This window comes from Rutidosis leptorrhynchoides, chromosome 2 (genome assembly GCF_046630445.1).
Source record: "Rutidosis leptorrhynchoides isolate AG116_Rl617_1_P2 chromosome 2, CSIRO_AGI_Rlap_v1, whole genome shotgun sequence".
Lineage (NCBI taxonomy): Eukaryota > Viridiplantae > Streptophyta > Magnoliopsida > Asterales > Asteraceae > Rutidosis > Rutidosis leptorrhynchoides.
In genome coordinates this window covers 281,216,473-281,288,561 of record NC_092334.1, presented here as the reverse complement: position 1 = coordinate 281,288,561, position 72,089 = coordinate 281,216,473, and the positions used below count along the sequence as shown (strand labels likewise).

At 34.0% G+C, this 72,089-nt stretch overlaps 4 protein-coding genes across 6 annotated transcripts; 2 read left to right on the top strand and 2 right to left on the bottom strand.

The window, feature by feature from the left end:
* The first annotated feature begins 23,375 nt into the window (after nucleotides 1-23,375).
* LOC139891795 (pentatricopeptide repeat-containing protein At5g59600-like) lies at nucleotides 23,376-25,013 on the top strand. Its single transcript, XM_071874790.1, has one exon. The coding sequence runs from the start codon at nucleotides 23,376-23,378 to the stop codon at nucleotides 24,978-24,980; it is 1,605 nt and encodes a 534-aa protein (XP_071730891.1). The 3' UTR covers nucleotides 24,981-25,013.
* A 2,888-nt stretch (nucleotides 25,014-27,901) lies between these two features.
* On the bottom strand, nucleotides 27,902-33,582 carry LOC139891794 (uncharacterized). Of its 2 annotated transcripts, none has more exons than XM_071874789.1 (11): nucleotides 33,306-33,582; nucleotides 31,159-31,275; nucleotides 30,828-30,928; nucleotides 30,522-30,727; nucleotides 30,124-30,405; nucleotides 29,855-29,913; nucleotides 29,731-29,767; nucleotides 29,549-29,620; nucleotides 29,273-29,423; nucleotides 28,798-28,932; nucleotides 27,902-28,629 (listed from the first exon to the last, which is right to left on the bottom strand). In XM_071874789.1, the coding sequence occupies exons 2-11, from the start codon at nucleotides 31,262-31,264 to the stop codon at nucleotides 28,192-28,194; spliced, it is 1,587 nt and encodes a 528-aa protein (XP_071730890.1). In that variant the 5' UTR covers nucleotides 31,265-31,275; nucleotides 33,306-33,582; the 3' UTR covers nucleotides 27,902-28,191. The 2 variants fall into 2 exon arrangements, with proteins under 2 accessions (XP_071730890.1, XP_071730889.1); XM_071874788.1 differs by having other exon boundaries at nucleotides 30,828-30,931; nucleotides 33,306-33,581.
* Nucleotides 33,583-46,559: 12,977 nt separating this feature from the next.
* On the top strand, nucleotides 46,560-48,197 carry LOC139891793 (pentatricopeptide repeat-containing protein At5g59600-like). Its single transcript, XM_071874787.1, has one exon. It carries the CDS (start codon nucleotides 46,560-46,562, stop codon nucleotides 48,162-48,164), a length of 1,605 nt encoding a protein of 534 aa, XP_071730888.1. The 3' UTR covers nucleotides 48,165-48,197.
* Nucleotides 48,198-51,084: 2,887 nt separating this feature from the next.
* LOC139891792 (uncharacterized) lies at nucleotides 51,085-56,753 on the bottom strand. 2 transcript variants are annotated; one of them, XM_071874786.1, is made up of 11 exons: nucleotides 56,477-56,753; nucleotides 54,342-54,458; nucleotides 54,011-54,111; nucleotides 53,705-53,910; nucleotides 53,307-53,588; nucleotides 53,038-53,096; nucleotides 52,914-52,950; nucleotides 52,732-52,803; nucleotides 52,456-52,606; nucleotides 51,981-52,115; nucleotides 51,085-51,812 (listed from the first exon to the last, which is right to left on the bottom strand). In XM_071874786.1, the coding sequence occupies exons 2-11, from the start codon at nucleotides 54,445-54,447 to the stop codon at nucleotides 51,375-51,377; spliced, it is 1,587 nt and encodes a 528-aa protein (XP_071730887.1). In that variant the 5' UTR covers nucleotides 54,448-54,458; nucleotides 56,477-56,753; the 3' UTR covers nucleotides 51,085-51,374. The 2 variants fall into 2 exon arrangements, with proteins under 2 accessions (XP_071730887.1, XP_071730886.1); XM_071874785.1 differs by having other exon boundaries at nucleotides 54,011-54,114; nucleotides 56,477-56,752.
* Nucleotides 56,754-72,089: the final 15,336 nt, after the last annotated feature.

Here is a 72,089-nt window from a genome sequence, read left to right as displayed (position 1 = left end):
CTTTCGTACGTGGTAATATCAAATCCTTGGGTTCGTAACCCTCTAAGTTCTGTCTTGAGCTTATTGACCTCGGTTCTGGGACGGTACTTCTCGTTCATCAAGTGCTTGAATGCTGACCACGGTAGTGCGTACGCATCGTCTTGTCCCACTTGCTCTAGATAGGTATTCCACCATGTTAACGCAGAACCTGTGAAGGTATACGTAGCGTACTTCACTTTGTCCTCTTCAGTACACTTACTTATGGCAAACACCGATTCGACCTTCTCGGTCCACCGTTTCAATCCGATCGGTCCTTCGGTTCCATCAAATTCCAAAGGTTTGCAGGCAGTGAATTCTTTGTAGGTGCATCCTACACGATTTCCTGTACTGCTAGATCCAAGGTTATTGTTGGTATGTAGCGCAGCCTGTACTGCGGCTATGTTTGAAGCTAGAAAAGTACGGAATTCCTCTTCATTCATATTCACGGTGTGTCGAGTAGTCGGTGCCATTTCCTTCAAAATAGTCAAATGGAACAAGTTAATCATACAGAATATTAAGAGTAGTTAATAGTATTTCGTAGCATAATATGAACTCATTTATAAATCTTTTTCTTCATATTAGCATTTTATAAGTTTAAATTCGGGTAGTACCTACCCGTTAAGTTCATACTTAGTAGCTAATATACAATTCAACTACTACAATTCTATATGAAAAACTGATTATAATAATATTTCGCGTTCAAACTTTTATACAATATTTTACAAACTTACAATACCACTTATTTTACATAAAGCATGAAATATAGCACACAATAACTTTGATACAAGATAGTTGTGAAGATAATTCTAGCTAGTACACAAGTCGTTCAGCAAAGGCAATAAAGACACGTAATTCATACGTCCAGAAATAAGTCATGCATTCTGGTTTTACTAGGACTACTTCCCATCCTTGGTCTTGTGGAACATAACCGTTATGGCCGTTGATAAGACAGCGTGTTGTAACGTCGTCAAAGGGACGAGGGTTACGTAATGTCCAACAGTCCCGTAACAATCTAAAAACCTCATTTCTTACCCCAATTACCGACTCCGTCACTTGTGGGAATGTTTTGTTTAATAGTTGTAGCCCGATGTTCTTGTTCTCACTTTGGTGAGAAGCGAACATTACTAATCCGTAAGCATAACATGCTTCTTTATGTTGCATGTTAGCTGCTTTTTCTAAATCACGAAGTTCAATATTCGGATATATTGAGTCAAAATAATTTCTTAACCCATTGCGTAAAATAGCAGTTGGGTTCCCCGCAATATATGCGTCAAAGTAAACACATCGTAACTTATGGATTTCCCAATGTGATATCCCCCATCTTTCGAACGAAGGCCTTTTATAAACTAAGGCATTCTTGGAACGTTCTTCGAATGTCTTACAAACTGATCTCGCCTTAAATAGTTGTGCCGAAGAATTCTGACCAACTCTAGACAAGATTTCATCAATCATGTCTCCGGATAGGTCTCTTAAAATATTGGGTTGTCTATCCATTTTGTATTTTTATACTGTAAAATAGACAAGAGTTAGATTCACAAAAAAAAAAAATACTTATTAATACAAGCAATTTTTACATATATCATAAAGCATAAGCACACTATATTACATATATTACACCACACGAATACAACTATCTTATTCTGACTCGCTTATTTCTTCTTCTTCGGTTTTGGTTCGTTTTGCCAAGTTTCTAGGGATATATGATGTTCCCCTAATACGAGCCGTCGTTTTCCATATTGGTTTAGAAAAACCTGGTGGTTTAGAGGTTCCCGGGTCATTGTTACAACTTAAGGACTTCGGGGGTTGACGATACATATAAAGTTCATCGGGGTTGGAATTAGATTTCTCTATTTTTATGCCCTTTCCCTTATTATTTTCTTTTGCCTTTTTAAATTCAGTTGGGGTAATTTCTATAACATCATCTGAATTCTCGTCGGAATCCGATTCATCGGAGAATTGGTAATCCTCCCAATATTTTGCTTCCTTGGCGGAAACACCATTGACCATAATTAACCTTGGTCGGTTGGTTGAGGATTTTCTTTTACTTAACCGTTTTATTATTTCCCCCACCGGTTCTATTTCTTCATCCGGTTCCTCCTCTTCCGGTTCTGATTCTTCTTCCGGTTTCGACTCTTCTTCCGGTTCCTCTTCGGGAACTTGTGAATCAGTCCACGAATCATTCCAATTTACATTTGACTCTTCATTATTATTAGGTGAGTCAATGGGACTTGTTCTAGAGGTAGACATCTATCACATAATATCAAACGCGTTAAGAGATTAATATATCACATAATATTCACATGTTAAAAATATATAGTTTCCAACAAAATTTGTTAAGCAATCATTTTTCAAGTAAACACGGTCGAAGTCCAGACTCACTAATGCATCCTAACAAACTCGATAAGACACACTAATGTAAAATTCTGGTTCTCTAAGACCAACGCTCGGATACCAACTGAAATGTCCCGTTCTTATTGATTAAAAACGTTCCATATTAATTGATTTCGTTGCGAGGTTTTGACCTCTATATGAGACGTTTTTCAAAGACTGCATTCATTTTTAAAACAAACCATAACCTTTATTTCATAGATAAAGGTTTTAAAAAACTTTACGTAGATTATCAAATACTGATAATCTAAAATATCCTGTTTACACACGACCATTACATAATGGTTTACAATACAAATATGTTACAACAAAATAAGTTTCTTGAATGCAGTTTTTACACAATATCATACAAGCATGGACTCCAAATCTCGTCCTTATTTAAGTATGCGACAGCGGAAGCTCTTAATAATCACCTGAGAATAAACATTCTTAAAACGTCAACAAAAATGTTGGTGAGTTATAGGTTTAACCTATATATATCAAATCATAATAATAATAGACCACAAGATTTCATATTTCAATACACATCCCATACATAGAGATAAAAATCATTCATATGGTGAACACCTGGTAACCGACATTAACAAGATGCATATATAAGAATATCCCTATCATTCCGGGACACCCTTCGGATATGATATAAATTTCGAAGTACTAAAGCATCCGGTACTTTGGATGGGGTTTGTTAGGCCCAATAGATCTATCTTTAGGATTCGCGTCAATTAGGGTGTCTGTTCCCTAATTCTTAGATTACCAGACTTAATAAAAAGGGGCATATTCGATTTCGATAATTCAACCATAGAATGTAGTTTCACGTACTTGTGTCTATTTTATAAATCATTTATAAAACCTGCATGTATTCTCATCCCAAAAATATTAGATTTTAAAAGTGGGACTATAACTCACTTTCACAGATTTTTACTTCGTCGGGAAGTAAGACTTGGCCACTGGTTGATTCACGAACCTATAACAATATATACATATATATCAAAGTATGTTCAAAATATATTTACAACACTTTTAATATATTTTGATGTTTTAAGTTTATTAAGTCAGCTGTCCTCGTTAGTAACCTACCACTAGTTGTCCACAGTTAGATATACAGAAATAAATCGATAAATATTATCTTGAATCAATCCACGGCCCAGTGTATACGTATCTCAGTATTGATCACAACTCAAACTATATATATTTTGGAATCAACCTCAACCCTGTATAGCTAACTCCAACATTCACATATAGAGTGTCTATGGTTGTTCCGAAATATATATAGATGTGTCGACATGATAGGTCGAAACATTGTATACGTGTCTATGGTATCTCAAGATTACATAATATACAATACAAGTTGATTAAGTTATGGTTGGAATAGATTTGTTACCAATTTTCACGTAGCTAAAATGAGAAAAATTATCCAATCTTGTTTTACCCATAACTTCTTCATTTTAAATCCGTTTTGAGTGAATTAAATTTCTATGGTTTCATATTGAACTCTATTTTATGAATCTAAACAGAAAAAGTATAGGTTTATTGTCGGAAAAATAAGTTACAAGTCGTTTTTGTAAAGGTAGTCATTTCAGTCGAAAGAACGACGTCTAGATGACCATTTTAGAAAACATACTTCCACTTTGAGTTTAACCATAATTTTTGGATATAGTTTCATGTTCATAATAAAAATCATTTTCTCAGAATAACAACTTTTAAATCAAAGTTTATCATAGTTTTTAATTAACTAACCCAAAACAGCCCGCGGTGTTACTACGACGGCGTAAATCCGATTTTACGGTGTTTTTCGTGTTTCCAGGTTTTAAATCATTAAGTTAGAATATCATATAGATATAGAACATGTGTTTAGTTGATTTTAAAAGTCAAGTTAGAAGTATTAACTTTTGTTTGCGAACAAGTTTAGAATTAACTAAACTATGTTCTAGTGATTACAAGTTTAAACCTTCGAATAAGATAGCTTTATATGTATGAATCGAATGATGTTATGAACATCATTACTACCTTAAGTTCCATGGATAAACCTACTGGAAAAGAGAAAAATGGATCTAGCTTCAACGGATCCTTGGATGGCTCGAAGTTCTTGAAGCAGAATCATGACACGAAAACAAGTTCAAGTAAGATCATCACTTGAAATAAGATTGTTATAGTTATAGAAATTGAACCAAAGTTTGAATATGATTATTACCTTGTATTAGAATGATAACCTACTGTAAGAAACAAAGATTTATTGAGGTTGGATGATCACCTTACAAGATTGGAAGTGAGCTAGCAAACTTGAAAGTATTTTTGATTTTATGTAACTAGAACTTGTAGAATATATGAAGAACACTTAGAACTTGAAGATAGAACTTGAGAGAGATCAATTAGATGAAGAAAATTGAAGAATGAAAGTGTTTGTAGGTGTTTTTGGTCGTTGGTGTATGGATTAGATATAAAGGATATGTAATTTTATTTTCATGTAAATAAGTCATGAATGATTACTCATATTTTTGTAATTTTATGAGATATTTCATGCTAGTTGCCAAATGATGGTTCCCACATGTGTTAGGTGACTCACATGGGCTGCTAAGAGCTGATCATTGGAGTGTATATAGCAATAGTACATACATCTAAAAGCTGTGTATTGTACGAGTACGAATACTGGTGCATACGAGTAGAATTGTTGATGAAACTGAACGAGGATGTAATTGTAAGCATTTTTGTTAAGTAGAAGTATTTTGATAAGTGTCTTGAAGTCTTTCAAAAGTGTATGAATACATATTAAAACACTACATGTATATACATTTTAACTGAGTCGTTAAGTCATCGTTAGTCGTTACATGTAAATGTTGTTTTGAAACCTTTAGGTTAACGATCTTGTTGAATGTTGTTAACCCATTATTTATTATAACAAATGAGATGTTAAATTGTTATATTATCATGATATTATGATATATAATATATCTTAGTATGATATATATACAGTTAAATGTCGTTACAACAATAATCGTTACATATATGTCTCGTTTTGAAATCATTAAGTTAGTAGTCTTATTTTTTACATATGTATTTCATTGTTAATACACTTAATAATATATTTACTTATCATTTAACATAATTAACCAAGTGTATCAATATCTTAATATGATTCATATGTACCTAGTAAGACGTTGTTATAACGATAATCGTTATATATATCGTTTTCGAGTTTCTTAAATTAATAGTCTCATTTTTATGTATATAACTCATTGTTAAAATACCTAATGAGATACATACTTATAATAAAATCATGTTAACTATATATATAACCATATATATGTCATCGTATAGTTTTTACAAGTTTTAACGTTCGTGAATCACCGGTCAACTTGGGTGGTCAATTGTCTATATGAAACATATTTCAATTAATCAAGTCTTAACAAGTTTGATTGCTTACCATGTTGGAAACATTTAATCATGTAAATATCAATCTCAATTAATATATATAAACATGGAAAATTTCGGGTCACTACAGTTGGCCTCGGATTCACGAACCTATATCATTTGTATATATATTAAAACATATAATCGTATTTGAATAAGTTTATATATATTATTATTAATATTATACTTGTTAAATTATATGTTATATAGATAAATTTAATATATCTAATATATATATTTTATATCACTAATATTCAGTATAACATATTAATAATACTGCTTTATATTTAAGGCTTATAAAAGAAAATGTATATATATTTGTATTTTACTTGATATATTTTTACACATAGCTTAGTTAATATTTAATAACAAAAATATAGTGATATGTAATATTAAAATTATTGTAACGTGTTTTGTTATAAAAATATCTATTCGTAATAATACTAACATGGTAAGAATGGTGATACTAATGATAGTAATATTAATAACAATAATAGTGTTAGTTTTATTAATGATAAAGATAATAACTTTACTAATTTTTGATAAAAATGGCAGTTTTACAAAAAAATAATAACTTTGATAATTTTTAACTGCAATGATATTTTATGATAATAATAATAACCTTGTTAATAATAATAAATTTCACAATAAACTTCGTGTTGAATTTCTAAAATTATAGTTATAGTTTCTATAACTTAAATTCACCATCATATACATAATTGTACAGGTATTCGTGTAGTTTATAATCAGCTTCCGAATTATCCTATAATAACTTTTATTACTAACTTCATAGTTGTTATTAATATGTTTGTAATCATAATATTTAATAATAACAATAATATTACAATAATAATACTAATAATAATAATAATAATAATAATAATAATAATAATAATAATAATAATAATAATAATAATAATAGTGTTAGTACTAATAATATTAATAGATGATAATAATTAGTAATATAATGATATACTAATAAGTAATAATAATAGCATAACAATAATAATCATAATAACAATAATAATAATAATAATAATTACATAATTAATAAAAATTAGAGTAACAAATAAAAACTACCTCAAAAAGAATACTGTCGTGAACCAGACTCGAACCCTGAACCTCTCGCTAACCCGCAAACACCACAAACCACTCCACCAATTTTATTTTTCTGATATAATACGAAATTCATATTTATTTAACCCGAAATTCTTTTCTGTTCTTCATTTTCTTCAACAGATTAAATCGACCAAGTCACAACCAATCATAACCACTAGTTTAAAGCTTGAATCAGGGTGATATTGAAACAAAAATAATTTACTGGTCTGTTGAATTGATTTTAACAGAAAGAAAAAGAAAAGAAAATGCAGTAGCAGCAACTCGATATGAACACTTGAACTCAATACCTGATTTAAAATTTAAGACCGTTTTAGGTTATGTTTATAACATGAAATAGGTTTTAAAACAATCCTAGAAACTTTATGGATCATCAATTTGACTTAAAACTTAAAAACGAATCCGAATTTTATCAAGAACAAAAGGTTGACTTTTTGGAAACCAAACTTTGACTCAAAAATTAGAAATCGTTATGAGGAATTAGAAGCTCAAACTTTGCAGAAAGTTTTATTGGAGGATTCCTAACCATCTACATTAACAAATTTTTGAATTTAATTACGAAATATAGCTTTTGACTTAAATGAATAAAAACAGAGGTACCGTCGGGGTTGTTGAGTTTTCTTGATGAATTTGGTCAAAGTACAAGTGTTAAATGATATTTGTAAATGATAGTTGATAATGTAAGTTCATTGTCTTCTTTTAACAACTGGCATTGATCGAATTAAACAGAATTTGAAGGTCGACATAATTATAAATCCGGTACCGAAAATAATAAAAAAATAAAAGAAGAAAGGGATTGCTAACTGATTTGTTTGTATTAGAGATTGAGATTCGATCTTTATAGACAGGAAACAAAAATTAGAATAGTATGATTATGATATGGAACTGATTTTGATTCCAAGATTGTACGTATGAATTTTTTATGATTATTATTAATAATTAATAATTATAATTATTAAATATAATCTAAATACTAATAATATCAATAATCAATAATAATAATTATAATAAAAGTAATAATAATAATAAGTCACAAAAATAATAAATTTGGTGAAATTCATAATAATAATAATAATAATATTAATGGTGACTATATTAATAATACTAATAATAATTATTTTTATAGTATTTATAATACTAATAAGTAAAAATAATGATATTAGCTATAATACTGATAAATATAATTTTATTCATGATAATAATACTATTTGTATTATTATATATTAATAATGATAACTATAAAAATAATAATCATAATATTAATTAAAATTTTACTATGAACTATAATGATAACTATAATATTAATAATAATATAATAAGTTAATCGTATCAAATTTTATGTCTATATGTTATTTTGTAATATTAATAATACTGATATTAATATTGATATTAATAATTATTTTTAATCATAATGAAAGTAATAATAATAATTTCAATAACTATATTTTAACTTGTAATTACTTCAAATATATAAATGTTACGATTTATTATTTATGCAATGTTTACTAATTATATAATAACAAATAATTGAATATTTATACACTATGTATATTTCAATATACATTTAATTACACATAGAATCATATCTATTTATATATAGATTCATCTTAAATTATAACATAATTATTTCGTATTTTATTTACCTTTTAAATTCTAATGTTTAAATTATATTTTATTATTTCAAATCATTATATATACTTACATTTACATACATATATATATACATATTTATTTACAAATAAACATTCGTGAATCGTCAGGCATGGTCAAAGGGTAATTGATTACATGAATATAGGTTTCAAAACTTTCGAGACTCAACATTACAGATTTTTGCTTATCGTGTCGGATACATATAAAGATTAAAGTTTAAATTTGGTCGGAAATTTCCGGGTCATTACAGTTTGATTCGAGATATGTCCAGCTAAAACAACCTTAGACTGTTCGGTCCTGTAAAGCTTCTCTTCAAATTGACCTAGGCAAGTTTGAAGCTCTAGATTATGTGCAAAAAGTTTAGAACATTCAGAGGTTTACTTAGCAAGGTCGAAAAGGGGTTCTCTTATCTTTTCTTCTAAGGTATCTAGAAGAGTTTTCTTAGAGGCAGTGAGTTTCTTAATTTCTTTCTCAGCATTGTCTACTTTCTCACTAAGAACTTCATTTCTTAACCTAAAGTCTGTCCTTTCTATGCGTAACGTTCTCACACTAGATTCTAGCTCCTTCAATTGTGTTACTTTTTCAGCTAGATCCTTCTGAAGGGTTAGGTATGCATTGTTTGACACTTTGATCTTCAACTCAGCTTTCAACCTATGGTTCTCATTTTGTAGTCCACTAACTTGACTAGCAAGAGATCTAAGGTCCTTACTGATCAATCCTTAATTAATGATGTTGCTTAATTACGGATTGAGTGCAATAAGATTATAACGGAGGATGGGATGTTCGATGATTATTTTAGGCCCCGATGATCGTTTTTCACTTTAACTATCAAGTGATCAACCACCCCGACCCGGTCTTCGTTATCGATTAGCATGATTTACCTTAACTCAATGTAAGAAGTCCTTGGGCAAAGCCATAAGTGAAATCTACAAAGGCTTAGGCAAATGGCAGAGAATCAACAACCCATAAATGAGAGGCCAAGCTCCCTATTTATAGTATCCGTGATATCCGCGGTCTGCGAGATGCTCGGCTCTCCGCGGAAAGTCAGCGGATCAAACCGCAGTTTGGTATTTCAGCGAATACATAACCGCAGTATTTATTTTCAGCGAATATTGCATAACTGTGCCTTATAATCCGCGTAGTTCTGTCCTTAGCTTTTAGAAAATAAAATATACATATACAATGCTATGTATATGATCAAGTCCCCCCAGTTTATTATGATGTATTTTCGCGAAGCAAATGCATCATGATAAACTCTAAAATTCGCAATGTTCGCAGTTATTTTCCGCTTTAATTAATGTCGCGTTAGCATAGTTACCGTTGTAAAAGTTACCGTTGTTTCCTGCTAACTCAAATATTACCGTTTGAGTTTTTTACAACGGATAATTAAAACACTTGATTACCCCTTGCATTCACCTATATATATTGTGGTTCATAATCACCAACGTCACACTTACCCTCACTATTCTCACTTTCTTTCGCTTATTCTCAATTCATTTGTTCTCTTTGAAACATTATCAAGTCGGCAATCACAACCTTCAATCATTAATCATGAAGATGGATGAAGTTGATCGAAAGGTGGACCCAAAAACGCTAATTAACAAGCTACTCGTAAGCCCGGAGGCGAAGTCAGTATTATCCGGCCGTCAAATTAAACAAGAGAAGCCTGACATTCCTCTTGTGGATTTGACGGTAAAGTCACCACAGCCCCAGTCAAGTACTGGTAAACGACCGCTCGAAAACCCGCCTTCTACGCAAAGCAAGAGGGCCAAACAAAGTTCTCCCCTTTTCGATAATCCGATATCAGCGGATTATGAAGGAGAACAACAAACAAGTATAAATCTAATAACCATGATCTCATACCTTTATCTAAAATATTTATTGTTATGATTATAATCCGCGTTTCTTTTTTTGTTTGCAGAAGGCGCATCCTTCAATCCTTTATTTCCCAGCCCGAACACTGTGGCGCAGATCACAGAGCTTCTTCGCACTCCTCCTGATTCATATGGAGTGCGAATTGATGGGTTATCGGGATATACTTACGCTTCTCCCGACGCTGCTGCAGATCAGTGCGAACAAATGAAGCTTGCAATTCTGAGCGAACTTCGTCGTGAATTTGCCAAACGTTCTGCCGTTGATGCACATAATAGTTTTGTACAAAACTTTTACATGTGCTTTAACTCGACATATGATATGATTTTGCGCGAAGAAAAATTCTTCGACATCCTCGACACTGAGCAGCAAAAATATAACTCTGAGCGGATCAGAGCTGAAAATAGCGAGAAGCGCGCTGTTGACTTAGCTTATCAACTTACTGCGGCGAAGACTACCGCAGAGGATTTGCAATCTCAAGTTTTAGCCGCTGCTGAAAATGAGAAGAAACTGGAATCTTCTATTTCCTCACTCAAGTTTCAGCTCACCGTAGAGCGGGATAATGCTCTAGCTAAAGCGGCTGCTGCAAAGCATGAATTTTCTCTACTCCGCCAACACTTACCGGAGTTTTCGAAAAAGGTGCTTAATTCAGCACCCGTGAACGCGCAGTTCACAACTTATGCATCTGCCTTGCAATTGCGCGAAAGGGTAGAGTTTCTGCATGAAATTGCACCGCTTTGCACCATACCAGACCCTCTTCCCTCCGTAATTAGTGACCGCATTTGTGCTCTTGAAGACGTACGGAACGCAGCTGCTGTGGCAGAAGCTAAGTTAGTGGATATCCCTATTGACAAAGTCGTTGCTATTAGTTATGCAGAGGATGCTACTGCTCAAGACATCATAGCACTTGACTTGTCAAAATTAGATTAGGGATATGTAATATAGCACGCAGCTATCTCTGCGGTTTTGTTAATAAAATTTCAGCGTTTTATCTTTATTTGCGAGTACTCAATATTTATATAGCGCTTTTTATTTTAGCAATATTCATAACACAAACTTGTCCTTTGCAATTTCCAACACTTTATTATTGTGCACATAATAAGCGCGTACTTTCGCGAAACAATTTGTATGCGTATATACTTATACGTTATGAATCTTCTAAGTCCGTCGTAACGATCCTTAGGTATGTAATCAGCATTGCGAAGCATCTAAATATTGGCAAGATCAAATATTTAGGAGATAATATTCCTTTCGCAATAATTCGCGTGTAAAAGTGGGCAATTTCATCACTTTGTTATATAAACAATGCAGAATATAAAAATATGAAATTAACTGCAAAACATATCATATTTATTCGCATTAGAACTTTCGCATACTTTTACAAGTGAGTATTCTTAAAATTTTAACAAGCGTGATCAAGACTTGCAAAAAATTAAAAACAAGGACACTTAATAAGTATTTCAGCCATGTGTATTGAATATAATTTTCGCGATTTTTTACATATACAATTGTTAATTTCGGCAAAACTATGCATAATATCGCTTTAAAAGAACAGCATGCCATGCATTAGGCAAAGTTCGCCCTTCCACGTCCGCGAGCTTATATGTGCCTGCCGCATTAATTGCCACAATTTGATAAGGGCCTTCCCAATTAGGACCCAATTTGCCTAGCTTTTCTGCTCTGCTTGCCTCATTATTACGCAACACCCATTCACCTATAGCGAATGATAAAGCTCGCACTCTTTTATTATAATACTTAGCAATTTGCTGTTTATTATTCGCTTCTCTGATAGCAGCTATTAATCTCCGCTCTTCTATAAAATTGAGATTTTCGCACAACGCAGCATCATTTGCTTCTTCATCAAAGTTAGCGATTCGATGCGTTGGTACTAAAATTTCAGCGGGGATTACTGCCTCAGAGCCATAAACCAGGCTAAATGGTGTTTCACCTGTACTCTTTTTGAAAGTTGTACGATGTGCCCATAAGACATTGGGTAATTCATCTACCCAACCAGTTCGCCTTTCGCACAACCTCTTTTTTATTCCGCTTACAATATCGCGATTTGTTACCTCGCATAAACCATTAGCTTGCGGGTGCGCTACTGACGTGAACTTTTGTATTATGTTTAAGTCAGTGCACCACATCTTAAATGGATCTTTCGCTATTTGTGCGCCATTATCGCTAACCAATTCTCGCGGAATACCAAATCTGCACACAATGTATTCCCACACAAAATTTCGCACCTGCATACCAGTGACTGTGCGAACCACTTTCGCTTCAACCCATTTAGTAAAATAATCAATTGCAACGATTAGGAATTTAACATTGCCAGGTCCTGCAGGAAATGGCCCCACAATGTCAATGGCCCATTTACTAAACGGCCATGGCGAATTAACAGGGATCATATCATGCCGCGGCATTCGATTCTGCGGAGCATGCCTTTGGCAACTTTTACAGCGTTTAACAATTTTTGTCACATCGCGGTATAGGGATGGTCAAAAGTATCCCATCCGCATAATTTTCGCAGCAATAGTCTTGTATCCTGAATGTAGCGCACAAGTACCATTATGCACTTCTTCAACAAGCATTTCCGCCTCAATTGGTCCAACACACCGCATCATCGGTCCGCAGTACGATTTGCGATATAAGACATCATCTTGTATGAGATACATCGGCGTTCGCTCTCGCACTAAACGAGCTTCGCGACTATCCTCTGGAAAAATATCATTGCGAATATATTGCAGGATTGGTTCCATCCAATTTGGCTGCGCCTCTGTAACAGATGCTACCATTAAATCACTATCAATTGACTTACTTGGCAATTCCTCAACCCATACTTGTTTTTGAAAATGCGAAAATGTTAGAGCGGCTAATTTGCTCAAAGCATCTGCCTTTTTGTTTTGACTTCTAGGCACTTGCGCGAGTTCAAAGTATTCGAACCGCGCAGTAGTTTCTTTTAGCAGTTGCAAGTACTTCTGCATAGAAGGATCATGCACTTCAAAAGATCCGCTAAACTGATTCGCTACTAGTTGCGAATCTGTAAATGCACGCAACTTAACAATATTCATTTTTTGCGCGATATTTAAGCCTGCAAGCAATGCTTCATATCCTGCCTCATTGTTTGTCACATCAAAATTAAACCGCAGTGCGTAAGTGTGCTCTTCGCTGTTAGAACTTACCAAAACTAAACCCGCACCTGCACCTTTCGCACAAGAAGCACCATCTGTATATAACTCCTAAGTTTCATTAACTGCTGGTTTTAGCGCGGTTCGCTCATTAATTACTTCCAACTCTCCAGACAGCTCTGCGAGATAATCTATCATAACTTGACCTTTTTCCGCACTTCGCGGAAAGTAGGATATTTGATAGGCACCCAACTCCACTGCCCATAATGCGAGTCTACCGGAAATCTCCGGTTTTGTTAAGACTTGCCTGATTGGCAGATTGGTTAGCACATGCACTGGATGCCCCTGAAAATATCTACGTATCCTTCGCGTTGTTAAAATGAGCGCATATACAAACTTTTCGATCGGCGCATAGTTTATTTCGCTTCCCGTAAGAGCTTTGCTAACAAAATACACTGGCTTTTGTATTTTGTTCCTTTCCGCTATCAAGACTGAGCCAAACGCTTCATTTGCTACTGAAATATATAGATAGAGAATTTCGCCATGAATTGGCGCTGTTAGTGTAGGCAAAGTTTTCAACAGGTTTTTCATCTCTTGAAACGCAGAATCTGCTTCAGCGGTCCAAACAAAATTCTTCTGCTTCAAGCAACCTTTTAAAGTTTTGAAAAATGGCAATTGTCGCTCAGCAGCTTTAGACAAAAAACGCGTTAGGGCGGCCAATTTGCCTGTTAAAATTTGCACTTCCTTAACCGTATTTGGCGCGGTCATATTTTCGATAGCCGCGATCTTTTTTGGATTAGCTTGAATACCTTGTTCCGTAACGAGATATCCTAAAAACTTTCCTTCAGTTTTGCCGAAACTGCATTTCAGCGGATTGAGCTTCATGTTTATCTCACGCAGTTTATCAAATATTTCGCGTATATCTTCAACGATTCGCTCTTGCGTTGTACCTTTGATGACTAAATCATCGACATAGGCCTCAAGATTACGCCCTATTTGCTTATCAAACGCGGTGTCAATCAAGCGCTGATATGTCGCACCCGCATTGATTAGTCCAAAAGGCATCATTATATAACAATATATGCCTTTGCCTGTGTGAAACGCGGTTTTATCTGCATCCTCTTGCGCCATAGGGATTTGATGATAACCTCTTGCCGCATCCAGAAAACATTTATATGGAAATGCATGCAAAGATTCCACCTTTAAATCAATTTCTGACAGCGGATAATTATCTTTGGTGCACGCTTTATTCAGATCTTTGTAGTCAATACACATTCGCCAGGAATTATCTGGTTTTTTCACCAATACTGGATTCGCGATCCATGACTGATATTGTACTTCGCTCAAAATTCCAGCTCGGACTAATTTTGTGACTTCTTCGCACAACCATTTGACGCGATCTGGGGCCATACCCCTTCGCTTTTGCACTACTGGTTTTAGAGCTGGATTTACATTTAGCTTATGTTCCACAATGTGACGCGGAACACCGGTCATATCGTTTTTGCACCAGGCAAAAACATCCATATATTCATCAAGTAATTGCACAATTTGCTTTCGAGTATCCGCACTAAGATTGTGACCTACTTTGATTTTCTGTTCTGGATATGCAGGATTAACTATTTCCATGCTATCCTCCTTATCCGCAGTATCCTCAGGTTTCTGACCTGCGGTTTTTACATTGACAGCCGCGCAAATAGGCACTATGCTCGCTGAACATATTGCGGCGATTCCTTTATATGTTGGAAATTTAATCATGCCATGAATTGTGGACGGTACAATTCCAAATTTGCTTATAGCGGTCCTTCCTAGCAACATGTTATAGCGAGAAGAAGCTCGCATAACATAGAAATCTAGCCGTGCTTGTCGCGCTAAAGCATTATCATTTACATCGGCTAGCTCGATGTTCAGCGACAAGACACCGATTGGTAGCGAAAATTCTCCTGCAAAACCGGTTAGCGAAACCGCAGTCGTTTGCAGATTTGCTTTAATATCCTCTGGCAACTGAGCGAAACATTGTTCGTAAATAATATCAACGCTACTACCATTATCAACATGAACTTTCATCACTGTGATATTAGCGTCCGCAATTTTACACGATACTATTATCGGCATTTCAGAAAAATCGTCGCTCTGCATTTTTGAAAAGCTAATTGTCGCTGATTGCCAATTATGATACATTTTGGCAGATTTTCGCTTCTTTCCTCTTTTTTGGACATTCATTCGCATAGTGGCCATGTTATCACTATTATCGCCAATGTTATTCATTATTGACTGCCAATTTGAAAACACGCACCTGCAAATCATCGCAACAAAAACACGATTGAAATTAAACCGCCTAATTAATTGTTTAACAGCGTAAAACAAAAATTTTCAGTTTAATTCGTAAAACGTGTCCCACGGATGGCGCCAATTGATCAATCCTTAATTAATGATGTTGCTTAATTACGGATTGAGTGCAATAAGATTATAACGGAGGATGGGATGTTCGATGATTATTTTGGGCCCCGATGATCGTTTTTCACTTTAACTATCAAGTGATCAACCACCCCGACCCGGTCTTCGTTATCGATTAGCATGATTTACCTTAACTCAATGTAAGAAGTCCTTGGGCAAAGTCACAAGTGAAATCTACAAAGGCTTAGGCAAATGGCAGAGAATCAACAACCCATAAATGAGAGGCCAAGCTCCCTATTTATAGTATCCGTGATATCCGCGGTCTGCGAGATGCTCGGCTCTCCGCGGAAAGTCAGCGGATCAAACCGCAGTTTGGTATTTCAGCGAATATTGCATAACTGTGCCTTATAATCCGCGTAGTTCTGTCCTTAGCTTTTAGAAAATAAAATATACATATACAATGTTATGTATATGATCACTTACTCATTTTAGCAAAGTTGTCAACATACATATCAGGCAATTCAGGGAGCATTCTATCATGATTATTAGAGGCAGGTTCATTTCTAATGGACACATTAATTTGGACAGGTGGGTCATTAGGTTTCTCAGAGGGTGCATGCAATACATCAGAAACACATCCAGAGTTGTTATTTACAGAATTATAATATTCATGAATTATGTCGGTGTAAAGTTGTACCTCTTCCTCATCATCGGAAGAGACATTGTCAGGAGCACGATTCATGTTGGTGAGTTTCACTACATTAGCTCGTTCAGGCTCCTGTTCACTATCTTACCAGTTTAGCCAAACATCATCTAAGGCTTTGAGGACCTTCCCCTTTTCGGCATCTTGGGCGAGTAACATCTTTTTCTTGTAGTACTCGGCATCCTTTCGTTTGGGTAGTCTGCATTCTCGTGCAAAGTGACCTGTTTTACCACAGTTGAAACAAACATTATCTAGGTCCTTGTTGTCAGGACCCCGTTATTGAGTGGTTGAGGTTTCGGGTTTTTTTGTAGTATGAGGAGCTGTATGAAGTTCGATTGTTGTTGTTTTTGTTAAAACCTCCAGATGATCTCCCGAGGTTCAGTTGCTTGCTGAACATTACGGCAGCCTTGACGAGATCTTGATGTTCTTCATCAACATCAGAATATGTGTCCTATCAGAGGAAATGGTTTGTTTATCTTTGTGTGAGTTGGAGCGGTTGGAAGGGGTTTTGGTGGAGCTTTTGTTAACAAACAGAGCCATTGGATCACTGGTTTCAGTGAGGTTGGATTTAGGGTTTTGGACGACTAGAACATCAGGTTGATGATTCATTAGTTTCCCTACAACTTCATGGATGTTGTACTTCTTGGTGTTTTTGGAAGCACGGAAGTTGTTTCCGTATGGTGTCCAGGTGGCATTTAGTTTCTTCAGGAATTTCATGTTCAGCTCTTGATTTTCCTTTTTCACTTCAACCTTTTTTAGTTCATTAATGACTTCACAGAAATGTATGTAGCAGTCCTTTAGAGGTTCGTCAGGTTTCTGAAAGTAATCCTCATACATTGCGAGAGCAATGTAAAGTTTTGTCTGGTCGGATTGGCTGTATCCTTCCTGTTGATGAGTGATTTCATCTAGAAGTTCTTTTTCGGATTTTAGAGAGCTGATGGATTTGTACATGTCATGAGGAAGAGCTTGCATGATAATGGACCTGGAATCAATATCGGCTTGAGCTCTCTTGGCTTCTTCACCCTGGAGTTCATAGGGTTTTAGAACCACGCCGGTGTCAGGATGAAGTGAGATCTTAGGTCCATTGAGAAATGACTCCCAGAGGTATTTGGTTTGTTCTCCCTTTCCATCGATGAAGTTGTCAAATCTTCCTTTCCATTCATCAAACAATCCCTCGAACAGCATGGGAGGACGAGTATCCGAGCCCACGACCAAAGCATCACGGTTTGCAGTAGCCATCTTAACTAAGAGTGTAAACTGAGTGGTGCAAAAGAGAGGAGGTTTAACAAGATATTGTTAAGAAGAAGTTTTGAGGATGGGCAATCAAGAAAATTGGATAGTGAAATTAGGGTTTTGGTGTAAAATCACTTTTAAGAACAGAGTGGTTTTTGAGCAAAGCCAAATTTCGAAACATATTGTGTTTTCGAGCAGCAATAATATAGTTATGAAAGGAAAGTCTTCAAGCAGATATGAGAGTAAGCACCTAGATTTCGAGCTGGCAAGATAACTGAGCACTAGCTTATTTTTTGGGCAGGCCAAGTATTCGAGCAATAAAGGTATTCGAGCAACTAAGGTATTTGAGCATTATCCTAGTTCTAGAGCACTTAAGTTTTTTGAGCAGACAACTAGGGTTTCAAACAAAAACCAAGCCTTCTAAACAGGTTGGTTTTCGAGCAAAACCAGGTTTTCTAACAGCTAAGTTTTCGAGCACTATGAGACAAAAGCTAAGAATTTCGAGTAGCAAGAGACTTTTCGTGCAAGGTTTTCGGGCAGTAAAAACCACTGTTTTTAGACAATCTTTTAAATTTAGGACACAATTTTTGAGCTAAGACTCAAATTACACACTGTTTTCGAGCAAAAATCTCACTTTTCTCACTGTTTTCGAGCAATTTTGACTGAGAACACTTTAATCAGATTTTTTAAGTTCAAATAGTTTGACTTATAAGTGAGAGAACACCTATGCACGTGATTTCTTACATAATAGTACAAGCTTATGCATAAAAGGACAAGTCCTTTGTCCTTTATGACATGAATCAAGGGATTATGTCAAGGACAAGTCATTTTAACTTCTAAAAACTATCGGGTAAAAGCAAATCGGTGGGTATTAACCAAAAGTCCAACTTTTGGAGCCAAAACGAAGTAAACACGTGGGTCAATGATCAGGATTTTCGAGCAAAAACCTTAGGGTTTCACTGTTGTGATGAAACCCTGAGAGGTTTTCGAGCAGAATCAAACCCAGAAGGGGTTTTCGAGCATCTGATCTGGGAGAAAACTTAAGAAAATAGAATGATTTTATGCAGATTTAGCAGAATTTGAAGGCAACACAATAGTGAATCAAGTAAATTTAGGGCCTTTAATTAACCTTAACACATATGTAGTGATCATTGTAATGCAAGTCTCGATTAAATCATGTTATAAAGTGACAAATTCATAGCAACTCAGACATGGCAGCAGAAACATGAACATTTAAACATGAAATATGAACAAAATACATGAACTAAGCACTAAATCAACAGAAAGCTTCATGAGTTTCATACCATTTTGACATACATAACGTTTTCATGGAATAAAACATGTTAAACTCGCTTCAACATAAGATAATCATGACAGATTAGAGCCTGATATAAATTTTCATGCATAGATCTTTAATAAACAAACTAATCTAAGTTAGAGCATGAAGATTTCAGTTCTTGTTAAGCATTTTAGACAGATTTCAAGCAGATAAAACGAATATACTTAACAAATAACAAGCAAAGCCGTGACCAAATAAAGGATAATCGTGATACCAAAACCGAAGAACACCAAACACTTCAAAACACGAATCTAGATGCTTCAATCCTTGGATCTACAAGCAAGACAGCAAGTCCCGCTCTGATACCAATTGTTAGTCCCTAAAGAAGCCTAGATCGACCGGTTTGTATATTGATTAGTGGGTTAGAGGTATTAGTTATGCAAGAACACTTGAGAGAATAAGATAAGGTTTGTAGGTGCAAAATGGATAACTAGTTACAATAGTTGAGGGGAGGTTGTTTATATATGACAACCTCCCTAATTACAAAAGTTACATTGTCACCATGGTAAAACAGTAAATACATTACATAGTAAAGATAAAATCGTGCGCCACTAATCTATTACATAAACATATGTTAACAATTTTAATTTTGATTCAAAAGCCGAAGACGAAATTATAACGGATTTCGTTCAATATTACTTTGGTCAATTTTCGCAACTACGAACATCGCATACATGACTCTACATTACTGAGAGAATGAAATTGCAGCTCATCGATTATGGGAGAATTATTTTTCGGAGGCGCATAAGTATCAATCGAAGATCTTTCGAAGACGTTTTCATTTGTGCTGCTAGTTGTTTCTCCGAATCACACAAGGTATATATAAGTTTTATGGGGAATCAATTTCCAAGCACTTTAATTTTTTAAAAGAAACTTACGATGCGACCGATTGGCAATCTTTGAGTACACTTCAAAATTGTACATCCGTCTTACGCCATTTGGCGCAAGGCTCATCCGCATAAATGTTTGATGAATACTTACAGATTAGCGAGACAACTTCGATTAACTGTTTAAATAGTTTCTATAAGTGTATTGTTGAGTTATACCGTCCTAAGTATTCAGCAAACTCAATGCACAAGATATTGTATTTTTATTTAGTGCACACGAAGAACAACATGGTTTTACGGGGCTCGGGAGTATGGACTATATGCACTGGAATTGAAAAATTGTCCAAATGCATTGAAAGGTCAATACATAAAGGGTTATTGTTGATACCTATTTCCGGCCAGCGGCTACAAGTATCAGTACATGTCTAGAACTAAGCGTGATAAGGTAGATTTCTGATTGATGTTTACCCTCGGGAAAGAACCCTACAGACCCGGATCACGGCCAGAGTTTCGTGGTGTGGCTTAATCAATCTTGCAGAGCCAAAATGTGAGTTGGTATGTCTGGCGCTTTGCGGCTAAGTCTTCAAGTTCTAGAGTGAGAAAGTACCGTGTGAAAGAGAAAGTGTGTTCTCTGTCACAAGTTCAAATATCCAAAAAGTGATGGCCCATGTGGCCTATTAATAGGCGTGAAAGCTCCAGAATGTTCGGAGATACATATGTCATGCTATTAGTGATTACTTTAAGCGAAAAGTGTGTAACCGACTTTAAGCTTTACGCTCACGTAGCATATGTACTGCTCACGTGTTTTCTTTAGGTCTTAGGCATAGAAAGCTGCCTGCAGGGATTATGCAAGATGGTGGGCAGCCTGTTTTATACTTTAAAATGATTTCTAGCCGAAGTACGTTGAACGCCTATATATCAAAATTTTTGATGATGCTATTTGTTATGTCTTATAAGAGATTTTTCAGCTTATATTGATCATTTCATTCTCGTAAACCATAGGGCACACCCTTAAGTCCCCCGAGTGTGATGCCTTGATTTTGTAAAAACAAAGACATTTTAAACTATAAAAAAGAAACAAAGTATTCTTGTCTTGGAAAAGGATCTGGGCGTCGTTTTTTATTGAGCTGATTTGATTACTAATAATGACTTTTGGCGGTTGATTAGACCGTTTAAAACGTTTCATTTAAAAAAAAAAAAATTTGAATTTCGAATTTTCTTTGAGAAAAACTTCTTGTTAATCTTAACTATCCACGTTTCCTCATCTGAATCATTTACGTGTTTTCTCTGATCCATTAAATACTCCATATATTTATTTTATTTTTTACAAATTTTTATCTTTTATCTTGTGTGCGATTTCATCATCTTCTTCTCCGTAACATACTTTTAAAGCTTTTAGGTTTCATCTTTGCCACTTCAAGGTTAGTGTCTTACGTTCTCGTCTTTTTTATTATTTTCCCTAAAATTTTACCATGACCATGACTTCAAGTACGGTTGACAGAAAGGATAACAAAAGGCACCATTTGTAGTTCAATGAGTCAATGACCCAAGAGAGATTAGAACTGCCAATGAATGGTTATGCAAAATGAGGATATTGAAAAGAGGCAAAGAAGGTTATTGAAGTTACATTATAAGCAAGTGATTGATCGTCTTCTAGTTGGGGAAGATACTGAAAGTAACTGAGTTGGTGAAAGATATTACTACGTATTAATATTAAATGCCCCCCAAGACTCAACTGTGAGCTTTGTTCAATGCCACCACAGTTTTAGATTGGAACTAGTTTAGGAGCCCTCGCCTTACGTCGGGGGCTCCGTTTTGAATGTAATTTAATGTGTTTAGTTCGTAAAATGATTTCGGTTTAACGGTGATTTCGGTGAAACATAACTTGAGTCCAGCGAAAAGATATAGCACGTCAAAGATTTAGATAGTGGGGTTTTTTACGAAAATATAGAGAAGTTACCGTTTAGCCCCTTGTAGTTTTATGTTGGACCCTTATTGGTTCATTATGATATTTATTTTTTGGCCAAAAAAATTTGCGGTTTAGCCCTTGTAGTTTTAGAAGGTTGTCATATTTTAGTGAGGCAACCTTGTGTGTACAACATATAAAGCGAAGTGTACAAACGTTTAGTGTGGAAAATGTTACTATTCGTAACTTGTATGTGTTTTAGATAATGGGGATAATTTGAATGTTATCAATTTTTATATAAAGTTATCGATTTTGGAATGTGATGAATGAATTGTAGGTGAAAGATATGCGACATGCTTTAGATCGAAACCTATTCAAGAGGATAGGTCAATTACAATATTCCTATATACATTACATACTAGTGAAATGGTCCGTGAAATCACGGGTTTGGTTAAACGAAACAGTTTAATAATATGTTTTAGGAACTAAGTGAATGTAAATGCCAAAATCGTTTAGTTTAATGACCCGTAAAATCACGGATTCCGACTAAGAAACTTGTCGTTGTTTTTACAAACATATAGAGACATATATTTTCGCATGTAATAGAAAATCCATATTTGAATATTAATGTTATAATAATAATTATAATTATTATAATTATAATAATAATAATAATAATAATAATTAATAATAATAATAATAATAAAATTTGCTTAAAAATAGAGTATTTATATTTTTAATAATAATTATTACTAATAACAAATGCCTTTTGAAAAAAAAAATTAAAATACAATTATTATATGAAAGTTGTACGATATGCTTTAAAATTTGTACATTTGTTCATTGAGTATTTTGTAGAATATTATAGAATTTGTTTTAAAGTTTGTGCATATGATCATGTGATTGTTTTATCATAAGGTTCGATGATAATATGAAGAGAGTTTGTTCGGGGGGTTTGATTACCCGAGGTTTTACCTTCTATGTGGAGCCAATGTGCTCGTTCATAGGAGGGTTTTTTTGCTTACCAAAAAAAAATATTATTTTGTTAATTTATATCTTAATCATAATTAATAGTAAGATTAAATTTTAATTGTAAAATAAATTAATTTATGATGTCATTCAAGTGAGTTAAATTTTTTTCTATTTTCTTTTTTATTTTTTTCAATAAAAAAAATAACTAATTGTGATTTCATCATTATAGCAATTTAATATTAACTATAGATATAGATAGATTTATATTGAAAATTAAATTAAATTAATTTACAGAAAAAATAGAAAGAATACTATCACAACAGACTACAGACCCGGATATATTAGGCCAAATAATAACCGGTGGTGACAACATAACATTTCGAGCTTATAACCCGGGTAACTTGTGACCAATTTATTCAATAGCATGAAATACCCGTTTATCTCAAATAATGCCCCATTTTCTTCACAGTATGTTGCCACTGTACTTCAAAAATGTTTGAAATCAAAATCCTTAACACCATGCAAACAAATTCATGCGTTAATTCTAACGTCAGGCATTGACATGAACTCATTCTCCCTACATTCAAAATTAGTGGGTGTCTACGCAAGCTGTGGCTGTTTCACTTCTGCTAATTCAATGTTCCAAATCACTCCTAATTTAAATGTTTTTGCATACAATTGGATGATTTCAGCTTTAACATTTAATGGGTATTTCAAAGAAGCTATAAAGTTCTTTACTTTACTTCAGAAATCAAGAGTTTGTGTTCCTAATACTTTTACTTTTTTGTTTTTATTAAAATGTTGTGTTGGTTTAAGGGATATAAACAAAGGTAAATCGGTTCACTGTGTGATTTATAAATTGGGGCTGCAATTTGATCCACAATTTGTAAATGGTTTGATTGATATGTATTGTAAATGTGGGTATGTATTTTACGCACGTAAACTGTTCGATAAAATGCCTGAACCAGATGTCGTGTCTTGTACGAATATGATTTCTGCATATTCTAACGCTGGATGGGTCCAGGAATCATTAGTGTTGTTTCAAAGGATGAAATTAAAAGGATTGGAACCTAATGAGTTCACTTGGAATGCATTGATTACGGGGTTTGCTAAAATTGGTGATTGTGATGGAGCGTTAACTTTGTTTACTGAAATGAGGCACGCTGGTTTAGTTCCTGATGTAGTTACTTGGAATGCTATTGTTTCTGGTTTTGTACAAAGTCAACAAACTATTAAAGCAGTAGAAATATTTAGAGACATGTTGGTAGCTGGGGTTAATCCCAACCCGGTGACCATCACTGGTTTACTCCCTGCAATTGGATCCATTGGATCGGTTAATAGCGGGAGAGAAATTCACGGATTAATCTGTAGAACAGATATGTATGACAATGTATTTGTTGCTAGTGCACTTATCGATATGTACTCAAAATGTGGATGTGTGAATCATGCAAGAAACGTGTTTGACACCATACCGTCCAAAAACATAGCTTCATGGAATTCAATGATCGGATGTTATGGAAAACACGGGATGGCTGATTCCGCCATTGATTTGTTAGACAAAATGGAAGAAGAAAAAATAAAGCCAAATCAAGTGACATTGACATGTGTTCTTGCTTCTTGTAGTCATAGTGGGTTGGTAAACAAAGGTTTGACTATATTTAAGTCAATGAGAGAAAGTCAACGGGTTGAGATAAGAGTAGAGCATTATGCTTGTGTTATTGATATTCTTTGTCGTTCTGGGAAGATTGAAGAAGCGTACGATTTGTTGCAAGAGTTGAATACAAAAGTGACTGATTCAATGCTTGGTGCGTTCTTAAACGGGTGTGTGGTTTATAATAGGTCAGATTTGGCTAAAAAAATGGCTAATGTGATAAAGATGGAGTTTAAGAGACCTGGAGGGTTCGTTACTCTGTCTAATATTTATGCTGGTGAAGGAGAGTGGGCAAAAGTTGAGAGGTTGAGAAATATAATGAAGTTACAAAGTATTCATAAGCAATTTGGATTCAGTTCTGTTGTTAAAAATGTATAATTCTTTTGAATATGATGTGGCGTCCTTAGATTTTGTTGTTGTTATTTATTAAATTCATTCATATCATAAAACGGTTTGCTATTTCTTACAGATGAAATTAACAACATGCGTCTATTAAAGTAGAATTCGGTATGAATAAAACCTCCTAGTTCGTTTAAGTTAAAAATGTGGATTTGAAGTTTTAACATTTGAGCATGTCTTGATCAACTTCTAATAAACTATCAGAGTGTAATGGAAAATTAAAAGCTAGTGTTGATCTTGAAATGGGATGTGCATCTGGAATTGTTCCTACAGTTTGTGCAATAGCCAGAAGCCATTGTAAGGCTGTGCCTGCTTACACAAAGTGATGAACGTTGCACAATATCAATAAGCAGATAATGAAAATAAATGTATGAAAACCATTTAATCGTTACAAACTCAATTGAAGAATAAGGTACAACCCACTATGCAAATAAGATCAATGATTTCCCAATACTATTCTGACAGTCCTCATTCATATTGTAAAGGGTATTTACTATCAAGATTCTCAGTAGTTAGCATGAAAGAAAACGGACCATTAACAGTGGCGGATCTAGGATTGGTAGTTACTGCTGTCACCGGTTAAAACCCCCCAAAAAATTCTACTTGCGTGAAGCTTTATCTCATCATTGTCATGCTGCTGTTGAATCAGAGGAATTAAATGACCAAATACGTTGGCAACAAGTGGAGCAAATATGGAATTCGGGACTGTGCAGATTGAGATCGGCAATAGTGTTGGTGGTGTTGAGCAACAATTCGTGACTGAGCAAGTTAATTCTTCTGTTTGTAATGTTGATTCTATGCATGTTGGTAATGAAGGTTGCTTTGTTTTGAGTGAGGTTTATTCAGTGGGTTTTGATAAAACCAAAAACAAAATAGGCAATAAGGTTAACAGTAGAGGTGTTTTGTTTGAAGATAGTAGAAATAATATGAGCAACAGTGGAGGTGATAAGAAATTGTGATGTGGTCCAGCGGTTGGTGGCCTGCCTCCTTTAGGGGAGGTCAGGAGTTCGACCCCCGTTGGCGACATAATAAAAACACAATTTCATCCCTGCCATGAAGTATCCACCCATGGCACCTTTCCCATATTGTTTGGGGGGGTAAAGGGGAGGGGGTTTTACTTGGCCGTGCCCTTGGATCGGTTTCAAGGTTTCCTCCCGGGCAGCGATGGGGGCGGGGTTTATCGCTGCATCGGCATAGTCAAAACGGGAGATGATCGCAACGGGTGGTTAAAGTCTCCCTCGGGTGATCCCAATCGCTGTTAAAAAAAAACAGTGGAGATGATAACTTCATTCACAATGTGTCTGTGAAGGTGATTTGGAGTCAAATGATGATAACACAACGTTTGCGGTTAGATTGGACCGATTGAAGAAGGCGAAGAAGGAAAAGAAAGAAGAGTTGTTAGCTAAAAGTAACTTAGAATCGAACGAAGATAGCCCGCTACCGATTTTGCTTGGTCGTAGCGGAATATGTTATTGCGATTGCGAGGTACATCGTTTGAAGGTTTTTGTAAAGCGTGGTACGTTTTGAATAAAGATGTTCCAAGGAGTTTATTTAGAGAAGCTAATCCGAGGTGTAGAAAGAAGGTGTATGAGGCTTCCACTTAAGAAACTTTTAAGCTTAGAGATCACATCGATGACTTGGATTGCGGGGACGCGATCCAAAACTTGTTTACGGGTGCTCTTGAGGGAAGAGACGGTGGTTCATCGGTTAACGGGATAAGAAATATGTCCAAGGAGGCTTTTGCGGCTTTTGATGTCATGATGACACGTTTGGCCGAGGAGAGTGCACCGGGTGATGGATCCACCAATGTGTTATCTTATAAGATACATAATCGATCCGGGAAGAACACTTTGAAAGAGACAGTAAATGATAAGTTGAAAAGAGCAGGACTTAGAGGTTGAGATCTTGAGGTGGTCTCGAGTTCCTTTGTTTTTCTTTTTGTGTTTGTTGATTTCTATTTAGATCGCTGAGTTTGGATGTTGGACCGGTTAGGATTGTTTAGTTTGTTTTTAGTTTTTCGGGTAGTTAGGGGAGGCTGGTTTATAGATTGTTCTTTTGTTTTAGATGGTTGCTTTCTAGGCGCAAGCTTCCGTTCCCCCCGTTTCTTTTGTATTCTCTGTTGAGGGCGTTTTCCTTTGGAAAACGGTCTCGTTTCCATATGAGTTCTCGTTTTTTTCGCAAAAAAAAAGATGTTTTATTTCAATGGTGTCACTCAAAAAAATTTACACTATTCAGTGGTGTCGCTAGTTAAAAACTCAAAAAAATTTCCGTACCACCACTGGACTCATAGTAGATCCTTTCCTGACCATACTGATGGACATCCTTTAATTGTATATGGTAGTTAAAAGCAAGAGATTTGTGGATAAAGTGTGAATACTGTAGACAGGCAACACACCTCAACCTGAAGGAGCAAATTAACATTTGTTGAACAAAACCAAATATCCTTATCCAATACTGTCTACTAAAACCCTTAGGGACTCAAAGGAGCAAGAGTTTATTAGGGCCATGTGTATATGAAGGGTTATCAGGCACCTACTACAGTAATGATTTTGAAGCAAAGTTGAGCACCAAATAGAATTGACCAAGTGAAAATGAATGGTTATTCGGCCGCTACTGCGAGGGGAGGGGGGACTTAGTGGTACCCGGAGGGGTACCCTCGCCCCACCCGCGAGAAAATTTTTAGTGTAATGTTTTATAGATTTTAGGGTTACATTTATTTTACACTATACGCCCCGAAGTTGTTATTTTCGCCCCCATATTACGATCTCCAAGTTCCGCTACTGGTCTCTCTAATAGTATTGTATTACAAAATCCATCAGCATAAATTTACTCAAGTTTAATTGTTAATTATAAGAGAATTATTAGTTAAACTAAAATGAATGATGTAATGCTATCAGAAGAAACAAAATATAAATTTGAATATAAAGGAATTTGTAGTTGCTTTCTCAATACATGACTATTTGGGGTTTGTCCCCATATTGCCTCACTAATCGATTCTATAGTATTGTATATATCAAACTAAAGAAGATATCAATCAATCAATCAGCTATTAAAATGAAACAAAATAACCTTCTTTTTTCCTTCCAGATTTCTATATGTTTTCTCTTCTCTTAATCTTTCTATAATTAGTAATCTCATCATCTCTTGATTGCTTTCAAGGATGCATGCATGCAGGCATATATGGCCACCTTCAAACCTTCTGTTGATGACTATTTACCCCATCTTTTTCTGTTTCTTCTATTCTTCCAGATTCAATAATCATATTGTCACTATCAACATGATGATGAGGCTTCACTGATCCATCTGAAAACCGATAGTTACGTTCAAGGTATGCCTCAACGGTCCAAGTAAGAACTAAAAACACCATTACAATCGATAGGAACAATAGTCCGGCCCATACAATCTTTACATCTCTTTTTACAGGTTTGCAATGATTTTCAACGATTTCAGAGAAAGCGTCTTTCACTGTTTGACAATGAAGGAGACTTTCCATTCCTGGATAAGAGTTTAAAAGAATTTGAATTGAACTTGTGTATGCAACCGCTGTCCTGAAGTCGTTTCCTGAAATTGGAATACCTCCGTTGCATACTCCGTTCACGGGGTCCACACAAGTGATCAATCTTAACAGCTTCAATTAAAAAAAAAAAAAAAAAAAAAAAAACCTTAATGTAAAGAAACTGAAAGGAGAGAAGATAAAGGGGAAAAAAAAAAGCAAAAAAAATTTACCATTATTTTTGAATTTGATTGATAAATAAATTTAAGTATTGGCTAAAGTTATGTGTATATTATATAGTACCTCAGGGATGTCGCCTATCTTAATATCATTCTCTGAGCAGTTGTTTGGCTGGTAATTGTACTCTGGTGGCCCTGAGAACGGATTGCATACTCCAAAAGACGAATCTTGTTGTATTCGAGATATGTTTGCATTAATCTGCAGTTTTTAATTTCGAAAATTGATTAATTTGTTATAATCTGTTGCAAGTATCTGGTATAGGTGACTGTTTTGACTTATTAATGGGTTGTGTTATATATCAAACAAATCAAATAGGTATGAAATGCCCCAAACAACAAAGTTAATCCCAAAAAATTCTAAAATTTAAAGTTTAGATAAGGTAATATATTTCTTAAGGAATTTTCAAGCATTAAGTAGTAGTATTAAAAAAAGTCGGAGATGAAGTGTCGGGCCATTTCAACCCGTAATAAAAGTCGACCCGTTTAGAAACATGTTACACACGAGTAGTAAATAAACGAAATATAGTAGTAGTAAGTACCTGAGTGACTAGGTTGAAAACTCCGGCGCTGACATCAGTAAGGGCAGATTCTGCCGAAAGCAGTTCATCACAAGGAAGGATTGAACTCAAGCTGTTGTTGTAAGGATCTTGTTGAAAATCTTCAAGGGCAGTGCATGTATCACCCGCAAATCTGGATATATAATTTATAACCCTCATATATTATTAGTCCTTAATTTGTTGTTTGCTTAATTACTAGTTTCTAGTAGCTTTTACCAAGTGAAATTAAGGGAAAACAAACTTTATTTATTACTGTACCTTGATAAGAAAAAGTACGCCCCGAAGAACACCCAACAGAGAACGGTGATTAACCAACACAGCACAATCAATCTGCATTCGTTACAATAAGAAATTAATTGATGTGAGGAAGTTGATTATATTTCTTTAAAGAGTCTGATTAAAAAAAAAAAAAAAAAACAGAGTTGTCTTTTTAGGCTTACATGTGAAGAGCTCGCCTTAGTTTAATGACTCCAACAACTGCATTACACAACCAGAGAGAGTTATGAGTTTACACTATGAATTCTAAAAGATAAAAAAAAGGGGTCACACTATATTGCTGCACACCTGTTAAGGCAATCACAGCAACCAAATTCAGTGCGAAGATGACACTACTTACAATGTACCTGCAATCATCATTAAATATCGCTGTTAGCAACATGAACAGACATAATATATTATAAGTAAAGGTCGAAGTTAGACCATTTAATTAGGGAATGCAAATCTTATACAATATTAAATTGACATTTACTACGTACAACTTTTCTAATCACATATATATATTTGATGACTTGGCATTTTGCAACCTGTAGTTGGGAAAATGAAATGAAACTTACAGAATACGAAGACCTAAATCAATCTTATGCCGATTCTTTCTAGCTTGATATTGTATATCATTAGCTGTAGAGTTAAGCTGCCTAGAAGTGGATTGAAGAAAGCGTGTGGTGCTTGGTTCAACATTTGTTCCTTGTAAGTTGGTTTGTGTCATTTTCATTGCTCCAGTTGTATTATATATTGTCTCTGAAGCACCATCAGCTGTATCAATGATGATATCTATTATCTTATCAGCCCTCGAATGAAATTTTGCATTCCCTCCAAGTACTAACCCTGTTCCAACTCTGAATATATAAACAATGCAAGAAAAATGTCTCAGTATTCGTAATAAATAGATTACAACCCACCCAGTGTGTTTTGCAATAAATGGCATAGAATTGAAGAAGCTAGGCTAGCTTACATGGCAAGTAATGTGAAAAAATCTGCAAGAATAATATGCCATAGGTAATATTGCTTGTGGGATGCTGGTTTCTTTTGTTTCTTTACCAGTTTCCTGTTTGTTTTGCAACAAATGGGCGTTGACAAAAGGAATATTCCATATACAAGGCCACATAAGAGCCATAAGGCACCCATTACATATCCTGCTATTCCTGTATATGCAGTTGACTGCAATGACATTACAAGATATAAAATGTTATACCGAACTTAATATTTAAATTTTTAGAGTGTTAAAAACATGAACTAAGAGTCGTGAAAAAATTCTTACACTCCAGTAATGAATATTGGTAATGTCATATCCTCCCTTGTATTTTTTAAGGTTTTCCAAGGGGTCAGGCCTAACCGTGTCATCTGATAACTGCCTCACTTCTACTGCACAAAAAAACAGGTTGTACGTTAAATTAAATTACGTGGAAAGCTAATGTGACATTGACGCGATTAAAAAAAGAAAGTATATGAAGTATCTTGTAATGTTGTAAGATTGCATTTTGGGCGCTAAAATAGTATATATGATGAACCAAATATGAGCTTAAAATAATGCACTTTGTATCTTTTTGTCCTAAGATATAACAAACGAGTCACGAGTGTGGGCTTATTACCTTGTTGAGTAGTGGTAGTAGGTTGTGCCTGAATATGAGAAAACCTTGAAACCAAAAGTAGTAGTAGTAGCATTATGAACCAAATTCTGCTCCATCCGCCTCTCATTTTTTTTTGTCCTGCATTTTTGTAACATAAATCACTTTTAAGTATTAATTTTAGCCTTTTTAAAATAAAAATACAAAACTCATAGATATATTATTAAAAGAGCTCATATTATCATAATGTTGTACGTGTTCTTAATTTCAAGAGGAAAATATATACGAAAGTTTTTAAACTACATATTTTTGAATAATACAATTTTAGAAAACTTAAAATGTGTCATTACATATGTTGCTATTTGATTTATCTATTAATTTGATAATAATTGTGTTTCATATCGCTATCATCATTTATCTAATGGTCAAATTTGTTCTTATTTTTGTGTAATTATGCAATACAAAAGGTCTGATCAATCATATTTACAAATAGATTTTCCATGCAGTATTTGTAATATGTTTTATCAAATATATTTATCTAAATAATGATGCTGATCGTTGAAATAAATAATCTACTGATGTTAAAAAAATTGTCGTTTAAGAAAAAAAAAAAATTAATCTTTGAAATTATATGCTGTTCAAAAATAAAAATTAAAAAAATAACCTTTGGTATTAGGTCTAGTACTAGTATTACTAATATCAAGTTTGAATATAATTAGTAGAATTTATCAAGTATTTATTAAAACAAGTTGTTTAGATTTTTCAGAATGAAGTTGAACGTGTGCATAAATTAACATTATTACAGTATTAGTAAAGATAAAAGATGAAGTGAAAACCACTAAAGCTTGACTCCGTATGTTGAAAATCGTATTGTTATAAATTAATTTAGGAAAATGCTAACGACAGCCCTAAGGGTTGTCGTTAACATGCATTAATTTATTACTAATTTTTCTAGAGATAGTTAGAGGCCGTGTGTTTGTGATTGCTTTATCAAAGCGAAGTTTCTAATAAAACATGCATGCACTTGTTTTTTTTTTTTTTTTTTTTTTTCAAACTACATTATATATCTCGTAACAAAACATAAAGTAATTACCTTTTGTCGAAAAAAAATTACTGATTAATTACATTTTGTTAACTCAATAATTAAATAATCGTTTCAAATCGCAACACTCTTAGCCTTACAAATACTCTCTCCGTAAATATAAATGTCCAACTTATACTATTCTTAGACATCAGTTTGGGATCTTCCACAGGGAACTAAACCACTCACGCGTTCATCTCTCGTAGCTGTATAACCCGCCTCCAACAACTACTCTCGATGGATATTTCATGTTAGGGAAAACATTGAGTACAATGTTGCAGTCCAGCGGAGTCGAACTCCTAAAGTAGTGAAAAAACCAACTTGTACTATTTATATTAGCCATGTAATAATTTTTCACTTCTAAAAATAACAATAATATCATTAAATTAAACTCCTCATATTTACTCTAGTTTATTACTATCAATCATTTATTTTATAAATTAATTTTTAATAATAAAACCTAATATAGGAAATAAACTGAAATCAGAGTCATTGATCTAATAGTATTGAGGTAACTTCTTCAATTAACAGGTTGGGAACTTTCTATAAACAATTTTTTACAAACAAAAAGAAACTTAAAAGCAAGCAAAGCCTATAAAGGTGCACTATATGGTAAAAAAAGTCATATGCATCCCAACTTTGACAAAAGCCTTGTTTTAGTTGGTCATGGTGTATATATATATATATATATATATATATATATATATATATATATATATATATATATATATATATATATATATATATATATTCTTTAATCATTATCAATCTTATGTTAAGTTTTGAAAAAACGGTATGTATAGATAATTAGGTGATCTGAGGTAGTACTGTAGTAGTAAGAAAGCATTCAAATAGTAAAAAATGATGCAAAGAGCAAACACAAGTTATTGCGATAGTACAAATTGTATTACTACTCCATTACGTATAAATTGTATTACTCCATTACTTTACTAATTAACAGCAAGTAAAGACCTTTCACCTTTATTTTTTTGATGAGATGTAAAAACAAGCAACCTTACTAAGCGAGTTATGTCACGTATATTTAAATATATAACAGATCAAATGTTAAGCTTTAGAGAATTGAACTCACCGGATTGAAAAGTACGAATTTTCCGGCAGCCGTTAAGTGTTGGCCGGAAAAGTAGGTATATATCAACTGGTTGTGAATTACCAGATAAACATTGATGAAGATGATGATGATGATCTCTAATACTTGATTAACACTTTCCCAGAAGCAATCACTTTTCTTTTTTGTATAGATTTAATACAAACAATTTACTAAAATGAATAAAAGGCTCTATATGTAAACCAAAATTCAAATGGTGTGGTCTGTGAGGAAGAAAATATTTATGCTTGTGTACACATATATACATACATATCTAGAACGTTAAACAGGAAATTGTTGATATGAGTCCTCAAAAGGCACGGGTCAAACACTCAAACTTATATATTTAATTTTCAACAAAATACAGTTTGTTGACTTGACGTCCTGTTCTCCTTTTGCATATTTATAAGACAATATTACGCAAACACTCCCTGTAATTCGCACAGAATACAGGCTCAGTTCCTAAACTATCATTATTGCATGGACAATCCTCATAATTTGCAGTTATTTTGCATACAGTTCCTGAGACTAACATCCGTTAAAAAACTATGTTAAGTGATAGCACATGCCATTCATGTGAGGGTATTTTAGTCAATTTATGTAACAACCCGAACCTTCATCCTTCATATTTTAGTTTAAATCGTACATCTTAAGAGATTCTCAGCATAACATTTATCATTTGTTCATCTATTATATTAAATTACATGAAATCATTATCATTTTGGTTTATGTAGGTCATTACATAACGTATCATTTTAATACACTCTTAAGTCTTAGAAATACCTTTATCATTTAGGAATGCCTATGTACTTAAGCCTAAAAAATTAGAGATAAACGTATACTAGTTATCGTGCTTATTCACCTTGAATTTTTTTAACCAAACACCCCTTTATACCATCCTTTTAGCCGGCTCCCCTCCACCCCTCCATTCCCTCATTTATTCAAAACAACTTATCAAATTACTCAAAATTCTATCTTAAAAACACACAAATTTCTTCTTCATTTTATCTTAAAAATTAAAGAACAAACACAATCACCATCACAAAAAATTGCCATCATCATCAAATTCTGCTATCTTATATCTTCTTATCATCTTCTCTTTGAAGGAATTATCATCCACATCTTTATCCCTCTTGAAAAATCCTAGAGACCTTTCAAATAACTTGGTATGAACACATCAATTTACTGATTTTTCATTGTATTTACATATGTTTTAAAGTTTTATTAGTCATTTAATCATCATCTATTCTAGAAATGGATGTGTTAGAACTCCGAGATGAGCTAATCATGTTCCTATAAGATCCTATAGACGAGGGCTATATATAGGATCTAGGGACTCCATAGAAACTAACAATAGTCAAGCTTTGTAAAGAGTTCAAGAGAGGCGTGGAAGTAAATTTACACATTTATGAAACGTTCTCTAGCATTTGGTAACTAAAGAGATCCGCATGAATACGATGAATGTTCCTTCATATCTTCACACCCGAACACATACACTTTTAAACCTTCAACATGAAGATATGCATATCTTCAAACGTTCTTCATGAAGATCTTCATATCTTCGTGAAGATCTTCATACCTTCAACCGAAAATTTTAGAAAATTCAAAATTATCAAAACAGCTAACCTAAACACAAACACATCTGGAGTATCATATTCGTCAGTTTTTTATAATCCGTCCATTTTTATGAAAAATGGACATCAATTTCTCAAATTCCAAAACACAATCTCATTTCAAATCACAAAAAAAACATCCTATTATAGAATATCACTTTCATTAAATCAATTTAATATTCAAAAAATTAGATTACAAGGTCAAAAATGCTACTGTATTCATACGTTCTTCATTATTCATCATCATTAAAATTGAACTTTTCAAATTGATGATCAACAACATGATTTGAGCTTAGAAAAACGTTAACTAATAGAAATCTAAACTTCGTGATTCATCAGAGAGCTTTAACAACAACATATTCATGATGAATCAAATCAAGTTCGTCGTTCATGATCCTCTTATGGTGATTTGGTCTCTGGAACGATTCGGTATCATATTCCGAAAAGTAAAAATTCAAAGTTGATTAGATCATCTCATGATGCTCTCTGCAAAAACTCACATCTCAATTAGTATAATCGAATTCGAATTCGACAGTCAAAGGTTAAGAAGAAATAGGCAACTATTTATTCTTTGCTCAACTAAAGAATGATATCACTCAAAATGATCATGTTTTTACTAATGGTATCACCCATATTTTAACCTTAATATCAAAAAAATATCTATAAACATGCAAAAACATAAAAATTATAATATTAAGAGGGCAAAAGGCATAATTGCCAAAATAAGGCCAAAATAGAGTTTTTTAACAAGGTTTTTAGCAATTTTTCTATCCAAGAGGTATACTATACCCACTTAGCCTTAAAATACGTATTTCAGACTCATAAACATCCATGGAGAACTCTTAGAGTCCGAATCCACAAGCGTAAACTAAAGAACAAGGCAAAGCCCAAATTAGGGTTTCCTAAAACCTAATTTCAGAGATCACTCTAAAACACTACTTCGGAAGATCAAGAAGACTAGCAGACTTACCAGTACTTAATTGAAGCTCATTTATGAAGACCTAACCATGACTTAGATCCTTTATGCATCCGGTTGAAGAGATTAAGAACATACAAGACTTACACACACTGAAACATACACTAAAACCTAATAGGTCCTACAGTCATATCCGGCCAACAAGAGCTTTAGAGACTGACCACGGGACTTGTGTACACTTAAGATCAAGCTTAAAGACCTTCCAGAAGACTTATTTACCTACTACAAGTCGATTGTACATTGCACCGGGCAAGATAAAGCGCAACTATGAAAGAAACTCATCCGTATAATCAACCACCTAAAGAGTAATTAAATAACTAAAATGTAACTAAATAATTACTACAAGCTAATTGTCATATGGTGTAGTGACCCGAACTTTTCCATGTTTATATATATATTAAATGAAATTGATATTTATATGATTAAGTGTTTCCAACATGTTAAGCAATCAAACTTGTTAAGACTTGATTAATTGAAATAGGTTTCATATAGACAATTAACCACCCAAGTTGACCGGTGATTCACGAATTAAAACTTGTAAAAACTATATGATGACATATATATGGATATATATATAGTTAACATGATATTATGATAAGTAAACATATCATTAAGTATATTAACAATGAACTACATATGTAAAAACAAGACTACTAACTTAATGATTTTGAAATGAGACATATATGTAACGATTATCGTTGTAACGACATTTAATGTATATATATCATATTAAGATATATTAATACATCATGATATCATGATAATGTAATAATTTATCATCTCACTTGATTTAATAAACAATGGGTTAACAACATTTAACAAGATCGTTAACCTAAAGGTTTCAAAACAACACTTACATGTAACGACTAACGATGACTTAACGACTCAGTTAAAATGTATATACATGTAGTGTTTTAATATGTATTCATACACTTTTGAAAGACTTCAAGACACTTATCAAAATACTTCTACTTAACAAAAATGCTTACAATTACATCCTCGTTCAGTTTCATCAACAATTCTACTCGTATGCACCCGTATTCGTACTCGTACAATACACAGCTTTTAGATGTATGTACTATTGGTATATACACTCCAATGATCAGCTCTTAGCAGCCCATGTGAGTCACCTAACACATGTGGGAACCATCATTTAGCAACTAGCATGAAATATCTCATAAAATTACAAAAATATGAGTAATCATTCATGACTTATTTACATGAAAATAAAATTACATATCCTTTATATCTAATCCATACACCAACGACTAAAAACACCTACAAACACTTTCATTCTTCAATTTTCTTCATCTAATTGATCTCTCTCAAGTTATATCTTCAAGTTCTAAGTGTTCTTCATAAATTCTACAAGTTCTAGTTTCATAAAATCAAGAATACTTCCAAGTTTGCTAGCTTACTTCCAATCTTGTAAGGTGATCATCCAACCTCAAGAAATCTTTGTTTCTTACAGTAGATTATCATTCTAATACAAGGTAATAATCATACTCAAACTTTGGTTCAATTTCTATAACTATAACAATCTTATTTCAAGTGATGAGCTTACTTGAACTTGTTTTCGTGTCATGATTCTGCTTCAAGAACTTCGAGCCATCCAAGGATCCGTTGAAGCTAGATTCATTTTTCTCTTTTCCAGTAGGTTTATCCAAGGAACTTAAGGTAGTAATGATGTTCATAACATCATTCGATTCATACATAAAAAGCTATCATATTCGAAGTGGTAAACTTGTAATCACTAGAACATAGTTTAGTTAATTCTAAACTTGTTCGCAAATAAAGTTAATCCTTCTAACTACACTTTTAAAATCAACTATACAAATGATCTATATCTATATGATATGCTAACTTAATGATTTAAAACCCGGAAACACGATAAACACCATAAAACCGGATTTACGCCGTCATAGTTACAACCGGGGGCTGTTTTGGTTTGGATAATTAAAAACTATTAAAAACTTTGATTTAAAAGCTATAATTCTGGAAAAATGATTTTTCTTATGAACATGAAACCATATTCAAAAATCATGGTTAAACTCAAAGTGAAAGTATGTTTTTCAAAACAGTCATCAAGATGTCGTTCTTTCGACGGAAATGACTACCTCTTTCAAAAACGACTTGTAACTTGTATTTCTGACTATAAACCTATACCTTTTCTGTTTAGTTTCATAAATTCAAGTTCAATACGAAACCGTGGCCGCTTAAATCACTCGAAACGGATTAGAAACGAAGAAATGGCGAGCAAAACAAAATTGGTAAAAACTACTCATTTTAGCTACGTGAAAATTGGTAACAAATCTATTCCAACCATAACTTAATCAACTTGTATTGTATATTATGTAATCTTGAGATACCATAGACACGTATACAATGTTTCGACCTATCATTTCGACACATCTATATATATTTCGGAACAACCATAGACACTCTATATGTGAATGTTGGAGTTAGCTATACAGGGTTGAGGTTAATTTCAAAATATATATAGTTTGAGTTGTGATCAATACTGAGATATGTATACACTGGGTCGTGGATTGATTCAAGATAATATATATCAATTTCTTTTCTGTACATCTAACTGTGGACAACTAGTTGTAGGTTACTAACGAGGACAGCTGACTTAATAAACTTAAAACATCAAAATTTATTAAAAGTATTGTAAATATATTTTGAACATATTTTGATATATATGTACATATTTGTTATAGGTTCGTGAATCGACCAGTGGCAAAGTCTTACTTCCCGACGAAGTAAAAAATCTGTGAAAGTGAGTTATAGTCCCACTTTTAAAATCTAATATTTTTGGGATGAGAATACATGCAGGTTTTATAAATGATTTACAAAATAGACACAAGTACGTGAAACTACATTCTATGGTTGAATTATCAAAATCGAATATGCCCCTTTTTATTAAGTCTGGTAATCTAAGAATTAGGGAACAGACACCCTAATTGACGCGAATCCTAAAGATAGATCTATTGGGCCTAACAAACCCCATCCAAAGTACCAGATGCTTTAGTACTTCGAAATTTATATCATATCCGAAGGGTGTCCCGGAATGATGGGGATATTCTTATATATGCATCTTGTTAATGTCGGTTACCAGGTGTTCACCATATGAATGATTTTTTTATCTCTATGTATGGGATGTGTATTGAAATATGAAATCTTGTGGTCTATTATTATGATTTGATAATATATAGGTTAAACCTATAACTCACCAACATTTTTGTTAACGTTTTAAGCATGTATATTCTCAGGTGATTATTAAGAGCTTCCGCTGTCGCATACTTAAATAAGGACGAGATTTGGAGTCCATGCTTGTATGATATTGTGTAAAAACTGCATTCAAGAAACTTATTTCGTTGTAACATATTTGTATTGTAAACCATTATGTAATGGTCGTGTGTAAACAGGATATTTTAGATTATCATTATTTGATAATCTACGTAAAGCTTTTTAAACCTTTATTGATGAAATAAAGGTTATGGTTTGTTTTAAAATGAATACAGTCTTTGAAAAACGTCTCATATAGAGGTCAAAACCTCGCAACGAAATCAATTAATATGGAACGTTTTTAATCAATAAGAACGGGACATTTCAGTTGGTATCCGAGCGTTGGTCTTAGAGAACCAGAATTTTGCATTAGTGTGTCTTATCGAGTTTGTTAGGATGCATTAGTGAGTCTAGACTTCGACCGTGTTTACTTGAAAAATGATTGCTTAACAAATTTTGTTGGAAACTATATATTTTTAACATGCGAATATTATGTGATATATTAATCTCTTAACATGTTTGATATTATGTGATAGATGTCTACTTCTAGAACAAGTCCCATTGACTCACCTAATAATAATGAAGAGTCAAATGTAAATTAGAATAATTCGTGGACTGATACACAAGTTCCCGAAGAGGAACAGGAAGAAGAGTCAGAACCGGAAGAAGAATCGGAACCGGAAGAAGAATCGGAACTGGAAGAAGAAATAGAACCAGTGGGGGAAATAATAAAACGGTTAAGTAGAAGAAAATCCTCAACCAACCGACCAAAGTTAATTATGGTCAATGGTGTTTCGGCATCTTGGGCGAGTAACATCTTTTTCTTGTAGTACTCGGCATCCTTTCGTTTGGGTAGTCTGCATTCTCGTGCAAAGTGACCTGTTTTACCACAGTTGAAACAAACATTATCTAGGTCCTTGTTGTCAGGACCCCGTTATTGAGTGGTTGAGGTTTCGGGTTTTTTTGTAGTATGAGGAGCTGTATGAAGTTCGATTGTTGTTGTTTTTGTTAAAACCTCCAGATGATCTCCCGAGGTTCAGTTGCTTGCTGAACATTACGGCAGCCTTGACGAGATCTTGATGTTCTTCATCAACATCAGAATATGTGTCCTATCAGAGGAAATGGTTTGTTTATCTTTGTGTGAGTTGGAGCGGTTGGAAGGGGTTTTGGTGGAGCTTTTGTTAACAAACAGAGCCATTGGATCACTGGTTTCAGTGAGGTTGGATTTAGGGTTTTGGACGACTAGAACATCAGGTTGATGATTCATTAGTTTCCCTACAACTTCATGGATGTTGTACTTCTTGGTGTTTTTGGAAGCACGGAAGTTGTTTCCGTATGGTGTCCAGGTGGCATTTAGTTTCTTCAGGAATTTCATGTTCAGCTCTTGATTTTCCTTTTTCACTTCAACCTTTTTTAGTTCATTAATGACTTCACAGAAATGTATGTAGCAGTCCTTTAGAGGTTCGTCAGGTTTCTGAAAGTAATCCTCATACATTGCGAGAGCAATGTAAAGTTTTGTCTGGTCGGATTGGCTGTATCCTTCCTGTTGATGAGTGATTTCATCTAGAAGTTCTTTTTCGGATTTTAGAGAGCTGATGGATTTGTACATGTCATGAGGAAGAGCTTGCATGATAATGGACCTGGAATCAATATCGGCTTGAGCTCTCTTGGCTTCTTCACCCTGGAGTTCATAGGGTTTTAGAACCACGCCGGTGTCAGGATGAAGTGAGATCTTAGGTCCATTGAGAAATGACTCCCAGAGGTATTTGGTTTGTTCTCCCTTTCCATCGATGAAGTTGTCAAATCTTCCTTTCCATTCATCAAACAATCCCTCGAACAGCATGGGAGGACGAGTATCCGAGCCCACGACCAAAGCATCACGGTTTGCAGTAGCCATCTTAACTAAGAGTGTAAACTGAGTGGTGCAAAAGAGAGGAGGTTTAACAAGATATTGTTAAGAAGAAGTTTTGAGGATGGGGAATCAAGAAAATTGGATAGTGAAATTAGGGTTTTGGTGTAAAATCACTTTTAAGAACAGAGTGGTTTTTGAGCAAAGCCAAATTTCGAAACATATTGTGTTTTCGAGCAGCAATAATATAGTTATGAAAGGAAAGTCTTCAAGCAGATATGAGAGTAAGCACCTAGATTTCGAGCTGGCAAGATAACTGAGCACTAGCTTATTTTTTGGGCAGGCCAAGTATTCGAGCAATAAAGGTATTCGAGCAACTAAGGTATTTGAGCATTATCCTAGTTCTAGAGCACTTAAGTTTTTTGAGCAGACAACTAGGGTTTCAAACAAAAACCAAGCCTTCTAAACAGGTTGGTTTTCGAGCAAAACCAGGTTTTCTAACAGCTAAGTTTTCGAGCACTATGAGACAAAAGCTAAGAATTTCGAGTAGCAAGAGACTTTTCGTGCAAGGTTTTCGGGCAGTAAAAACCACTGTTTTTAGACAATCTTTTAAATTTAGGACACAATTTTTGAGCTAAGACTCAAATTACACACTGTTTTCGAGCAAAAATCTCACTTTTCTCACTGTTTTCGAGCAATTTTGACTGAGAACACTTTAATCAGATTTTTTAAGTTCAAATAGTTTGACTTATAAGTGAGAGAACACCTATGCACGTGATTTCTTACATAATAGTACAAGCTTATGCATAAAAGGACAAGTCCTTTGTCCTTTATGACATGAATCAAGGGATTATGTCAAGGACAAGTCATTTTAACTTCTAAAAACTATCGGGTAAAAGCAAATCGGTGGGTATTAACCAAAAGTCCAACTTTTGGAGCCAAAACGAAGTAAACACGTGGGTCAATGATCAGGATTTTCGAGCAAAAACCTTAGGGTTTCACTGTTGTGATGAAACCCTGAGAGGTTTTCGAGCAGAATCAAACCCAGAAGGGGTTTTCGAGCATCTGATCTGGGAGAAAACTTAAGAAAATAGAATGATTTTATGCAGATTTAGCAGAATTTGAAGGCAACACAATAGTGAATCAAGTAAATTTAGGGCCTTTAATTAACCTTAACACATATGTAGTGATCATTGTAATGCAAGTCTCGATTAAATCATGTTATAAAGTGACAAATTCATAGCAACTCAGACATGGCAGCAGAAACATGAACATTTAAACATGAAATATGAACAAAATACATGAACTAAGCACTAAATCAACAGAAAGCTTCATGAGTTTCATACCATTTTGACATACATAACGTTTTCATGGAATAAAACATGTTAAACTCGCTTCAACATAAGATAATCATGACAGATTAGAGCCTGATATAAATTTTCATGCATAGATCTTTAATAAACAAACTAATCTAAGTTAGAGCATGAAGATTTCAGTTCTTGTTAAGCATTTTAGACAGATTTCAAGCAGATAAAACGAATATACTTAACAAATAACAAGCAAAGCCGTGACCAAATAAAGGATAATCGTGATACCAAAACCGAAGAACACCAAACACTTCAAAACACGAATCTAGATGCTTCAATCCTTGGATCTACAAGCAAGACAGCAAGTCCCGCTCTGATACCAATTGTTAGTCCCTAAAGAAGCCTAGATCGACCGGTTTGTATATTGATTAGTGGGTTAGAGGTATTAGTTATGCAAGAACACTTGAGAGAATAAGATAAGGTTTGTAGGTGCAAAATGGATAACTAGTTACAATAGTTGAGGGGAGGTTGTTTATATATGACAACCTCCCTAATTACAAAAGTTACATTGTCACCATGGTAAAACAGTAAATACATTACATAGTAAAGATAAAATCGTGCGCCACTAATCTATTACATAAACATATGTTAACAATTTTAATTTTGATTCAAAAGCCGAAGACGAAATTATAACGGATTTCGTTCAATATTACTTTGGTCAATTTTCGCAACTACGAACATCGCATACATGACTCTACATTACTGAGAGAATGAAATTGCAGCTCATCGATTATGGGAGAATTATTTTTCGGAGGCGCATAAGTATCAATCGAAGATCTTTCGAAGACGTTTTCATTTGTGCTGCTAGTTGTTTCTCCGAATCACACAAGGTATATATAAGTTTTATGGGGAATCAATTTCCAAGCACTTTAATTTTTTAAAAGAAACTTACGATGCGACCGATTGGCAATCTTTGAGTACACTTCAAAATTGTACATCCGTCTTACGCCATTTGGCGCAAGGCTCATCCGCATAAATGTTTGATGAATACTTACAGATTAGCGAGACAACTTCGATTAACTGTTTAAATAGTTTCTATAAGTGTATTGTTGAGTTATACCGTCCTAAGTATTCAGCAAACTCAATGCACAAGATATTGTATTTTTATTTAGTGCACACGAAGAACAACATGGTTTTACGGGGCTCGGGAGTATGGACTATATGCACTGGAATTGAAAAATTGTCCAAATGCATTGAAAGGTCAATACATAAAGGGTTATTGTTGATACCTATTTCCGGCCAGCGGCTACAAGTATCAGTACATGTCTAGAACTAAGCGTGATAAGGTAGATTTCTGATTGATGTTTACCCTCGGGAAAGAACCCTACAGACCCGGATCACGGCCAGAGTTTCGTGGTGTGGCTTAATCAATCTTGCAGAGCCAAAATGTGAGTTGGTATGTCTGGCGCTTTGCGGCTAAGTCTTCAAGTTCTAGAGTGAGAAAGTACCGTGTGAAAGAGAAAGTGTGTTCTCTGTCACAAGTTCAAATATCCAAAAAGTGATGGCCCATGTGGCCTATTAATAGGCGTGAAAGCTCCAGAATGTTCGGAGATACATATGTCATGCTATTAGTGATTACTTTAAGCGAAAAGTGTGTAACCGACTTTAAGCTTTACGCTCACGTAGCATATGTACTGCTCACGTGTTTTCTTTAGGTCTTAGGCATAGAAAGCTGCCTGCAGGGATTATGCAAGATGGTGGGCAGCCTGTTTTATACTTTAAAATGATTTCTAGCCGAAGTACGTTGAACGCCTATATATCAAAATTTTTGATGATGCTATTTGTTATGTCTTATAAGAGATTTTTCAGCTTATATTGATCATTTCATTCTCGTAAACCATAGGGCACACCCTTAAGTCCCCCGAGTGTGATGCCTTGATTTTGTAAAAACAAAGACATTTTAAACTATAAAAAAGAAACAAAGTATTCTTGTCTTGGAAAAGGATCTGGGCGTCGTTTTTTATTGAGCTGATTTGATTACTAATAATGACTTTTGGCGGTTGATTAGACCGTTTAAAACGTTTCATTTAAAAAAAAAAAAATTTGAATTTCGAATTTTCTTTGAGAAAAACTTCTTGTTAATCTTAACTATCCACGTTTCCTCATCTGAATCATTTACGTGTTTTCTCTGATCCATTAAATACTCCATATATTTATTTTATTTTTTACAAATTTTTATCTTTTATCTTGTGTGCGATTTCATCATCTTCTTCTCCGTAACATACTTTTAAAGCTTTTAGGTTTCATCTTTGCCACTTCAAGGTTAGTGTCTTACGTTCTCGTCTTTTTTATTATTTTCCCTAAAATTTTACCATGACCATGACTTCAAGTACGGTTGACAGAAAGGATAACAAAAGGCACCATTTGTAGTTCAATGAGTCAATGACCCAAGAGAGATTAGAACTGCCAATGAATGGTTATGCAAAATGAGGATATTGAAAAGAGGCAAAGAAGGTTATTGAAGTTACATTATAAGCAAGTGATTGATCGTCTTCTAGTTGGGGAAGATACTGAAAGTAACTGAGTTGGTGAAAGATATTACTACGTATTAATATTAAATGCCCCCCAAGACTCAACTGTGAGCTTTGTTCAATGCCACCACAGTTTTAGATTGGAACTAGTTTAGGAGCCCTCGCCTTACGTCGGGGGCTCCGTTTTGAATGTAATTTAATGTGTTTAGTTCGTAAAATGATTTCGGTTTAACGGTGATTTCGGTGAAACATAACTTGAGTCCAGCGAAAAGATATAGCACGTCAAAGATTTAGATAGTGGGGTTTTTTACGAAAATATAGAGAAGTTACCGTTTAGCCCCTTGTAGTTTTATGTTGGACCCTTATTGGTTCATTATGATATTTATTTTTTGGCCAAAAAAATTTGCGGTTTAGCCCTTGTAGTTTTAGAAGGTTGTCATATTTTAGTGAGGCAACCTTGTGTGTACAACATATAAAGCGAAGTGTACAAACGTTTAGTGTGGAAAATGTTACTATTCGTAACTTGTATGTGTTTTAGATAATAGGGATAATTTGAATGTTATCAATTTTTATATAAAGTTATCGATTTTGGAATGTGATGAATGAATTGTAGGTGAAAGATATGCGACATGCTTTAGATCGAAACCTATTCAAGAGGATAGGTCAATTACAATATTCCTATATACATTACATACTAGTGAAATGGTCCGTGAAATCACGGGTTTGGTTAAACGAAACAGTTTAATAATATGTTTTAGGAACTAAGTGAATGTAAATGCCAAAATCGTTTAGTTTAATGACCCGTAAAATCACGGATTCCGACTAAGAAACTTGTCGTTGTTTTTACAAACATATAGAGACATATATTTTCGCATGTAATAGAAAATCCATATTTGAATATTAATGTTATAATAATAATTATAATTATTATAATTATAATAATAATAATAATAATAATAATTAATAATAATAATAATAATAAAATTTGCTTAAAAATAGAGTATTTATATTTTTAATAATAATTATTACTAATAACAAATGCCTTTTGAAAAAAAAAATTAAAATACAATTATTATATGAAAGTTGTACGATATGCTTTAAAATTTGTACATTTGTTCATTGAGTATTTTGTAGAATATTATAGAATTTGTTTTAAAGTTTGTGCATATGATCATGTGATTGTTTTATCATAAGGTTCGATGATAATATGAAGAGAGTTTGTTCGGGGGGTTTGATTACCCGAGGTTTTACCTTCTATGTGGAGCCAATGTGCTCGTTCATAGGAGGGTTTTTTTGCTTACCAAAAAAAAATATTATTTTGTTAATTTATATCTTAATCATAATTAATAGTAAGATTAAATTTTAATTGTAAAATAAATTAATTTATGATGTCATTCAAGTGAGTTAAATTTTTTTCTATTTTCTTTTTTATTTTTTTCAATAAAAAAAATAACTAATTGTGATTTCATCATTATAGCAATTTAATATTAACTATAGATATAGATAGATTTATATTGAAAATTAAATTAAATTAATTTACAGAAAAAATAGAAAGAATACTATCACAACAGACTACAGACCCGGATATATTAGGCCAAATAATAACCGGTGGTGACAACATAACATTTCGAGCTTATAACCCGGGTAACTTGTGACCAATTTATTCAATAGCATGAAATACCCGTTTATCTCAAATAATGCCCCATTTTCTTCACAGTATGTTGCCACTGTACTTCAAAAATGTTTGAAATCAAAATCCTTAACACCATGCAAACAAATTCATGCGTTAATTCTAACGTCAGGCATTGACATGAACTCATTCTCCCTACATTCAAAATTAGTGGGTGTCTACGCAAGCTGTGGCTGTTTCACTTCTGCTAATTCAATGTTCCAAATCACTCCTAATTTAAATGTTTTTGCATACAATTGGATGATTTCAGCTTTAACATTTAATGGGTATTTCAAAGAAGCTATAAAGTTCTTTACTTTACTTCAGAAATCAAGAGTTTGTGTTCCTAATACTTTTACTTTTTTGTTTTTATTAAAATGTTGTGTTGGTTTAAGGGATATAAACAAAGGTAAATCGGTTCACTGTGTGATTTATAAATTGGGGCTGCAATTTGATCCACAATTTGTAAATGGTTTGATTGATATGTATTGTAAATGTGGGTATGTATTTTACGCACGTAAACTGTTCGATAAAATGCCTGAACCAGATGTCGTGTCTTGTACGAATATGATTTCTGCATATTCTAACGCTGGATGGGTCCAGGAATCATTAGTGTTGTTTCAAAGGATGAAATTAAAAGGATTGGAACCTAATGAGTTCACTTGGAATGCATTGATTACGGGGTTTGCTAAAATTGGTGATTGTGATGGAGCGTTAACTTTGTTTACTGAAATGAGGCACGCTGGTTTAGTTCCTGATGTAGTTACTTGGAATGCTATTGTTTCTGGTTTTGTACAAAGTCAACAAACTATTAAAGCAGTAGAAATATTTAGAGACATGTTGGTAGCTGGGGTTAATCCCAACCCGGTGACCATCACTGGTTTACTCCCTGCAATTGGATCCATTGGATCGGTTAATAGCGGGAGAGAAATTCACGGATTAATCTGTAGAACAGATATGTATGACAATGTATTTGTTGCTAGTGCACTTATCGATATGTACTCAAAATGTGGATGTGTGAATCATGCAAGAAACGTGTTTGACACCATACCGTCCAAAAACATAGCTTCATGGAATTCAATGATCGGATGTTATGGAAAACACGGGATGGCTGATTCCGCCATTGATTTGTTAGACAAAATGGAAGAAGAAAAAATAAAGCCAAATCAAGTGACATTGACATGTGTTCTTGCTTCTTGTAGTCATAGTGGGTTGGTAAACAAAGGTTTGACTATATTTAAGTCAATGAGAGAAAGTCAACGGGTTGAGATAAGAGTAGAGCATTATGCTTGTGTTATTGATATTCTTTGTCGTTCTGGGAAGATTGAAGAAGCGTACGATTTGTTGCAAGAGTTGAATACAAAAGTGACTGATTCAATGCTTGGTGCGTTCTTAAACGGGTGTGTGGTTTATAATAGGTCAGATTTGGCTAAAAAAATGGCTAATGTGATAAAGATGGAGTTTAAGAGACCTGGAGGGTTCGTTACTCTGTCTAATATTTATGCTGGTGAAGGAGAGTGGGCAAAAGTTGAGAGGTTGAGAAATATAATGAAGTTACAAAGTATTCATAAGCAATTTGGATTCAGTTCTGTTGTTAAAAATGTATAATTCTTTTGAATATGATGTGGCGTCCTTAGATTTTGTTGTTGTTATTTATTAAATTCATTCATATCATAAAACGGTTTGCTATTTCTTACAGATGAAATTAACAACATGCGTCTATTAAAGTAGAATTCGGTATGAATAAAACCTCCTAGTTCGTTTAAGTTAAAAATGTGGATTTGAAGTTTTAACATTTGAGCATGTCTTGATCAACTTCTAATAAACTATCAGAGTGTAATGGAAAATTAAAAGCTAGTGTTGATCTTGAAATGGGATGTGCATCTGGAATTGTTCCTACAGTTTGTGCAATAGCCAGAAGCCATTGTAAGGCTGTGCCTGCTTACACAAAGTGATGAACGTTGCACAATATCAATAAGCAGATAATGAAAATAAATGTATGAAAACCATTTAATCGTTACAAACTCAATTGAAGAATAAGGTACAACCCACTATGCAAATAAGATCAATGATTTCCCAATACTATTCTGACAGTCCTCATTCATATTGTAAAGGGTATTTACTATCAAGATTCTCAGTAGTTAGCATGAAAGAAAACGGACCATTAACAGTGGCGGATCTAGGATTGGTAGTTACTGCTGTCACCGGTTAAAACCCCCCAAAAAATTCTACTTGCGTGAAGCTTTATCTCATCATTGTCATGCTGCTGTTGAATCAGAGGAATTAAATGACCAAATACGTTGGCAACAAGTGGAGCAAATATGGAATTCGGGACTGTGCAGATTGAGATCGGCAATAGTGTTGGTGGTGTTGAGCAACAATTCGTGACTGAGCAAGTTAATTCTTCTGTTTGTAATGTTGATTCTATGCATGTTGGTAATGAAGGTTGCTTTGTTTTGAGTGAGGTTTATTCAGTGGGTTTTGATAAAACCAAAAACAAAATAGGCAATAAGGTTAACAGTAGAGGTGTTTTGTTTGAAGATAGTAGAAATAATATGAGCAACAGTGGAGGTGATAAGAAATTGTGATGTGGTCCAGCGGTTGGTGGCCTGCCTCCTTTAGGGGAGGTCAGGAGTTCGACCCCCGTTGGCGACATAATAAAAACACAATTTCATCCCTGCCATGAAGTATCCACCCATGGCACCTTTCCCATATTGTTTGGGGGGGTAAAGGGGAGGGGGTTTTACTTGGCCGTGCCCTTGGATCGGTTTCAAGGTTTCCTCCCGGGCAGCGATGGGGGCGGGGTTTATCGCTGCATCGGCATAGTCAAAACGGGAGATGATCGCAACGGGTGGTTAAAGTCTCCCTCGGGTGATCCCAATCGCTGTTAAAAAAAAACAGTGGAGATGATAACTTCATTCACAATGTGTCTGTGAAGGTGATTTGGAGTCAAATGATGATAACACAACGTTTGCGGTTAGATTGGACCGATTGAAGAAGGCGAAGAAGGAAAAGAAAGAAGAGTTGTTAGCTAAAAGTAACTTAGAATCGAACGAAGATAGCCCGCTACCGATTTTGCTTGGTCGTAGCGGAATATGTTATTGCGATTGCGAGGTACATCGTTTGAAGGTTTTTGTAAAGCGTGGTACGTTTTGAATAAAGATGTTCCAAGGAGTTTATTTAGAGAAGCTAATCCGAGGTGTAGAAAGAAGGTGTATGAGGCTTCCACTTAAGAAACTTTTAAGCTTAGAGATCACATCGATGACTTGGATTGCGGGGACGCGATCCAAAACTTGTTTACGGGTGCTCTTGAGGGAAGAGACGGTGGTTCATCGGTTAACGGGATAAGAAATATGTCCAAGGAGGCTTTTGCGGCTTTTGATGTCATGATGACACGTTTGGCCGAGGAGAGTGCACCGGGTGATGGATCCACCAATGTGTTATCTTATAAGATACATAATCGATCCGGGAAGAACACTTTGAAAGAGACAGTAAATGATAAGTTGAAAAGAGCAGGACTTAGAGGTTGAGATCTTGAGGTGGTCTCGAGTTCCTTTGTTTTTCTTTTTGTGTTTGTTGATTTCTATTTAGATCGCTGAGTTTGGATGTTGGACCGGTTAGGATTGTTTAGTTTGTTTTTAGTTTTTCGGGTAGTTAGGGGAGGCTGGTTTATAGATTGTTCTTTTGTTTTAGATGGTTGCTTTCTAGGCGCAAGCTTCCGTTCCCCCCGTTTCTTTTGTATTCTCTGTTGAGGGCGTTTTCCTTTGGAAAACGGTCTCGTTTCCATATGAGTTCTCGTTTTTTTCGCAAAAAAAAGATGTTTTATTTCAATGGTGTCACTCAAAAAAATTTACACTATTCAGTGGTGTCGCTAGTTAAAAACTCAAAAAAATTTCCGTACCACCACTGGACTCATAGTAGATCCTTTCCTGACCATACTGATGGACATCCTTTAATTGTATATGGTAGTTAAAAGCAAGAGATTTGTGGATAAAGTGTGAATACTGTAGACAGGCAACACACCTCAACCTGAAGGAGCAAATTAACATTTGTTGAACAAAACCAAATATCCTTATCCAATACTGTCTACTAAAACCCTTAGGGACTCAAAGGAGCAAGAGTTTATTAGGGCCATGTGTATATGAAGGGTTATCAGGCACCTACTACAGTAATGATTTTGAAGCAAAGTTGAGCACCAAATAGAATTGACCAAGTGAAAATGAATGGTTATTCGGCCGCTACTGCGAGGGGAGGGGGGACTTAGTGGTACCCGGAGGGGTACCCTCGCCCCACCCGCGAGAAAATTTTTAGTGTAATGTTTTATAGATTTTAGGGTTACATTTATTTTACACTATACGCCCCGAAGTTGTTATTTTCGCCCCCATATTACGATCTCCAAGTTCCGCTACTGGTCTCTCTAATAGTATTGTATTACAAAATCCATCAGCATAAATTTACTCAAGTTTAATTGTTAATTATAAGAGAATTATTAGTTAAACTAAAATGAATGATGTAATGCTATCAGAAGAAACAAAATATAAATTTGAATATAAAGGAATTTGTAGTTGCTTTCTCAATACATGACTATTTGGGGTTTGTCCCCATATTGCCTCACTAATCGATTCTATAGTATTGTATATATCAAACTAAAGAAGATATCAATCAATCAATCAGCTATTAAAATGAAACAAAATAACCTTCTTTTTTCCTTCCAGATTTCTATATGTTTTCTCTTCTCTTAATCTTTCTATAATTAGTAATCTCATCATCTCTTGATTGCTTTCAAGGATGCATGCATGCAGGCATATATGGCCACCTTCAAACCTTCTGTTGATGACTATTTACCCCATCTTTTTCTGTTTCTTCTATTCTTCCAGATTCAATAATCATATTGTCACTATCAACATGATGATGAGGCTTCACTGATCCATCTGAAAACCGATAGTTACGTTCAAGGTATGCCTCAACGGTCCAAGTAAGAACTAAAAACACCATTACAATCGATAGGAACAATAGTCCGGCCCATACAATCTTTACATCTCTTTTTACAGGTTTGCAATGATTTTCAACGATTTCAGAGAAAGCGTCTTTCACTGTTTGACAATGAAGGAGACTTTCCATTCCTGGATAAGAGTTTAAAAGAATTTGAATTGAACTTGTGTATGCAACCGCTGTCCTGAAGTCGTTTCCTGAAATTGGAATACCTCCGTTGCATACTCCGTTCACGGGGTCCACACAAGTGATCAATCTTAACAGCTTCAATTAAAAAAAAAAAAAAAAAAAAAAAAACCTTAATGTAAAGAAACTGAAAGGAGAGAAGATAAAGGGGAAAAAAAAAAGCAAAAAAAATTTACCATTATTTTTGAATTTGATTGATAAATAAATTTAAGTATTGGCTAAAGTTATGTGTATATTATATAGTACCTCAGGGATGTCGCCTATCTTAATATCATTCTCTGAGCAGTTGTTTGGCTGGTAATTGTACTCTGGTGGCCCTGAGAACGGATTGCATACTCCAAAAGACGAATCTTGTTGTATTCGAGATATGTTTGCATTAATCTGCAGTTTTTAATTTCGAAAATTGATTAATTTGTTATAATCTGTTGCAAGTATCTGGTATAGGTGACTGTTTTGACTTATTAATGGGTTGTGTTATATATCAAACAAATCAAATAGGTATGAAATGCCCCAAACAACAAAGTTAATCCCAAAAAATTCTAAAATTTAAAGTTTAGATAAGGTAATATATTTCTTAAGGAATTTTCAAGCATTAAGTAGTAGTATTAAAAAAAGTCGGAGATGAAGTGTCGGGCCATTTCAACCCGTAATAAAAGTCGACCCGTTTAGAAACATGTTACACACGAGTAGTAAATAAACGAAATATAGTAGTAGTAAGTACCTGAGTGACTAGGTTGAAAACTCCGGCGCTGACATCAGTAAGGGCAGATTCTGCCGAAAGCAGTTCATCACAAGGAAGGATTGAACTCAAGCTGTTGTTGTAAGGATCTTGTTGAAAATCTTCAAGGGCAGTGCATGTATCACCCGCAAATCTGGATATATAATTTATAACCCTCATATATTATTAGTCCTTAATTTGTTGTTTGCTTAATTACTAGTTTCTAGTAGCTTTTACCAAGTGAAATTAAGGGAAAACAAACTTTATTTATTACTGTACCTTGATAAGAAAAAGTACGCCCCGAAGAACACCCAACAGAGAACGGTGATTAACCAACACAGCACAATCAATCTGCATTCGTTACAATAAGAAATTAATTGATGTGAGGAAGTTGATTATATTTCTTTAAAGAGTCTGATTAAAAAAAAAAAAAAAAAACAGAGTTGTCTTTTTAGGCTTACATGTGAAGAGCTCGCCTTAGTTTAATGACTCCAACAACTGCATTACACAACCAGAGAGAGTTATGAGTTTACACTATGAATTCTAAAAGATAAAAAAAAGGGGTCACACTATATTGCTGCACACCTGTTAAGGCAATCACAGCAACCAAATTCAGTGCGAAGATGACACTACTTACAATGTACCTGCAATCATCATTAAATATCGCTGTTAGCAACATGAACAGACATAATATATTATAAGTAAAGGTCGAAGTTAGACCATTTAATTAGGGAATGCAAATCTTATACAATATTAAATTGACATTTACTACGTACAACTTTTCTAATCACATATATATATTTGATGACTTGGCATTTTGCAACCTGTAGTTGGGAAAATGAAATGAAACTTACAGAATACGAAGACCTAAATCAATCTTATGCCGATTCTTTCTAGCTTGATATTGTATATCATTAGCTGTAGAGTTAAGCTGCCTAGAAGTGGATTGAAGAAAGCGTGTGGTGCTTGGTTCAACATTTGTTCCTTGTAAGTTGGTTTGTGTCATTTTCATTGCTCCAGTTGTATTATATATTGTCTCTGAAGCACCATCAGCTGTATCAATGATGATATCTATTATCTTATCAGCCCTCGAATGAAATTTTGCATTCCCTCCAAGTACTAACCCTGTTCCAACTCTGAATATATAAACAATGCAAGAAAAATGTCTCAGTATTCGTAATAAATAGATTACAACCCACCCAGTGTGTTTTGCAATAAATGGCATAGAATTGAAGAAGCTAGGCTAGCTTACATGGCAAGTAATGTGAAAAAATCTGCAAGAATAATATGCCATAGGTAATATTGCTTGTGGGATGCTGGTTTCTTTTGTTTCTTTACCAGTTTCCTGTTTGTTTTGCAACAAATGGGCGTTGACAAAAGGAATATTCCATATACAAGGCCACATAAGAGCCATAAGGCACCCATTACATATCCTGCTATTCCTGTATATGCAGTTGACTGCAATGACATTACAAGATATAAAATGTTATACCGAACTTAATATTTAAATTTTTAGAGTGTTAAAAACATGAACTAAGAGTCGTGAAAAAATTCTTACACTCCAGTAATGAATATTGGTAATGTCATATCCTCCCTTGTATTTTTTAAGGTTTTCCAAGGGGTCAGGCCTAACCGTGTCATCTGATAACTGCCTCACTTCTACTGCACAAAAAAACAGGTTGTACGTTAAATTAAATTACGTGGAAAGCTAATGTGACATTGACGCGATTAAAAAAAGAAAGTATATGAAGTATCTTGTAATGTTGTAAGATTGCATTTTGGGCGCTAAAATAGTATATATGATGAACCAAATATGAGCTTAAAATAATGCACTTTGTATCTTTTTGTCCTAAGATATAACAAACGAGTCACGAGTGTGGGCTTATTACCTTGTTGAGTAGTGGTAGTAGGTTGTGCCTGAATATGAGAAAACCTTGAAACCAAAAGTAGTAGTAGTAGCATTATGAACCAAATTCTGCTCCATCCGCCTCTCATTTTTTTTTGTCCTGCATTTTTGTAACATAAATCACTTTTAAGTATTAATTTTAGCCTTTTTAAAATAAAAATACAAAACTCATAGATATATTATTAAAAGAGCTCATATTATCATAATGTTGTACGTGTTCTTAATTTCAAGAGGAAAATATATACGAAAGTTTTTAAACTACATATTTTTGAATAATACAATTTTAGAAAACTTAAAATGTGTCATTACATATGTTGCTATTTGATTTATCTATTAATTTGATAATAATTGTGTTTCATATCGCTATCATCATTTATCTAATGGTCAAATTTGTTCTTATTTTTGTGTAATTATGCAATACAAAAGGTCTGATCAATCATATTTACAAATAGATTTTCCATGCAGTATTTGTAATATGTTTTATCAAATATATTTATCTAAATAATGATGCTGATCGTTGAAATAAATAATCTACTGATGTTAAAAAAATTGTCGTTTAAGAAAAAAAAAAAATTAATCTTTGAAATTATATGCTGTTCAAAAATAAAAATTAAAAAAATAACCTTTGGTATTAGGTCTAGTACTAGTATTACTAATATCAAGTTTGAATATAATTAGTAGAATTTATCAAGTATTTATTAAAACAAGTTGTTTAGATTTTTCAGAATGAAGTTGAACGTGTGCATAAATTAACATTATTACAGTATTAGTAAAGATAAAAGATGAAGTGAAAACCACTAAAGCTTGACTCCGTATGTTGAAAATCGTATTGTTATAAATTAATTTAGGAAAATGCTAACGACAGCCCTAAGGGTTGTCGTTAACATGCATTAATTTATTACTAATTTTTCTAGAGATAGTTAGAGGCCGTGTGTTTGTGATTGCTTTATCAAAGCGAAGTTTCTAATAAAACATGCATGCACTTGTTTTTTTTTTTTTTTTTTTTTTTCAAACTACATTATATATCTCGTAACAAAACATAAAGTAATTACCTTTTGTCGAAAAAAAATTACTGATTAATTACATTTTGTTAACTCAATAATTAAATAATCGTTTCAAATCGCAACACTCTTAGCCTTACAAATACTCTCTCCGTAAATATAAATGTCCAACTTATACTATTCTTAGACATCAGTTTGGGATCTTCCACAGGGAACTAAACCACTCACGCGTTCATCTCTCGTAGCTGTATAACCCGCCTCCAACAACTACTCTCGATGGATATTTCATGTTAGGGAAAACATTGAGTACAATGTTGCAGTCCAGCGGAGTCGAACTCCTAAAGTAGTGAAAAAACCAACTTGTACTATTTATATTAGCCATGTAATAATTTTTCACTTCTAAAAATAACAATAATATCATTAAATTAAACTCCTCATATTTACTCTAGTTTATTACTATCAATCATTTATTTTATAAATTAATTTTTAATAATAAAACCTAATATAGGAAATAAACTGAAATCAGAGTCATTGATCTAATAGTATTGAGGTAACTTCTTCAATTAACAGGTTGGGAACTTTCTATAAACAATTTTTTACAAACAAAAAGAAACTTAAAAGCAAGCAAAGCCTATAAAGGTGCACTATATGGTAAAAAAAGTCATATGCATCCCAACTTTGACAAAAGCCTTGTTTTAGTTGGTCATGGTGTATATATATATATATATATATATATATATATATATATATATATATATATATATATATATATATATATTCTTTAATCATTATCAATCTTATGTTAAGTTTTGAAAAAACGGTATGTATAGATAATTAGGTGATCTGAGGTAGTACTGTAGTAGTAAGAAAGCATTCAAATAGTAAAAAATGATGCAAAGAGCAAACACAAGTTATTGCGATAGTACAAATTGTATTACTACTCCATTACGTATAAATTGTATTACTCCATTACTTTACTAATTAACAGCAAGTAAAGACCTTTCACCTTTATTTTTTTGATGAGATGTAAAAACAAGCAACCTTACTAAGCGAGTTATGTCACGTATATTTAAATATATAACAGATCAAATGTTAAGCTTTAGAGAATTGAACTCACCGGATTGAAAAGTACGAATTTTCCGGCAGCCGTTAAGTGTTGGCCGGAAAAGTAGGTATATATCAACTGGTTGTGAATTACCAGATAAACATTGATGAAGATGATGATGATGATCTCTAATACTTGATTAACACTTTCCCAGAAGCAATCACTTTTCTTTTTTGTATAGATTTAATACAAACAATTTACTAAAATGAATAAAAGGCTCTATATGTAAACCAAAATTCAAATGGTGTGGTCTGTGAGGAAGAAAATATTTATGCTTGTGTACACATATATACATACATATCTAGAACGTTAAACAGGAAATTGTTGATATGAGTCCTCAAAAGGCACGGGTCAAACACTCAAACTTATATATTTAATTTTCAACAAAATACAGTTTGTTGACTTGACGTCCTGTTCTCCTTTTGCATATTTATAAGACAATATTACGCAAACACTCCCTGTAATTCGCACAGAATACAGGCTCAGTTCCTAAACTATCATTATTGCATGGACAATCCTCATAATTTGCAGTTATTTTGCATACAGTTCCTGAGACTAACATCCGTTAAAAAACTATGTTAAGTGATAGCACATGCCATTCATGTGAGGGTATTTTAGTCAATTTATGTAACAACCCGAACCTTCATCCTTCATATTTTAGTTTAAATCGTACATCTTAAGAGATTCTCAGCATAACATTTATCATTTGTTCATCTATTATATTAAATTACATGAAATCATTATCATTTTGGTTTATGTAGGTCATTACATAACGTATCATTTTAATACACTCTTAAGTCTTAGAAATACCTTTATCATTTAGGAATGCCTATGTACTTAAGCCTAAAAAATTAGAGATAAACGTATACTAGTTATCGTGCTTATTCACCTTGAATTTTTTTAACCAAACACCCCTTTATACCATCCTTTTAGCCGGCTCCCCTCCACCCCTCCATTCCCTCATTTATTCAAAACAACTTATCAAATTACTCAAAATTCTATCTTAAAAACACACAAATTTCTTCTTCATTTTATCTTAAAAATTAAAGAACAAACACAATCACCATCACAAAAAATTGCCATCATCATCAAATTCTGCTATCTTATATCTTCTTATCATCTTCTCTTTGAAGGAATTATCATCCACATCTTTATCCCTCTTGAAAAATCCTAGAGACCTTTCAAATAACTTGGTATGAACACATCAATTTACTGATTTTTCATTGTATTTACATATGTTTTAAAGTTTTATTAGTCATTTAATCATCATCTATTCTAGAAATGGATGTGTTAGAACTCCGAGATGAGCTAATCATGTTCCTATAAGATCCTATAGACGAGGGCTATATATAGGATCTAGGGACTCCATAGAAACTAACAATAGTCAAGCTTTGTAAAGAGTTCAAGAGAGGCGTGGAAGTAAATTTACACATTTATGAAACGTTCTCTAGCATTTGGTAACTAAAGAGATCCGCATGAATACGATGAATGTTCCTTCATATCTTCACACCCGAACACATACACTTTTAAACCTTCAACATGAAGATATGCATATCTTCAAACGTTCTTCATGAAGATCTTCATATCTTCGTGAAGATCTTCATACCTTCAACCGAAAATTTTAGAAAATTCAAAATTATCAAAACAGCTAACCTAAACACAAACACATCTGGAGTATCATATTCGTCAGTTTTTTATAATCCGTCCATTTTTATGAAAAATGGACATCAATTTCTCAAATTCCAAAACACAATCTCATTTCAAATCACAAAAAAAACATCCTATTATAGAATATCACTTTCATTAAATCAATTTAATATTCAAAAAATTAGATTACAAGGTCAAAAATGCTACTGTATTCATACGTTCTTCATTATTCATCATCATTAAAATTGAACTTTTCAAATTGATGATCAACAACATGATTTGAGCTTAGAAAAACGTTAACTAATAGAAATCTAAACTTCGTGATTCATCAGAGAGCTTTAACAACAACATATTCATGATGAATCAAATCAAGTTCGTCGTTCATGATCCTCTTATGGTGATTTGGTCTCTGGAACGATTCGGTATCATATTCCGAAAAGTAAAAATTCAAAGTTGATTAGATCATCTCATGATGCTCTCTGCAAAAACTCACATCTCAATTAGTATAATCGAATTCGAATTCGACAGTCAAAGGTTAAGAAGAAATAGGCAACTATTTATTCTTTGCTCAACTAAAGAATGATATCACTCAAAATGATCATGTTTTTACTAATGGTATCACCCATATTTTAACCTTAATATCAAAAAAATATCTATAAACATGCAAAAACATAAAAATTATAATATTAAGAGGGCAAAAGGCATAATTGCCAAAATAAGGCCAAAATAGAGTTTTTTAACAAGGTTTTTAGCAATTTTTCTATCCAAGAGGTATACTATACCCACTTAGCCTTAAAATACGTATTTCAGACTCATAAACATCCATGGAGAACTCTTAGAGTCCGAATCCACAAGCGTAAACTAAAGAACAAGGCAAAGCCCAAATTAGGGTTTCCTAAAACCTAATTTCAGAGATCACTCTAAAACACTACTTCGGAAGATCAAGAAGACTAGCAGACTTACCAGTACTTAATTGAAGCTCATTTATGAAGACCTAACCATGACTTAGATCCTTTATGCATCCGGTTGAAGAGATTAAGAACATACAAGACTTACACACACTGAAACATACACTAAAACCTAATAGGTCCTACAGTCATATCCGGCCAACAAGAGCTTTAGAGACTGACCACGGGACTTGTGTACACTTAAGATCAAGCTTAAAGACCTTCCAGAAGACTTATTTACCTACTACAAGTCGATTGTACATTGCACCGGGCAAGATAAAGCGCAACTATGAAAGAAACTCATCCGTATAATCAACCACCTAAAGAGTAATTAAATAACTAAAATGTAACTAAATAATTACTACAAGCTAATTGTCATATGGTGTAGTGACCCGAACTTTTCCATGTTTATATATATATTAAATGAAATTGATATTTATATGATTAAGTGTTTCCAACATGTTAAGCAATCAAACTTGTTAAGACTTGATTAATTGAAATAGGTTTCATATAGACAATTAACCACCCAAGTTGACCGGTGATTCACGAATTAAAACTTGTAAAAACTATATGATGACATATATATGGATATATATATAGTTAACATGATATTATGATAAGTAAACATATCATTAAGTATATTAACAATGAACTACATATGTAAAAACAAGACTACTAACTTAATGATTTTGAAATGAGACATATATGTAACGATTATCGTTGTAACGACATTTAATGTATATATATCATATTAAGATATATTAATACATCATGATATCATGATAATGTAATAATTTATCATCTCACTTGATTTAATAAACAATGGGTTAACAACATTTAACAAGATCGTTAACCTAAAGGTTTCAAAACAACACTTACATGTAACGACTAACGATGACTTAACGACTCAGTTAAAATGTATATACATGTAGTGTTTTAATATGTATTCATACACTTTTGAAAGACTTCAAGACACTTATCAAAATACTTCTACTTAACAAAAATGCTTACAATTACATCCTCGTTCAGTTTCATCAACAATTCTACTCGTATGCACCCGTATTCGTACTCGTACAATACACAGCTTTTAGATGTATGTACTATTGGTATATACACTCCAATGATCAGCTCTTAGCAGCCCATGTGAGTCACCTAACACATGTGGGAACCATCATTTAGCAACTAGCATGAAATATCTCATAAAATTACAAAAATATGAGTAATCATTCATGACTTATTTACATGAAAATAAAATTACATATCCTTTATATCTAATCCATACACCAACGACTAAAAACACCTACAAACACTTTCATTCTTCAATTTTCTTCATCTAATTGATCTCTCTCAAGTTATATCTTCAAGTTCTAAGTGTTCTTCATAAATTCTACAAGTTCTAGTTTCATAAAATCAAGAATACTTCCAAGTTTGCTAGCTTACTTCCAATCTTGTAAGGTGATCATCCAACCTCAAGAAATCTTTGTTTCTTACAGTAGATTATCATTCTAATACAAGGTAATAATCATACTCAAACTTTGGTTCAATTTCTATAACTATAACAATCTTATTTCAAGTGATGAGCTTACTTGAACTTGTTTTCGTGTCATGATTCTGCTTCAAGAACTTCGAGCCATCCAAGGATCCGTTGAAGCTAGATTCATTTTTCTCTTTTCCAGTAGGTTTATCCAAGGAACTTAAGGTAGTAATGATGTTCATAACATCATTCGATTCATACATAAAAAGCTATCATATTCGAAGTGGTAAACTTGTAATCACTAGAACATAGTTTAGTTAATTCTAAACTTGTTCGCAAATAAAGTTAATCCTTCTAACTACACTTTTAAAATCAACTATACAAATGATCTATATCTATATGATATGCTAACTTAATGATTTAAAACCCGGAAACACGATAAACACCATAAAACCGGATTTACGCCGTCATAGTTACAACCGGGGGCTGTTTTGGTTTGGATAATTAAAAACTATTAAAAACTTTGATTTAAAAGCTATAATTCTGGAAAAATGATTTTTCTTATGAACATGAAACCATATTCAAAAATCATGGTTAAACTCAAAGTGAAAGTATGTTTTTCAAAACAGTCATCAAGATGTCGTTCTTTCGACGGAAATGACTACCTCTTTCAAAAACGACTTGTAACTTGTATTTCTGACTATAAACCTATACCTTTTCTGTTTAGTTTCATAAATTCAAGTTCAATACGAAACCGTGGCCGCTTAAATCACTCGAAACGGATTAGAAACGAAGAAATGGCGAGCAAAACAAAATTGGTAAAAACTACTCATTTTAGCTACGTGAAAATTGGTAACAAATCTATTCCAACCATAACTTAATCAACTTGTATTGTATATTATGTAATCTTGAGATACCATAGACACGTATACAATGTTTCGACCTATCATTTCGACACATCTATATATATTTCGGAACAACCATAGACACTCTATATGTGAATGTTGGAGTTAGCTATACAGGGTTGAGGTTAATTTCAAAATATATATAGTTTGAGTTGTGATCAATACTGAGATATGTATACACTGGGTCGTGGATTGATTCAAGATAATATATATCAATTTCTTTTCTGTACATCTAACTGTGGACAACTAGTTGTAGGTTACTAACGAGGACAGCTGACTTAATAAACTTAAAACATCAAAATTTATTAAAAGTATTGTAAATATATTTTGAACATATTTTGATATATATGTACATATTTGTTATAGGTTCGTGAATCGACCAGTGGCAAAGTCTTACTTCCCGACGAAGTAAAAAATCTGTGAAAGTGAGTTATAGTCCCACTTTTAAAATCTAATATTTTTGGGATGAGAATACATGCAGGTTTTATAAATGATTTACAAAATAGACACAAGTACGTGAAACTACATTCTATGGTTGAATTATCAAAATCGAATATGCCCCTTTTTATTAAGTCTGGTAATCTAAGAATTAGGGAACAGACACCCTAATTGACGCGAATCCTAAAGATAGATCTATTGGGCCTAACAAACCCCATCCAAAGTACCAGATGCTTTAGTACTTCGAAATTTATATCATATCCGAAGGGTGTCCCGGAATGATGGGGATATTCTTATATATGCATCTTGTTAATGTCGGTTACCAGGTGTTCACCATATGAATGATTTTTTTATCTCTATGTATGGGATGTGTATTGAAATATGAAATCTTGTGGTCTATTATTATGATTTGATAATATATAGGTTAAACCTATAACTCACCAACATTTTTGTTAACGTTTTAAGCATGTATATTCTCAGGTGATTATTAAGAGCTTCCGCTGTCGCATACTTAAATAAGGACGAGATTTGGAGTCCATGCTTGTATGATATTGTGTAAAAACTGCATTCAAGAAACTTATTTCGTTGTAACATATTTGTATTGTAAACCATTATGTAATGGTCGTGTGTAAACAGGATATTTTAGATTATCATTATTTGATAATCTACGTAAAGCTTTTTAAACCTTTATTGATGAAATAAAGGTTATGGTTTGTTTTAAAATGAATACAGTCTTTGAAAAACGTCTCATATAGAGGTCAAAACCTCGCAACGAAATCAATTAATATGGAACGTTTTTAATCAATAAGAACGGGACATTTCAGTTGGTATCCGAGCGTTGGTCTTAGAGAACCAGAATTTTGCATTAGTGTGTCTTATCGAGTTTGTTAGGATGCATTAGTGAGTCTAGACTTCGACCGTGTTTACTTGAAAAATGATTGCTTAACAAATTTTGTTGGAAACTATATATTTTTAACATGCGAATATTATGTGATATATTAATCTCTTAACATGTTTGATATTATGTGATAGATGTCTACTTCTAGAACAAGTCCCATTGACTCACCTAATAATAATGAAGAGTCAAATGTAAATTAGAATAATTCGTGGACTGATACACAAGTTCCCGAAGAGGAACAGGAAGAAGAGTCAGAACCGGAAGAAGAATCGGAACCGGAAGAAGAATCGGAACTGGAAGAAGAAATAGAACCAGTGGGGGAAATAATAAAACGGTTAAGTAGAAGAAAATCCTCAACCAACCGACCAAAGTTAATTATGGTCAATGGTGTTTCCGCCAAGGAAGCAAAGTATTGGGAGGATTACCAATTCTCCGATGAATCGGATCCCGACAAGGATTCCGATGATGTTATAGAAATTACCCCAACACAATTTAATAAGGCAAAAGAGAACAATAAGGGAAAGGGCATAAAAATAGAGAAATTTGTTTCCAAACCCGATGAACTTTATATGTATCGTCAACACCCGTATTTCCTAAGTTGTGACAATAACCCGGGAACCTCTAAACCACCTGGTTTTTCTAAACCAATGTGGAAAATGACGGCTCGTATTAGGGGAACATCATATATACCTAGAAACTTAGTAAAACGAACCAAAACCGAAGAAGAAGAAACGAGCGAGTCGGAATAAGATAGTTGTATTCGTGTGGTGTAATATATGTAATATAGTGTGCTTATGCTTTATGATATATGTAAAAATTGCTTGTATTAATAAGTATTTTTTTTATGAATCTAACTCTTGTCTATTTTACAGTATAAAAACACAAAATGGATAGACAACCCAATATTTTAAAAGACCTACCCGGAGACATGATTGATGAAATCTTGTCTAGAGTCGGTCAGAATTCCTCGGCACAACTATTTAAGGCGAGATCAGTTTGTAAGACATTCGAAGAACGTTCCAAGAATGCCTTGGTTTATAAAAGGCTTTCGTTCGAAAGATGGGGGATATCACATTGGGAAATCCATAAGTTACGATGTGTTTACTTTGACGCATATATTGCGGGGAACCCAAATGCTATTTTACGCAACGGGTTAAGAAATTATTTTGACTCAATATATCCGAATATTGGACTTCATGATTTAGAAAAAGTGGCTAACATGCAACATAAGGAAGCATGTTATGCTTACGGGTTAGTAATATTCGCTTCTCACCAAAGTGAGAACAAGAACATCGAGCTACAACTATTAAAGAAAACATTCCCACAAGTGACGGAGTCGGTAATTGGGGTAAGAAATGAGGTTTTTAGATTGTTAAGGGACTGTTGGATATTACGTAACCCTCGTCCCTTTGACGACGTTACAACACGCTGTCTTATCAACGGCCATAACGGTTATGTTCCACAAGACCAAGGATGGGAAGTAGTCCTAGTAAAACCAGAATGCATGACTTGTTTCTGGACGTATGAATTACGTGTCTTTATTGCCTTTGCTGAACGACTTGTGTACTAGCTAGAATTATCTTCACAACCATCTTGTATCAAATTTATTGTGTGCTATATTTCATGCTATATGTAAAATAAGCGGTACTGTAAGTTTGTAAAATATTGTGTAAAAGTTTGAACGCGAAATATTATTATAATCAGTTTTTCATATAGAATTGTAGTAGTTGAATTGTATATTAGCAACTAAGTATGAACTTAACGGGTAGGTACTACCCGAATTTAAACTTATAAAACGCTAATATGAAGAAAAAACTTTTATAAATGAGTTCATATTATGCTACGAGATACTATTGACTACTCTTAATATTCTATATGATTAACTTGTTTCATTTGACTATTTGAAGAAAATGGCACCGACTACTCGACAAACCTTGAATATGAGCGAAGAGGAATTTCGTGCCTTTCTTGCTTCAAACATAGCCGCAGTACAGGCTGCGCTACATACCAACAATAACCTTGGATATAGTAGTACAGGAAATCGTGTAGGATGCACCTACAAAGAATTCACTACCTGCAAACCTTTGGAATTTGATGGAACTGAAAGACCAATCGGATTGAAACGGTGGACCGAGAAGGTCGAATCGGTGTTTGCCATAAGTAAGTGTACCGAAGAGGACAAAGTGAAGTACGCTACGCATACCTTCACAGGTTATGCGTTAACATGGTGGAATACCTATCTAGAGCAAGTGGGACAAGATGATGCTTACGCACTACCGTGGTCAGCATTCAAGCACTTGATGAACGAGAAGTACCGTCCCAGAACCGAGGTCAATAAGCTCAAGACAGAACTTAGAGGGTTACGAACCCAAGGATTTGATATTACCACGTACGAAAGACGATTCACAGAATTGTGCCTATTGTGTACGGGAGCGTTCGAAGACGAGGAAGAGAAAATCGACGCGTTTGTGAAAGGATTACCGGAAAGAATCCAAGAAGATATAAGTTCACACGAGCCCGCCTCCATACAACACGCATGTAGAATGGCTCACAAACTAGTGAACCAGATTGAAGAAAGAATTAAAGAACAGACTGCTGAAGAGGCCAATGTGAAGCATGTAAAAAGAAAGTGGGAGGAAAACGGTGATAAGAATCACCAATACAACAACAACAGCAATTACAACAATAATCGCAACAACTATCCCAACAATCGCAACATCAATCGCAACTACAATAAATGGCCCAACAACAACAACAGCAGCAGCAGCAACTACACCAATCATCCCAACAACAATAATAACCGCAACAACAATAACAACAATCAGAAGCAGCTATGCCAAAGGTGTGAAAAGTATCACTCGGGGTTCTGCACAAAATTTTGCAACAAGTTTAAAAGAAATGGTCATAGCGCGGCGAAGTGTGAGGTCTATGGACCAGGGGTTAACATAACGAAAGGAACAAATGGTGTCGGAACGAGTAATGGCGGAGCAAGTAGTGTCGGAGCAAGTTATGCCAATGTAGTTTGTTATAAATGTGGAAAACCGGGCCACATTATTAGAAATTGCCCGAACCAGGAGAACACGAATGGACAAGGCCGTGGAAGAGTTTTCAATATTAATGCGGCAGAGGCACATGAAGACCCAGAGCTTGTTACGGGTACGTTTCTTATTGACAATAAATCTGCTTATATTTTATTTGATTCGGGTGCGGATAGAAGCTATATGAGTAGAGTTGTTTGTGCTAAATTAAGTTGTCCGTTGACGCCTTTGGATAGTAAATTTTTACTCGAATTAGCAAATGGTAAATTAATTTCAGCAGATAATATATGTCGGAATCGAGAAATTAAACTGGTTAGCGAAACATTTAAGATTGACTTGATACCAGTAGAGTTAGGGAGTTTTGATGTGATAATCGGTATGGACTGGTTGAAAGAAGTGAAAGCAGAGATCGTTTGTTATAAAAATGCAATTCGCATTATACGAGAAAAAGGAAAACCCTTAATGGTGTACGGAGAAAAGGGCAACACGAAGCTACATCTTATTAGTAATTTAAAGGCATAAAAACTAATAAGAAAAGGTTGCTATGCTGTTCTAGCACAAGTCGAGAAAGTACAAACTGAAGAAAAGAGCATCAATGATGTTCCCGTCTCAAAAGAATTTCCCGATGTATTTCCGAAAGAATTACCGGGATTACACCCACATCGATCCGTTGAATTTCAAATAGATCTTGTACCAGGAGCTGCACCAATAGCTCGTGCTCCTTACAGACTCGCACCCAGCGAGATGAAAGAACTGCAAAGCCAATTACAAGAACTTTTAGAGCGTGGTTTCATTCGACCAAGCACATCACCGTGGGGAGCTCCTGTTTTGTTTGTCAAGAAGAAAGATGGTACATTTAGGTTGTGTATTGACTACAGAGAGTTGAACAAACTTACTGAAATGTCCCGTTCTTATTGATTAAAAACGTTCCATATTAATTGATTTCGTTGCGAGGTTTTGACCTCTATATGAGACGTTTTTCAAAGACTGCATTCATTTTTAAAACAAACCATAACCTTTATTTCATAAATAAAGGTTTAAAAAGCTTTACGTAGATTATCAAATAATGATAATCTAAAATATCCTGTTTACACACGACCATTACATAATGGTTTACAATACAAATATGTTACATCGAAATCATTTTCTTGAATGCAGTTTTTACACAGTATCATACAAACATGGACTCCAAATCTTGTCCTTATTTTAGTATGCAACAGCGGAAGCTCTTAGTATTCACCTGAGAATAAACATGCTTTAAACGTCAACAAAAATGTTGGTGAGTTATAGGTTTAACCTATATATATCAAATCGTAACAATAGACCACAAGATTTCATATTTCAATATACATCCCATACATAGAGATAAAAATCATTCATATGGTGAACACCTGGTAACCGACATTAACAAGATGCATATATAAGAATATCCCCATCATTCCTGGACACCCTTCGGATATGATATAAATTTCGAAGTACTAAAGCATCCGGTACTTTGGATGGGGTTTGTTAGGCCCAATAGATCTATCTTTAGGATTCGCGTCAATTAGGGTGTCTGTTCCCTAATTCTTAGATTACCAGACTTAATAAAAAGGGGCATATTCGATTTCGATAATTCAACCATAGAATGTAGTTTCACGTACTTGTGTCTATTTTGTAAATCATTTATAAAACCTGCATGTATTCTCATCCCAAAAATATTAGATTTTAAAAGTGGGACTATAACTCACTTTCACAGATTTTTACTTCGTCGGGAAGTAAGACTTGGCCACTGGTTGATTCACGAACCTATAACAATATATACATATATATCAAAGTATGTTCAAAATATATTTACAACACTTTTAATATATTTTGATGTTTTAAGTTTATTAAGTCAGCTGTCCTCGTTAGTAACCTACAACTAGTTGTCCACAGTTAGATGTACAGAAATAAATCGATAAATATTATCTTGAATCAATCCACGACCCAGTGTATACGTATCTCAGTATTGATCACAACTCAAACTATATATATTTTGGAATCAACCTCAACCCTGTATAGCTAACTCCAACATTCACATATAGAGTGTCTATGGTTGTTCCGAAATATATATAGATGTGTCGACATGATAGGTCGAAACATTGTATACGTGTCTATGGTATCTCAAGATTACATAATATATAATACAAGTTGATTAAGTTATGGTTGGAATAGATTTGTTACCAATTTTCACGTAGCTAAAATGAGAAAAATTATCCAATCTTGTTTTACCCATAACTTCTTCATTTTAAATCCGTTTTGAGTGAATCAAATTGCTATGGTTTTATATTGAACTCTATTTTATGAATCTAAACAAAAAAAGTATAGGTTTCTAGTCGGAAAAATAAGTTACAAGTCGTTTTTGTAAAGGTAGTCATTTCAGTCGAAAGAACGACGTCTAGATGACCATTTTAGAAAACATACTTCCACTTTGAGTTTAACCATAATTTTTTGGATATAGTTTCATGTTCATAATAAAAATCATTTTCTCAGAATAACAACTTTTAAATCAAAGTTTATCATAGTTTTTAATTAACTAACCCAAAACAGCCCGCGGTGTTACTACGACGGCGTAAATCCGGTTTTACGGTGTTTTTCGTGTTTCCAGGTTTTAAATCATTAAGTTAGCATATCATATAGATATAGAACATGTGTTTAGTTGATTTTAAAAGTCAAGTTAGAAGGATTAACTTTTGTTTGCGAACAAGTTTAGAATTAACTAAACTATGTTCTAGTGATTACAAGTTTAAACCTTCGAATAAGATAGCTTTATATGTATGAATTGAATGATGTTATGAACATCATTACTACCTTAAGTTCCTTGGATGAACCTACTGGAAAAGAGAAAAATGGATCTAGCTTCAATGGATCCTTGGATGGCTCAAAGTTCTTGAAGCAAAATCATGACACGAAAACAAGTTCAAGTAAGATCATCACTTGAAATAAGATTGTTATAGTTATAGAAATTGAACCAAAGTTTGAATATGATTATTACCTTGTATTAGAATGATAACCTACTGTAAGAAACAAAGATTTCTTGAGGTTGGATGATCACCTTACAAGATTGGAAGTGAGCTAGCAAACTTGAAAGTATTCTTGATTTTATGAAACTAGAACTTTTGGAATTTATGAAGAACACTTAGAACTTGAAGATAGAACTTGAGAGAGTTCAATTAGATGAATAAAATTGAAGAATGAAAGTGTTTGTAGGTGTTTTTGGTCGTTGGTGTATGGATTAGATATAAAGGATATGTAATTTTGTTTTCATGTAAATAAGTCATGAATGATTACTCATATTTTTGTAATCTTATGAGATATTTCATGCTAGTTGCCAAATGATGGTTCCCACATGTGTTAGGTGACTCACATGGGCTGCTAAGAGCTGATCATTGGAGTGTATATACCAATAGTACATACATCTAAAAGCTGTGTATTGTACGAGTACGAATACGGGTGCATACGAGTAGAATTGTTGATGAAACTGAACGAGAATGTAATTGTAAGCATTTTTGTTAAGTAGAAGTATTTTGATAAGTGTATTGAAGTCTTTCAAAAGTGTATAAATACATATTAAAACACTACATGTATATACATTTTAACTGAGTCGTTAAGTCATCGTTAGTCGTTACATGTAAGTGTTGTTTTGAAACCTTTAGGTTAACGATCTTGTTAAATGTTGTTAACCCAATGTTTATAATAACAAAAGAGATTTTAAATTATTATATTATCATGATATTATGATGTACGAATATCTCTTAATATGATATATATACATTAAATGTCGTTACAACGATAAACGTTACATATATGTCTCGTTTCAAAATCATTAAGTTAGTAGTCTTGTTTTTACATATGTAGTTCATTGTTAATATAATTAATGATATGTTTACTTATCATAATATCATGTTAACTATATATATAACCATATATATGTCATCATATAGTTTTTTACAAGTTTTAACGTTCGTGAATCACCGGTCAACTTGGGTGGTCAATTGTCTATATGAAACCTATTTCAATTAATCAAGTCTTAACAAGTTTGATTGCTTAACATGTTGGAAACATTTAATCATGTAAACATCAATCTCAATTAATATATATAAACATGGAAAAGTTCGGGTCACTACAGTACCTACCCGTTAAATAAATTTCGTCCCGAAATTTTAAGCTGTTGAAGGTGTTGACGAATCTTCTGGAAATAGATGCGGGTATTTCTTCTTCATCTGATCTTCACGCTCCCAGGTGAACTCGGGTCCTCTACGAGCATTCCATCGAACCTTAACAATTGGTATCTTGTTTTGCTTAAGTCTTTTAACCTCACGATCCATTATTTCGACGGGTTCTTCGATGAATTGGAGTTTTTCGTTGATTTGGATTTCATCTAACGGAATAGTGAGATCTTCTTTAGCAAAACATTTCTTCAAATTCGAGACGTGGAAAGTGTTATGTACAGCTGCGAGTTGTTGAGGTAACTCAAGTCGGTAAGCTACTGGTCCGACACGATCAATAATCTTGAATGGTCCAATATACCTTGGATTTAATTTCCCTCGTTTACCAAATCGAACAACGCCTTTCCAAGGTGCAACTTTAAGCATGACCATCTCTCCAATTTCAAATTCTATATCTTTTCTTTTAATGTCAGCGTAGCTCTTTTGTCGACTTTGGGCGGTTTTCAACCGTTGTTGAATTTGGATGATCTTCTCGGTAGTTTCTTGTATAATCTCCGGACCCGTAATCTGTCTATCCCCCACCTCACTCCAACAAATCGGAGACCTGCACTTTCTACCATAAAGTGCTTCAAACGGCGCCATCTCAATGCTTGAATGGTAGCTGTTGTTGTAGGAAAATTCTGCTAACGGTAGATGTCGATCCCAACTGTTTCCGAAATCAATAACACATGCTCGTAGCATGTCTTCAAGCGTTTGTATCGTCCTTTCGCTCTGCCCATCAGTTTGTGGATGATAGGCAGTACTCATGTCTAGACGTGTTCCTAATGCTTGCTGTAATGTTTGCCAGAATCTTGAAATAAATCTGCCATCCCTATCAGAGATAATAGAGATTGGTATTCCATGTCTGGAGACGACTTCCTTCAAATACAGTCGTGCTAACTTCTCCATCTTGTCATCTTCCCTTATTGGTAGGAAGTGTGCTGATTTGGTGAGACGATCAACTATTACCCAAATAGTATCAAAACCACTTGCAGTCCTTGGCAATTTAGTGATGAAATCCATGGTAATGTTTTCCCATTTCCATTCCGGGATTTCGGGTTGTTGAAGTAGACCTGATGGTTTCTGATGCTCAGCTTTGACCTTAGAACACGTCAAACATTCTCCTACGTATTTAGCAACATCGGCTTTCATACCCGGCCACCAAAAATGTTTCTTGAGATCCTTGTACATCTTCCCCGTTCCAGGATGTATTGAGTATCTGGTTTTATGAGCTTCTCTAAGTACCATTTCTCTCATATCTCCAAATTTTGGTACCCAAATCCTTTCAGCCCTATACCGGGTTCCGTCTTCCCGAATATTAAGATGCTTCTCCGATCCTTTGGGTATTTCATCCTTTAAATTTCCCTCTTTTAAAACTCCTTGTTGCGCCTCCTTTATTTGAGTAGTAATGTTATTATGAATCATTATATTCATAGTTTTTACTCGAATGGGTTCTCTGTCCTTCCTGCTCAAGGCATCGGCTACCACATTTGCCTTCCCCGGGTGGTAACGAATCTCAAAGTCGTAATCATTCAATAATTCAATCCACCTACGCTGCCTCATATTCAGTTGTTTCTGATTAAATATGTGTTGAAGACTTTTGTGGTCGGTATATATAATACTTTTGACCCCATATAAGTAGTGCCTCCAAGTCTTTAATGCAAAAACAACCGCGCCTAATTCCAAATCATGCGTCGTATAATTTTGTTCGTGAATCTTCAATTGTCTAGATGCATAAGCAATCACCTTCGTTCGTTGCATTAATACACAACCGAGACCTTGCTTTGATGCATCACAATAAATCACAAAATCATCATTCCCTTCAGGCAATGACAATATAGGTGCCGTAGTTAGCTTTTTCTTCAATAACTGAAACGCTTTCTCTTGTTCATCATTCCATTCAAATTTCTTCCCTTTATGCGTTAATGCAGTCAAGGGTTTTGCTATTCTGGAAAAGTCTTGGATGAACCTTCTGTAGTAACCAGCTAGTCCTAAAAACTGGCGTATGTGTTTCGGAGTTTTCGGGGTTTCCCACTTTTCAACAGTTTC

Excerpts from the sequence above, each read along its gene's own strand:
- LOC139891794 (XM_071874788.1), bottom strand. The coding sequence starts at position 31,264 with ATGAGAGGCGGATGGAGCAGAATTTGGTTCATAATGCTACTACTACTA. Across the intron at positions 29,424-29,548 it reads GCGTACTTTTTCTTATCAAG|ATTTGCGGGTGATACATGCA; the intron begins GTACAGTAATAA and ends TTATATATCCAG. Across the intron at positions 28,933-29,272 it reads TTTTCAACCTAGTCACTCAG|ATTAATGCAAACATATCTCG; the intron begins GTACTTACTACT and ends TAAAAACTGCAG.
- LOC139891793 (XM_071874787.1), top strand. The coding sequence starts at position 46,560 with ATGAAATACCCGTTTATCTCAAATAATGCCCCATTTTCTTCACAGTAT.
- LOC139891795 (XM_071874790.1), top strand. The coding sequence starts at position 23,376 with ATGAAATACCCGTTTATCTCAAATAATGCCCCATTTTCTTCACAGTAT.
- LOC139891792 (XM_071874785.1), bottom strand. The coding sequence starts at position 54,447 with ATGAGAGGCGGATGGAGCAGAATTTGGTTCATAATGCTACTACTACTA. Across the intron at positions 53,589-53,704 it reads TTTTTCACATTACTTGCCAT|AGTTGGAACAGGGTTAGTAC; the intron begins GTAAGCTAGCCT and ends TTATATATTCAG. Across the intron at positions 52,607-52,731 it reads GCGTACTTTTTCTTATCAAG|ATTTGCGGGTGATACATGCA; the intron begins GTACAGTAATAA and ends TTATATATCCAG.